Raw genomic sequence first — 72,089 nt, forward strand, 5'->3', positions numbered from 1 at the left:
ATTTGGGATTTTTTTCCTATTAAAAAAAAAGAAGTAAGAAAAAGAAATATTCATAGATAATTGAATGACTACATCGTGGTATTTCAGCTCTTGCTCCGCCTGTGCGACATCACTGTGAAGGCCTACTAGATAGTGGGGCCTATCACCGGCGTAGCCAGGATTTGATCTTGGGGGAGCGGTTAGATGCGATGGAGAGATGCGAGCGAGGGGGGAGGGTGTGGGAGGGGGGTTTCCCCTGCCACAGTGAGAACTTTTTGCATGTTGATGTTGTAAATGGTGCAATTTGATTCATTTTGTTTGATAGATACTTTATTTTCTGCAAATCAATATACATTGTACATAAACTGAATAATCGTGAACATGGGAAATATACAAAGTATATTTGAAACAGAGTCGTTTGACTTGCATAAACAATGATATAAAAGGAAATTAATAATATTACAGTATGCATGTCTATGCAGCTGGGATTACAATAACAATATTATATTTAGGAAATGATAATGCAGAGGGCCGCCATTGTAAGCATTGCTTGAAAAGATGGCCGGCCCGAGGAAAAGGTAGGTAGGTAAATTGGTAAACAATACAAATTCTGCTGCGAGGATAGCAGGGGAAAATAAACTCTGATGTGTGAAGGTGGTGAATGTGCGTGCGAGTGCTTGAGAGTGCACAGGGGCAGATAGGCTGGGATTTGGAATGATAAAATTGGTTTGCTGGAAGAGGGAATGACTTACGATGTTGCTACTATCGGGAGACCAACATAAGTCATATAAATTATTCGGGCTTAATTCGTATTTGAAGTATACTGTGATAAAATATGCTTCTTTAAGTTTGCTTTGAATGAAAACAAGGAGGCACACTGTTTCAACTCTTCGGGAAGAGTGTTCCATGTATCCGGACCGTGATGTCTAATCGACTTTTGCGCAAGTAAAAGCTTTGGATTACTTAAATGAAAATCATGGGAACGACGGGTAGGGTATGAGTGAATATGATCATTAGTAACTAGGGCATTATGGAAAAATGGTAATAAATTTCGAATGTGTTTGTACATAAATATAGCAGTTAAATATGAATGTATATCATGGGCCTTTAGGGTTTTTAGGCGATAAAATATGGGATCAGTGTGAGCCCAAAAATTTGAATGTGTGCATATACGAAGAGCCTTTTTCTGAAGAAGAAAAATTTGTTTTGCGTGTTCTATCGACTTGAAACAGTCCAACATGTTTAAGGTAGCAGTACATTTTATGTAGATTATTATTGAACAATGTTGCCTATAAAATGGTATCATTTAGAGAAACTTCTTGTCTTAATTCTTACACTGAAGATCATGAACGAGATCATGAATTTTGACATTGTACAGTCCAAAAGCGGCCGTTTGTAGCTATATATATATATTTTTTTTTCTTTTCGCTTTGGAAATTAAAGGGGGCGCACCGGGCGCATTTGCTGGCAATTCAATACTGGCGGCAACATCAGGAGAATGACATAACGATTGAATGCGAGCGAGCGAAGCGAGCAAGCTTGAAAATTTTGACATTTCACAGTCCCCAAACTGCCGTTTGTAGCTACATTTTTTCGCTTTGAAAATTAAGGGGGGGGGGGGGGGGCGGGCGCAACTGCTGGCAATTACCCGGCAGCAACACCAGGAGAATAGCATAGCGATTAAATGCGAGCGAGCGAAGCAAGCGAGCTTGGAAATTTTGACATTGTACAGTCCCAAAACGGCAGTTTGTAGCTACATTTTTTCGCTTAGGAAATTAAGGGGGTGGGGGCGCACCGGGCGCAACTGCTGACAGTTACTGGCAGCAACATCAGGAAAATGACATAACGATTGAATGTGAGCGAGCTTGAAAATTTTGACATTTCACAGTCCCAAAACTGCCGTTTGTAACTATATCTTTTTCGCTTTGAAAAATAAGGGGGGGGGGCGCACCGGGCGCACCTGCTGGTAATTACCCGGCAGCAACATGAGGAGAATGGTATGACGATTAAATGCGAGCGAGCGAAGCGAGCGAGCTTGAAAATTTTGACATTTTACAGTCCAAAAACTGCCGTTTGTAGCTGTACTTTTTTTTTCGCTTAGGAAATTAAGGGGGTGGGGCGCACCGGGCGCAACTGCTGGCAATTACTGGCAGCAACATCTGGAGAATGACATAACGATTAAATGCGAGCAGGGAGGTGTTTCTCTTCACACCTCCCTGATGCGAGCGAGCTTGAAAATTTTGACATTTTACAGTCCAAAAACTGCCGTTTGTAGCTGTACTTTTTTCGCTTTGGAAATGAAGGGATGGGGGCGCACTGGGCGCAACTGCTGGCAATTACTGGCAGCAACAAATATCTCGTAAACACATTAATGATGTAATCTGGGGAAATTTCAATCCCAGAAGTGTATACTCCTTTTTTAGGGGGGGGGGATCCTCCGTTAATTGAAAGTATCTAGATATCTCCTCCCACCCAAGGAACATTTGCATTTCTTTAAACTGAAGTAACAGACCTGGTGCACACTTTGGATGAAACATTTTCAAATCTGTCAATCTAAAGTGTATTAAGTAGAAATGATTGAACGGGGAGGGTATGGGAGGGGTTAGGCCTATCCCCCTCGTACGCGAGGGAGATTTTGTATTTTCAGAATTGAAATTCAGCCATCTTTGGGTGAAATATTTAGATGGTCTTCTGTCAAAATAAGTAAGAACATTTCCACATCTTGGGAGTTACGAGGAGGAGCAAAATGATCTGTTTGTCCCCAATACTTTTATGGGGGAACCATCCCCCTCCCCCTCCATCGATGCCTCTGCATATGAGGGAGCTTTTGTAAGTGAAAGATCTGCTGCACATTCTTTGATAAATATAAGGAAATAAAACGTCAATCTCAAAAGTGTACAAAGTCTATCGAAAGGGACCCAGTAACTTTTGCATATTTATGATTGCAATTCAGCGATCCGGTGCATAATTCTGGCGGTAGTTGTCCAATTTTCCATAAAGAAAGTTCGAGATTTGTCCTCATTTCGGGAATTGCAATTGCTTGGGGGACAAAATGATTTGTCTCCCCCAACTTCATCCACTGCACAAGATTGAACTTTTAAAGCGCTCGGTTTCGCGCCCTTGCGTTTTGTTTTTTTTTCGGGGGGGGGGGGGATATGATGGTACTTGGCAGAATAACGAAGAACGGTTTCCACAGAAGTCGAGTTGTAGTGGCAAGGTATAGTGACAGCTCTTCATGTAACCCGGGATAACTTGTGACATACGACAATTAACACACTAGTTTTCCTCTGATCAAAACACTATTGAGAACAAATTGCTGGATAAAGGTGAATATAATATTATATAGTTTTTTTTTTCACTTGAATAAATTACTTCCGCGAGATCAGTTTTGTACATTATGTGTTAAAAACCTTAACATAAAACAGTAACGAAGCAAACAAGGTTAAACAAACAAGCACAGTTTTTTTCTCCGTATGTGTCTCTATGACAATCTTTGTGGACTCTAATAACATAATTATGTTCCGTAATTCCAATCGACCATATAGAATATCATCTTTTATGTCTAACCCCATTCCTTTGGAGAGTAAACAATAAACATTATCAGAAACGCAAGATAATATAGGGACCGTATAGGCGGAGATTGAAAACTTGAAAGTTCATCTCGTATTGAAGGAAATTTTACCTTTTAACTTCAGTTACCTCACAGGAATAGATTAAGCAAACCGTACTTTAATTGAAGACAACCCAACGTTTTACCAACTATAAATCTCGCAACATAGGCCTACATATCAGAGCACTTCTGAAGCCCAGGTCTATCAGATGTTAACATACTGTAGCCTTTGAAAGATCAAACATAATTGGGCATATGATGCCGACAATTTGAATAATTTCCTGAGATTTTTTCTTAAAGATTCATTTGTATATTTTATTACCATTTAAACACCATTCATATTTGCAGAAATCAAAATGAGTTCAGCACTTCCTTTTCGTAGAGATAGTTCTATTTATTTTGCTCACTTTTTTCCATCTTTGTCAAGTTAATGGCTTCATATCTGACCCCTACTAAGCACAATGACATGATAAGCAACGTTATTTTCCAACAACATAACAGGCTCATAAATACAGTTGTAAAATTCATTCTGGATCACGGCACATTTGAGGTTTTATACATTCTTACCAACGTGTGAAAATGATTTGGTAAGGTACAATATCCGTTTCAGTACTCAATTCCAAGTAGGTCCTATTCACTGGAATAAAAAAAGTGAAAATCTTTTCGTACTATTCTGACAAACTGTTAGAATGTCTTGCCTTTTTCTGTGGGATTGTTTAATTAAAAATCCATTTTTCTGTTCGTGAGATAGATGTTGCATATCAATAAAATTGGCTGCGAATAAACTTGTCTTATTAATCTATTGATGTATGTTTGTTAACAGGTGAACTTTTTTGTGTTTTTTGCACATCTCCCATGAAAACAAAAAGAAATCTGGTTAATAGGTCTGAACCATTAATCTAAAGCAATGTTCATTAGATTAAAGGAGGTACTTGCATAATTATGGCCAAATATGGGAATCCACACCCGTTCCTTTTGTTGTTGTTTTTTTCTGGAGGCAAACGAATTATACTAACTGAGCAAAATCACTGCCAATATGGAGAGGTTAAACTGTGTTGCAATTCCTACGACTGAAACTCGTACAAGGCTGTTAACGAACTTGTTTGTTATCTAGATCTTTGGGTAACTCACGCGGAGCTCGACGTGAGTCGTATCGCGCTCGGCATGGTGCACTCGTTCACGCCTACGTCCATAGCCCTACAGACTGTGTTGCATCAAGGAGATGGGAAGAGCACCTCCCTGGTTGCATACAGCTGGTTGCCATCTGGTTGTGTGGCTACTATAGAAGTTCAACATCCGAAGCATGCATTACGGTCGATATTGCTCTACATGCATTGGCGTGCGAGAGAATTACGTGAGCGCGGCTAGCACTGTTCAGCAGTATGCTCTCGTCACGAGGCGGGCGTGCGAACGTCATGGCTCATGCATTACAGTATGTAGCCTATAACCTAGGTGGGGATGCAGCTGGTCTGATGCGACGAGACTACGAACAGTGGATGCGCACGAATACACCGCCTATGATCCAGTTGTTTGTCGTTGTTTTCTTATTTTTTTCTGACTCGGTGGCAGTCTTCTTACACGGAAAAAAAAAAAAAAAACAACTGCCACTGATCGTGGCGCCTAGCGGACGCGGTAGATGCGTCCACTGTTCGTAGTCTCGCCGCATCAGATGTATCGCTTGCCAAAGACAATTATCTCGCTGCATCATTAGCTTAACAGCAAATTACAAAGACAATAACTGCATTCTCCGCCTAGATTATAGGCCATGCAATAATCCATCATGCTGAAATCAATATCCCCACATTTCTTTTTGTTCATTTGTTTGTTCCTACATCTTTTTCTTGGGAGAATTTCAGGGGGGGGGATATTTGTACAGGCCACCCCCCCCCCCCTCCTTCAAAAGTAGGGGGGGGGGGGGATATATCCCCCATCCCCCCCCCCCCCCGGGATATACACCCATGTCATGTGGAACATAACGACACATATCTAAACTGCGAAAGCTACGTGAACTTTGATCCCCCATGTACGAGTATGTGAATTGCAAATAGGTGGAAGCTAATATTCACAGTAACCAAGTGTGACGTTATTTGCTGACAGCATACACAAAACAGAATGAATGAAATAAAAAAAAAAAAAAAAACCTACAAAGAGAAATCTCTGTGCAAGTACCTGTGGCAGGTCAAAAATGCAATTTGTATCATAACCTTAATAGCCATGTTGTATCTGCCTACAATTAGCATATATTTTCAGCAGTACCATAGGCCGTACAAAACGTATAGCATAAAGCAGTGTATAGCTGATGATTAATGGGGTAAAGTGTAGGTTACAGTACGGCGAGTGTAAATCTAACAAATCATCTAGAAACTGGCATTTTGTACATTTTTCAAGTATTACGTACCATCATTGTTTAGTTCACCTTATTCCATCGACAGTATTGTGTGGATTCGGTTTATAAGAGTAAAACTAGTTTCATGTTTCTTTATTCACATAATTACTACTTCAAACCCGACATCCTACATATCATCACAGGGCAAATCTTAATGCAAGTTTGACAAAAGAAAATTAGGTCTTAATAAAAAATGATGTTACAATCGTAAACACGTGATAGAAGAACTGATGCTCTCAGCGAGAGATACAACTACTCTCTAAAAAAAATCGAGTGACAATATTCACTCTTGAAGGAGTGAATACAAAAACGAGTGAATTTAGAGTGAAATTAGAGTGAATTTTTAGTGAAAATGTTAAATTTCACTCGTTTTAGAGTGACCTCAGGGATCACTCCAAAATCTTCGAGTGATCCCTGAGGCCACTCCAAAATGAGTGAAAATTAACATTTTCACTCAAAATTCACTCCAATTTCACTCTAGATTCAGTCTTTTTTGTATTCACTCCTTCAAGAATGAATATTTTCAATCGATTTTTTTAGAGAGATAATTATAGAGAACACCAGCTGTGGCAAAATGAATATAGCTTAACGCATGCAAAGTACAGGAATTTTATACAACATAAGTATAAGGGAGTGGGTAACAGTTAATGTTTCTCTGCAGCAATGTTTAGAAGCCCAGTTAAAGGTCTTCCTTGTGAAAATGATAACATTTAGTCATTAAAGGGTGTGTACAGTTCTGGTCGAGATGTAGATTTAGCTTTTAACATTTTGCGAGATATTCAGAAACCACTCTATGAGATGTAAGGGGGAATGCAGTTCTAAGGGGTATCAAAAGTTTATTCGATGAAAATCGGTTTTGAAATGGCTGAGATATCCAAAAACAAGGTGAAACAAAGAGATCCTAATAAAGTTGTGGCATGTCGCCTTTTATTATTAGCACTTTTTTGGATATCTCAGCCATTTGAAAACCAATTTTCATCAAATAAACGTTGAATCCTTCTTAAGATTACATGTTCTTTCATATTTCATAAGAGGCTTTTCATTATCTCACTTAGGAATGTTCAAAACATGAATCCCTACCTCAACCAGTACTGCACAGTTCCTGTAAACATTTCATCGCGCCAGCCCCAATTGTTGTAGGTAAAATTTTTGTATACATATTACTTTGTGATGCATCAGTAGAAAAGCCATGAAACGTCAAAACGAGTTTTCGCACCCCCATGTGCCCCTTGAAAGGTAACAAATAATAAATCAATTATTTAAAGACCAATAATTATTAACAATAAAGACACTTTTCCTGTTTGATTAACAAACGTTAGGGGGTACTCTTCTCACTTTTGTTTTACCTCACAGCCTCAGTAGTAGGCACTGTGTCGACCGTTCGGGTATGGACGAGGGAAACCATTCAACTGCCATGTCACTTCGAGGAAGAGCCATTCGCTGTATTGTGGGTCATGGAGAACAGCTCAAATCAGCAGCTACAGATGAGGAAGGGGTTTTTCTTCGATGGGAACTTCATGAGCAAGGAGGGGCGTTTCGAAATGGACAGGAATTTTAGTCTCGTCATCACCGACTTGCAAGCAAAAGATGAGGGCCGCTACCATTGCCAACTTGTACTGGAAAATTTGGAGGTTTTCTCTAATTCAACCCTACTATCTATTACTAGTACCTGTGAGTGAACAATTCCCTCCCCCCCCCCCCCCCAAAAAAAAAAAAAAGAAAAAAAGAAGAAAGGTAGAAAATGTCTTTTGTCTGTCTAGGGTTTTCTAAGGAATCGTTTTTCCCAGTCTCGTTTGTGTGAGAAGCGTGTGACGTATCTGGAAAGTTTGACCGTGGTGAAAGTGAGCCAGGATACCGAAATGCATTGGTGGAAATTTAATTAATACTGATCGTACGTGAGACGGTGATGCGACGCATGTGATACCAAACCACGGTGACTATATTATAAAATCAGTTTGATTTGTGGGTCCAATAAACTTTCTTTCCTGGAAGCAAAACACTTCATTCATGCTATGTTATAGTACCTCAGATCAATTTCCAGTTTCATGAATCAACAATGCTTAGACATGATCACTGCAACTTTAATCAATTTTTACAAGCGAGCTTGAAGTCAGAGCAAAAAGAGAAAACGTTACTGATTCAAAATCCACAACCTGCTGTCGTTCATTTTATCGATTTATACTCAATATGTTGACTTTACAAGTATCTTATGTCATCCTGTAACTAAAAAATGCGCAACACAGTCAACCTCCATTCATTTTTGCATGATCAAGCATCCATTACAAGGTATTTTGCTAGGCGCGTCTGGGGACGTATCAGGCAAAGTCGAAGCTTGGTTCTCGAACTGAGCTACAACTTTTTTTTTCCTCTCCCTATTCTGTCATTCTAAAAGTCACAATCGCCCCCCCCCCCCACAAAAAAAAGATAATAATAAATACATAAAACAACAAAACTGGGAGGTATTCCAACGCCTAAACAATTTTCTACAGGACCTTTCATAAAAAACTAGTCACAATGTATGCGGTAGGATTGTAAGAGAAACTGCCCCATCTATAAATTTGCATGTCATTTTCTTATTTCTTTGGCGTTATAGAATTTGCGGATGCTGTTCTTTATTCCGAAGGTTCGTTAATCCGAAACACACTAATTTCCTATACCTAGAGATTCGTTAATCCTAAAATGAAAAAGGGTTCGTTAATCCGAACATTTGTGGCGTTATTCCGAAGGTTCATTATTCCGAAGATTCGTTAATCCGAAAATGAAATTCGGAATAACGAATCTTCGGACTAAAGAGCCTTCGGAATAACAAGCTGTAACCGAATTTGCAAGCAAAAGATGAGGGCCGCTACCATTGTCAAATTGTATTGGAAAATTTGGAGGTTTTCTCAAATTCAACCCTACTGTCTATTACCTGTGAGTGACCGATTCCCTCCCTCCCCCTCCCCCCCCCCCCCCCTAAAAAAAAAAGAAAGGTAGAAAAGTCTTTTGTCTGTCTGGGGTTTTCTAAGGAATCGTTTTTCCCAGTCTCATTTGTGTGAGAAGCTTGGGACCAATCTGGAAAGTTTGACCGTGGTGAAAGTGAGCCAGGATACCGAAATGCATTGGTGGAAATGTAATTGATACTGATCGTACGTGAGACGTAGATGCGACGCATGTGATACTAAACCACGGTGACTATATTATAAAATCAATTTGATTTGCGGGTCCATTTAACTTTCTTTCTTTGAAGCAAACCAGTTCCTTCATGCTAGGTTATAGTACCTCATATCAATTTCCAGTTTCATGAATCAACAATGCTTAGACATGATCCCTGCAACTTAAATCAATTTTTACAAGCGAGCTTGAAGTCAGAGCAAAAAGAGAAAACGTTACTGATTCAAAATCCACAACCTGCTGTCGTTCATTTTATCGATTTATACTTAATATGTTGACTTTACAAATATCTTATGTCATCCTGTAACTAAAAAATGCGCAACACAGTCAACCTCCATTCATGTTTGCATGATCAAACATCCATTACAAGGTAATTTGTTAGGCGCGTCTGAGGACGTATCAGGCAAAGTCGCAGCTTGGTTCTCGAACTGAGCAAAAACTGTTTTTTCCTCTTCCAACTCTGTCATTCTGAAAGTCACTTTCGGGTCCCCCAAAGAAAAAACAAAACAAAACAAAACAAAACAAAACAAAACAAAAAACAATACTACAATGTAGGAGGTATTCCAACTTCTAAACAATCTTGAAGCTAAACATATGAAGGGTTTGTTTGCAAAAGACAAAAAGTCAATTTTTGAAGATTTTGAAGTACGATCTCTGTCATAAAGTACAAAATAATACCTTTTAAATGATATTTTGGCCATTACATATAAAGGTATGTTTTTGAAGTTATGGTCAAAAGAAGCAACATTTTTCTTATTATTCTCTTTATTTTTCTTGACCTTTAATCGCAAATATCTGCATTTGGCAAATATGGACTTATCGGTTTTTGCAAACAAACTCTTCATACGAACATTTATTTTCTACAAGATATTTTATACAAATGAAAAATAAAAAAATACCGTACGATTACCCAGTCATATGCGGTAGGCTTGTATTAAGGAGAAACTACCGCATCAATGAATTTGCATGTCATTATCTTATTTGTTTGCCGTTATCTAATTTGTCTGATGCGCAAAACAACTTGTTCCTACCATATGTGACCCTGCACCTCAAAACATACAAAAAGTCGCCAGATATGATTTTTTAGTTAAGACCATATTCTGAAATAGCAGACTTTAAGCTTTGAAATTATGTATAACTCAAATCAAATGGACTCTCCTAACCTATCTAAATATTGGAAAGAAAACACAAACTCAAGAAAAGTGTGAACTGAGAAAGTGGCTCTGAAGTACAGTGTGTATTCAAGCGCTTAATCTTTACCAAACCGTGCTGGCTGTGCGATGAATGGGACAAAAAAGGAAGTAAACCACCAGAGTAACAACAATGAAGGGATTATCAGATTAAACTGAAATTAGGTATGCCTCATTAACACATTCTGCCCGTAATTAATGCCAACGTTCAAAGCAGTATAGCACTATCCTTTCAAAAATTATTAGAGTTGAAAGTGGAGAGTGTGGACAAGGTTTTTCAGAAAATAAAAAGGGATTCTAAAGACACACCTAATCACACTATTCTACCAAAAATGTTCGAGATAAACTGCAGAAAAAAAAACACTTTCCTGCCCGTTTTATGATACCAAATTTTAGCATAATGTAAAAGAAGACCTGTTCTTTCAGAAAATATGAAAAAGTCAAGTTCGGCTAGGTTGACCCACTTCACTTATTTTTAGTCCTCACATACAATCAGTGAGCGCGACTTTATGTTCATTTTGAGGTGCACGGTCACATAATACCGTATAACATGCATAATGACACAGAATATACACATTTTCCATCGTCTAGCCCCAGTGGTAGACACCGTTCCTACAGTGCAAGGATGGAAAGGGGAAGACATACGACTACCATGTGACTTCCATGATGAGCCGCTCTTTGCGTATTGGGGCAAGGTGCACATTTCAAACCCGGAGCATTCGACGGGCAAGGCATTCTTTGACGGGAATTTCGTAAGCCGCGAGGAACGCTTTGACATTGACAGGAACTTCAACCTAATCATCACTGACTTAGAAGTGGCAGATGAGGGTCTCTTTCGTTGTGAATTGGTGCGTCGGAATTTTTTGAGATTTCCTCGAATTTCACCCTTATGACAGTTGTCTGTGATTTATTGTTTGTATCAAAGGCTTCAAGTAACTTTCAAATGAATTTGTTGGAAACAACAATTCAGTGAAGGTGGAAGCTGTTAATGAGAAAATGAGAAAGTTTTGCCATGTTGACTTATCAGAATTAAACATTATAAGACATGATTTATAGCATAAAATTAAGTTAAGAATTAATGAGGAATTTCATGGAAAAAACGTACAATGGTGATAACAAGCTTTGTTCTAGTTCCTCGTAAAGATATCGAATCTGTCAGAATATTACGATACCAGAAGCTAGTAAGTAAAGACATAGAAATTCAATTATTTTTTATTTAGTAGGAGAAGTGTGTGTACTTACAAAAGTGTATTTCCTGTTTCAATACTGACCCCGAATTGAAAGGCTTCACAAATACTGTGAGCACGATCAAGTTCTTGTTTGGAGTCTATAGCTTATTAGACACATCGCTAATAAAGCGGATTCAAATCTTCTCAGATCTTTTTTACGGTGATTAATGCTGCTATTATGCCTTCGCAAGTTGTGTGTACATTTAGGGATGAACCGCTGTGAACAGACAGAAATCGATGGGTCAGCTTGTTTACTTGAATATTTCTTTCTTGAATTAAAGGGAAAGTAAACCCAAAGAGCAATGTGGATTGAGTGAAAGCAACAACATTAGCAGAACACATCAGTGAAAGTTTGAGGAAAATCGGACAATCGATGCAAAAGTTATGAATGTTTAAAGTTTTGGTGTTGACACCGCTGGATGAGGAGACTACGAGAGGCTATGACGTATGAGTGGACAGCAATATAAAGAAAATATAAAGGAAAATCAACAAAAATTCGCTTTTTTAGCATTATGAAAGGGCACTTGCCTAATCGCTTTCAGAAAGCAGGAGGACTAATTGCTACCCTTAACATATGTCAGTATCAACTTGATGGAATTTGTGGTTTTCATGGAAAAATGACTTTTTGTGAATTTTTTTTTAATATTTCCTTTATATTGTTGTCCTCTCATACGTCATAACCTCTAGTAGTCTCCACATCCAGCGGTTCCAACACCAAAACTTTAAAAATTCATAACTTTTGCATCGATTGTCCGATTTTCTTCACACTTTCACTGATGTGTTCTACTAATGTTGCTGCTTTCACTCAATCCACATTGCTCTTTGGGTTTACCTTCCCTTTAATAAACAACAAATCAATGTGTTTTCTAAATAAGAATTCCTTTATTCTCTGTTGTTTTATAGATACGGATCCGTTTTATCTTGTGGATTTTTTATTACCTTTTTTGTCTAGAAATGCTGTAGAAATTAATGTTTTGAATGTCTTTTGTGTACTCAATCATATCTTCCTACCCCCTCCCCAAAGTTTATCATGGCCTTTTAATAGTAGATCCATCGCATGCCTATAGTCCGGCAAATTCTCGACTTTTTTAATAAGTAAATTATTTTTTGATATTGATAAAACTAATTTTGTATATTTGAAAAAAATTCATTCTTCTGATATTGAATGTAGTTTATATATTGACGTGTTAGCCCTTGTAAAAAAGATGGTCTTCCAAATGTTTTGGTATAATTGAGTATGTGAATAATAAAGAACGACCCAAGTCCATGGAAGGTCGTTTTGAGTAAACTTTAAAAAAAAAACCGTCATATCTTTTTTATTTGTCAAATAATATTGTATCTAACTGTGATGGGAAAGCAATACTGAATATACAAATTAGAACATGTATATCATTATGACAATTAACATTTACATTAATTGTGGAGAGGCCATTTTGTGTGATGGACATGGGTCGTTTGAATCATATACAAGATAGGCGACTATAGTATGAGAGGAGCGATGAGAGAGGGCGCTATAACATGAATGTAAGAATGACCCAAGTCCTGGACTTGGGTCATTCTTACATTTATATAAGATTTTACTCATTCATTTCAGGCATTTCCGGGGGTAATTAGGATTTATCATTACACAAGATGAGTCCATGCCTAAGCTACAATTCCCCATGTCAAACTGAATTTGGCCAAAAATTGGACTTGGGTCGTTCTTATATTCAGGTCTTCAATTATTGATGCTAATCTTACCTGGAATAAACGTGAAAACAGTATAAGTAGTATCTTATCGGGAAACATAGGTATATTGTTCAAATTGAAATATCTTTTGATAGAAAAGTATATTTTCATCTTATATAATGCATCAATTTTACCATACACCACATGCTGCAATATGGTATGGGCATAATTAATTCTAACAAGACAACATTCAATCAGTTCAATTTCATTTACAAAAGAGCACTCCGCATTTGCACCAACTCAGATTATCATGCCAACTCTTAACCATTGTTCTCTAAATTGAAAACCCTTAAAATATACGACATTCATACTTTGCAATGCGCAATATCCACGTACAAATACATATCAAACACCCTCTCTTCCTCTTTCCACAACGTATTCACTGTGAACTCCAGCGTCCACGCTTACCCCCAACTCGACATTCCAAAGATTTTTACCCTCACAATCCCAAGCTAATGATAGCTCACAAGTCAATTACACAACATGGACCAGACGTTTTTGAACAATCTCCCGGAGCAAATCAAGGCATCCACTAAATTATATTCTTTTAAGGCACTTATGAAGATTGATAAAAAGTTTGGAGTTTTTATGGTAACTCGTAAATAGTTTATACCGGCATATTAGGAGTTTTTTTCTGATTTGCTGCATATTGAAATTGATATTGTAAACATAAATATGTAACAGACAAATATATGACAAAAGAATACATTACACACAAACGCAACCATGTATTCCCTGCTCAAACGTTACATTTACAAAATTCTTATTTCGTGGCATGCCTAACACCGCACGGCACAGCACTCACCTCAGCACAGTATCATAGTAAAGAATGCCTGTTGAAAATAAATAAATGTTAATTATCTGAAGTTTCGTTTTATTTATGACCTCAGACATTACTATGATGTTTTAGATTTGATTATTGATACTATTTTGTAGACACGTCCTTTATACGTTATGTAAATCAAATTTAAGTTTCAAATTCTCCCCGAGGCCTCGATCCATTAGAATCTGTTGCTTATGATAGCATTCTCCTGCATTTTCATCATTATTTTAGATAAAAAAGCTCAATTCTGAAATCAATTCATTCAAATTCCCCTTTCTTATTGTATCCCCCGAACAGAGTTCGACGGATAGTATGGATTTGGCCTCTTTGCACCGCGTCCGCGTCTGCCGCAGAGATTTTCTTGTGAACGCTCTACTGGCTACAGTTCTTTTTTTGATCATCTTCAAATTTGGCATGAAGGTGTATTATTATGGTAAGACGAAGAGGCCTATTGTTTTTGGTGCTGGCGCCCTCGCTTGTTCCGTCTTTATACATGTACATGAAAAGGTAAATGTAACAGGGTCTGCTTGTGTGTGCGACGCTGGCCTTGTTTCTCGACCGATTTTTTTTTTTTTTCAAATTTGGTATGTAAATGTATAATAGTCAAATCTATACACTTATACCTATTGAAAATGCTGTCCACACTGAGTCACCTTTTACAGGGTCAAAGGTCACCCCTATCATGTCAAAATTTGCAGAAGTGCTCATTTATGCAATCACTTGATTGTTACTCAATGGATTTTATTCAGACTTGCTAAAGAGATGTATGGGTGGTCATTCTACATGTAGGACACCACAGTTTGTGATGACGGCGCCCTCAGTGTTCCGATTGGGATGTCAATGGACATTTCTTGTGTGTGCTCTATCAGCCACATTTCTTATAAGATTTTATTCAAATTTGGCAAAAAGGTGAATCATAGTGAAATGAAGATGCCTATATTGTTTTTGGTGGTGGTGGTGCCCTTGCTTGTTCCGTCTTTATACATGAAAAGGTAAATCTAACAGGGTCTGCTTGTGTGTGCGAAGCTTGCCTTGTTTCTTGATCGATTTTTTTTTTCAAATCTGGTATGTAAATGCATTATAGTCAATGCATCATTGTGGTGACGGCGCCCTCAGTGTTCCAACTTGGAGGCCATGTCACATTTCTTGTGTATGCTCTATAAGCCACATTTCTTGTCGAATGTTATTCAAACTTGCAATGAATGTTTATGGGGAGTTATTCTAATTAACAAATCTTTTCATTGCCAGCGCTCTCTTTGTGCAAACTTTTATAGGATGACATGTCGTATTCCTTGTATTGTATACTAGCCTCATATCTCTTCGGATTTTATTGTATCCTGCGACAGTTGCCTAAAAAAGTAATCCAGATGGGTATAGGTATCAGCCACATTTCTGATCAGATTTTCTTCAAATATGGCAAAAAGGTGCATTATAGTGAAATGAAGATGCCTATATTGTTATTAGTGGTGGTGCCCTCGCTTGTTCCGTCTTCATACATGAAAAAGTAAATTTAACAGGGTCTGCTTGTGTGTGCGACGCTGGCCTTGTTTCTCGACCGATGTTTTTTTTTTTTTTTTTTTTTTTTTTTTTTTTTTTTTTTTTTTTTTTTTTTTTTTTTTTATCAAATGTGGTATGTAATTGCATCAAAGTCAAATCTATACACCTATAGTACTGATAATGCTGCCCTCACTGTTCCACCTTTTACAGGGTCATAGGTCACCCTGATCATGTCAAAGTTTGCGAAAATGCATGCTTATTTAGACAATAACTTGATTGTTACCGGATTTTATTCAGACTTGCTAAAGAGATGAATGGGTGATCATTCTACATAAATGACACACCAGTTTGTGGTGACGGCGCCCTCAGTGTTCCGACTAGGAAGCCATGTTATATTTCTTGTGTATGCTCTTTTAGCCACATTTCTTGTCGAATTTTATTCAAACTTGCTATGGAGGTTTATGGGGAGTTATTCTAGGTAACAAAAGTTTTCATTACCAGCGCTCTCATTGTTCAAACTTTTATAGGATGACATGTCATATTCCTTGTATTATATACTAGCCTCATATCTCGTCGGATTTTATTGTATCCTGCAACAGTTTCCATATTATACAACATTCTAGCCTAAAAAGTAATCCAGATGGGGTATGGGAGACGGGTTCGGCGGATACATATGCTTGATTGCGAGTGCTCTTGGTTTGTTTGTTTTTTTTTCCCCTGAAATTCGTTTACTGTTACCACATGACATATTCTGAATGAATAATAAATGAATCATTATTTACAGAATTTACAACTGTTTATTCCACGATTCCCTTCTGAACATGTTTTTGTGTGTGTGTGTGTGTGTGTGTGTGTGTGATATTATGCCATACGTCTCATACATTGAATACTGCCATGTTTATAGTGTATGTATACATGAACTCTGAATTAATTTGTAAGACAGTATGCTGACTTATACGTAGTGTAATGTTAATCTCTAAATATATGAATTATTTTGTTATGTGTAATTTGGAAAAGGCAGAAATAAAATCAAACCAAACCAAATAAAGCTATGCTAATTCAGATATTGATGAAAAAAAAGTATCTTCTGATGAATCATGTCTTTCCAGTCTTTGATCATCGGTTTATTGCTACATTCGACTTTGCTCTCTATTTCAAGATTTCCCGTTTATGATTTGTCTCATCCGTTCAGCTAGTACTCATAAAAAGAACGTGACAATCTAAGCATAAGAAAATCTAAAGATCTAGGGTCACGCTCTTTATACTATACTGAATAATAATTGTTTCTTTCTTTGTAGTAAAGATTATTTGTATATGTGACCCTGCACCTCAAAACAAACAAAAAGTCGCCAGACATACATTTTTAGTTAAGACCATATGTGACCGTGCACCTCAACATGAACAAAAAGTCGCACACACTGATTTTGCGTGAGGACTGAAAATAAGTGAAATGGGTCAACCTAGCAGATTTTGACCTTTTCATATTTTCTAAAAGAGCAGGTGTTCTTTTACGTTATGCTAAAATTTGGTATCATAAAACGGGCGGGAAAGTGGGTTTTTTAGCAGTTTATCTTGAACATTTTTTGGTAGAATAGTGTGATTAGGTGTGTCTTTAGAGTCCCTTTTTCATTTCAGAAAAACCTTGTACACACTCTTCACTTTCAACTGTAATAACTTTTGAAAGGATAGCGCTACTGCTTTGAAAATTGGCACTAATTATGGACAGAATGTGTTAATAAGGCATGCTCAATTTCAATCTAATCCAATAATCCCTTCATTGTTGTTACTCTGGTGGTTTATTTCCTGTTTTTTGTCCCATCCATCTCACAGCCAGCACGGTTTGGTAAAGATTAAGCGCTTGAATAGACACTTCTTCAGAGCCTCTTTTCTGAGCTCACACTTTTCCTGAGTTTGTGCTTTCTTTCCAATATTTAGATAGGTTAGGAGAGTACATTTGATTTTAGTTATACATTATTTTAAAGCTTAAAGTCTGCTCTTTCGGAATATGGTCTTAACTAAAAATTCATGTCTGGCGACTTTTTGTTTGTTTTGAGGTGCAGGGTCACATGAATGAAAACAAAATTAGGTAAATTAATAAACATGCCTGCAAACATAGCTGGTTACCAGTCATAGTACCATAACTGGTGTTGAATTGTGCACAGATCTCAATCTTATTAATTACACCTCATGTAGAAGTCATCATCTGTAATGATTGTAGTCAGTCAAATCAAGCCCTATAAAATACTTGATTGTTCCAAGGAACCATCGTTAACTCTTTATGTGCCACGTTTGCACATTCGACTCAGTTGACGGCGTGCCAACTTCGCATGCATGTATTCTGTCCAAATGTGACCGTGCATCACAAAACGAACAAAAAGTCGCAGCCTTTGATTTTACGTGAGGACTCAAAAAAGGTGAAATGGGTCAACTTAGTCAATCTTGAGTTTTTCATATTTTCTGAAAGAGCCATCCTTCTTCTACATCATTCTTTAGTTTGGGATTATAACATGAATGGGAAAGTGTGTTTCAGCAGTTTTTCTATACAACTCTTTTTGGTGGGAGAGTAGAATGGTCAGGTTTGTCTTAGCGTCCCCTTTTCATTTCTTGAAATCCTTTCAACACTCTTCACTTTCAAGTCTAATAACTTTTGAAAGGATAACTCTACTGCTTCGAAAGTTGGGATTAATTATGGACAGAATGTGTTAATAGAACATGCTCCATTTCAGCCTAATCTGATCATCCCTTCATTGTTGTTGCTTTGTTTTGTCCCTTTCATTGGACAGCTAGCACGGCTTGGTAGAGATTAAGCGCTTGAATAGACCCTGTACACTATTTGTACTTCAGAGCATCTTTTCTCAGTTCACTCTTTTCCAGAGTGTGTGCTTTCTTTCTAGTATTTAGGTAGGATAGGGAAGTCCATTTGATTTGCGTTATACATCATTTTAAAGCTTAGAGTCTGCTCTCTAAGAATCTGCCCTCAACTAAAAATCCATGTCTGGCGATTTTTTGTTTGTTTTGTGATGCAGGGTCACAAATGCACAAACCTGCCAAAACCGATCGATAAATCGCCAAATGCCGCAGTACAATGAACGCGTTTCTCACGCTTTCGTTCCTCTCACATATAGCTTGCATTTTATGTAGTGATTGACTAACAAGCGGTGTTCGCTCCGAGATTTAGGTGGAAATTCTAGTTTCTGTCACTGTTTGGTGTGCCATAGTCGTGCCTTTAACAGTGATTTAGCTATACGAGTCATTTGAAATAAAAGCAATGATAGATTTATCATACACGTTACATCACAACAAAGCTTGGCATTTTCTCGACAACTTTACTCACTACATGTCCAGCTGAACAAAAATATATACAAGTAAAATAGATTTGAAAAACAGAAGGTCTTCTCAAAGCATGACATCGTTGGTGCCTCAGAACAATGTTGCACACGAGGGGTTTCCGCCATGGCACCTAAAAATGTAAAAAAGTTTTCACTCACCCAGATGAGGCTATTATTGAGGTAAATGTGCCAAAGATTGGTCTGTTAAATTATTGTTGCCCTAAAAGTAAGATTATGTTTCTTTTTTGTTTTTGTTTTTATGAAGGGAATATGAAGATATGTGCTACGAGAGCTCGCTGCTGTAACATATTCCTAAATTGGTTTGTCATAACAGGAAATGATGCAAACATGTGTTTCATAATAGTCACAAATTTGTCATTGATACATAGCTCTTTCTTTCATAAAACTGATAAATTATTTTTGTGGGCAAATACAGAATAAAGTACGTTTTAATATTTGATTATATTGTGATTGATTTTGCAGTATAAGAGGTGTGTTTTTGGTTTGTGATATTAAATTCAATGTATTGATACAGAGTATAAATTTGCGCACTTTTGTCTTCTCCTTTAAGCTATAGGTAGTGCTCTACAAGGCTGCATCTTAACAATCTGGGGGGTTTGACAAAATGAAATTTCATCAGTTAAAGCGGATCAAAGTATGCAGGAATCGGGCCATAACCAAGAAAGCTTGTCATTTTCATGAAATCTTCTGTATTTCTATTTCTTCATAACGAGTGAATTGATAATTAGAAATAACACTTTCTGTAAACTGCATTAGAGCTTCTAGACAATGTGACTGAACTGGAAGGAAACCGATCACCATGGAGTGTTCACAGTGTGAAGACTGGATGGAAAATCACCATAGAGTGTACACAGTGTTGAGTCAGGATGTAAAATTACCACAGAATACTCACAGTGTGGTAACTGTATGGAAAATCTCCACAGAGTGTACACAGTGTGGTGTTTGAATGTTTGGATCGAGAGCTCACTGAGTGAAAGATACCACATTGTGCACAGAGATCACTGTGTGAAAGATAACGGTGTGGCAGTAGAGGTCACTGGGTGAAAAATACACAGTGTGGCAGAACAGCTATTGTATGAAAGATTGTATGAAAGACACAGAGTGAAACACTCTGTGACTACACTATGAACCAAACTGCGGTTGATCAGTTGAAATCACACTTGGTTAAAGTGTGGTTCATACTGTTGTCACACTGTGTTCCACTGAGTGGTTCACTGTATTAAAACGTGTGTCACACTGTGGTGACTATGTGGGACACTAGGCCTATGTGTTTTTCCGGCAGGGAACTTAGTTTATCGATAAAATTTGTTTATCAACACTGAAAAAGGCATTTAATCAAGATAAACAAAAATAAGTGTATCCTGATGAATTTAGTATTTTTACTCAATAAACAGTGTTTCTCTCTCCAAAAAAAAATAATAATAATAATAGACTGAGATTTTTTTTTTTAAATAATAAACTAGATTGTTTGTTTGTTCATTTATCTGCTCTGCTCCTAATCTGAGCTTTTTGGCAGTAATTTTCAGGGTGGTACAATGTAGTTATCATGCAGGAGGTTAGTTCTCCAGGGGGAAATCGGCTAGTAAGATAATAAGAATGTATTACAAAAAAAAAATATTTGCTACATTATCATTTCCTTAAATAAACAGACTGAACAGACAGTGAACCCAAGCACACACACACACACACACACACACACAATGAAAAAAAAAAGTTTAATGGGTAATTGTGGTGAAGTTAAAAATATGGTGTAGTACTGGTTGTGGCGAGGATTCAGCTTTTAATGTTTTGCGAGTTATTTATGAACCACTCTAAGAAATACTAAAGATCGAAACAATACGCTATCAAGGAATTGAAAGTGTATTTGATCAAGAATGGTTTGAAAATGACTGAGATATCCAAAACAAAGTATAACAAAGTGATCCTGATAAAAGGTCCTGTCCTGTTTATTTTGAACGGGTAATTTTTACACAATGCTATGTAAAATATATCCATCAGCGGTAATTAGAGTTGATTGGTCTGTTCATTTTTTATAAAAAGCTACCAATCCGTCGCGGACCACAACGGGATTTCCAAGACCCCCGTCACCGCCGCCACATAAAACGTGATCGAATAATGATCTAGTGATCACATGATGTGTACAGTACTTCCGCAGTACACCCGTTAGTTCGAACAAGATACTGTAGGCTGCCAGACATGGTCCACATTGCCGCTGCCGTTGTTATTAACGTTCGCGCACTTGGTTTCATCGAAATTGTCTTTTTTTTGACAAGTAAATCATCACTTTCTTCCGGTTGAAATGGAAAGACACTACAAGAACGTAGTTTTCTTTTTAACAGTGACTGTCTGTGTAATCCATTGTCTCCTAGCGGAAGGTAAGAAGTGTATCATTTCTATGCACATGCATTACACATTATATCCTTGATATACCCTTGACTGAGATAATAATGTTGATAATGATGGCAGGCTCATATATTTTATATTTATATGATTTCATCATTATCCTTTTTAAACGAGAATTATTGTATTCATACTGCGGTAGACGACTAAACCACTGTTTAGGCGGTCACTGTTACCTTTTGTAATGCAGTGATAGTATTAATATTTGATTGAGCAATTGATATTGCAGAGTTTGTGTCAGAAGTACCCAAGTACTATGTGTTGTGGCAGCGTAAACTTCAACAGTTATTTTGTAACTCGTACTTGTTTTAATCTGCCATTCGTTTTGGATGAAACGGTGGACCTGTTTTTCGGGATTTTTTTTTTTGTGTGTGTGTGTGTGTTCTACTCAAATTGAAGTGAACTTGAATAAAGTCACGATTTCACAACAATATTGACAGGTTCGTGAAGAAAACGCATGATATCAATCCCCCCCCCCAAAAAAAAAAAAAAAAAAAAAATGGATGACAGCATTCAAAGGAAAAAGAAATGAATCATGCAGTCATCACAATGAGAAAAGCCGGTATTAAATACCTATATGTGCGGGTTTTTCCTTACTCATTTATCCCTGTAAAACAAGACAAAACAAAAGATAAGATAGCAATCATTCATAATTACAAAGCATTCAGAAATAAAAAAACCAAATGCTCAAATTATGTAATTAATACCAATGTTTAAATTTTGTAAATTGTGTCAGCAATCTAATTCCGTCCCTGTAGAGAAAACGGCTGCTGCATTAACAAGTGAGTGGCACGGATTCACACAACGCATCATGTGTGTATAACGCCTTTTTGCTCATGTGTGTATTTTAGAATGCGTGTAGCACAGGCAAGAAGTCTATACCATGTACATGATGTAATGGGACAATGGCGTCGCATTCTGCCTACCAAGTTATAGCATGTACAACATAGAGACACACATCCGAGCCTCGAACTTTGATCCCAAAATGTTTTGTGCGAAAATGTGAATTGACAATAACCGAGAACGTTATAATAGCCAAAGATAGCACAGTGTAAATGGGTGTGATTTCACGGACCACGCGAACGATTTGCAAAGGACGCGAATGGAAAAGTCCAATATTCGAAAAGTTTTTCTTCGAGTGTGTTCCGACAATGAAGTGGAAAACCATTCTTGCGCAATTTGTGCGAAGTTCTCACGACTTATGTGCGAATATCGTGTGTATCATTGCTAAAGTAAATGATAAAGTAAAATAATGATAACATTGCTAAAGTAAATGATAAAGTGATCCACGTCCCACAAGCTTTGCTTTTTAGTGGATCACTATTTTCCATAATCGAATTTATTTTCCGCACGTCCACGAAGTATATATGCATTGTTCCTCCTATTTATTGTATATTATATATATATGAAGAGTTTGTTCGCAAAAACCGATAAGTCCATTTTTGAAGATTTTGAAGTACAGTCTCTGTCATAAAGTACAAAATAATACCTTTTAAATGATATATTGGTCACTACATATAAAGGTACATTTTAGAAGTTATGGTCAAAAGAAGCAAAAATCTTCTTATTATTTTCTTTATTTTTCTTGACCTTTAATCGCAAATATCTCCATTTGGCAAATTTGGACTTATCGGTTTTTGCAAACAAGCTCCTCATATATGTTATAAAATTTATCTCGTATACTACATGAATCTTTTGCAAACGTTTGAACAATATTATTTTATGACATGTATACTTTGTACTATGTTTTGATTTACGTTGATTGGAAATAAACTATGATTGAGTTGAAAGTGCAGCATGTTACGTGCACACACGAAGGACATGCGAACAACGCAATTTTTTCAGTAATAATGGGAGAATTTAATGTACCCATGGAGTGGTGGGAGCTGTCTTGATTTTTTTTCTTTCCTGTATTTTTCCTTTCCTTTTCTCCCATTTCTCTATTGTGTGCGGGCCTAGAGTTTTTTTTTTTTTTTCTCAGGACCTATCTCCACTAGTATATCATTTGATTTTTTTTTAAAGTTTCTCCAACACATAATCTCAAGTTTCAGATGTAGTTTTGGCATCTTTAGATTCTGCGATTTTTTGTACATCAAACATTTCTTTCTCTTTGGTGGTCTTTAATTTCTTTTTTACCATATAGTTGTTAATAATTGAGTATATGAGTATAAGAACGACCCAAGTCCATGGAAGACCATTTCGAGTAAACTAAAAAAAAAACCTCATATCTTTTTTATTTGTCCAATAGTATTCTATTTAACTGTGATGGGAAGGCAACATTGTATATACAAATTAGAACATATGTTATCATGAAAATTAACATTTACATTAATTGTGGAGAGGCCATTTTGTGTGGTGGACTTGGGTCGTTCTTTGATTCATATAGACTTGGGTCGTTCTTTGAGTCATATAAATGATATTTTGCCATAGAGATGAGAGAAGGACGAGAGAGGGCGCTATTATATGAATGTAAGAATGACCCAAGTCCTTCATTCTTACATTAATATAAGATTTAACTCATTCATTTCAGGCACTTTCGGGGGGTAATTAGGATTTATCTTTTATACACAAGATGAGTTCATGCATAAGCTACAATTTCCCATGTCAAACTGAATTTGGCCAAAAATTGGACTTGGGTCGTTCTTATATTCAGGCCTTCAATTGTTCAGATGTATGCTACAATTTTGATTTGTAGAAAACGTAGGTCATCCAAACATGCGCTAAACGTTCATGAGAACGTCTCAAAGGGTACGCAAACAGTTTGCGGTTACGTCGTAAAATGATCGGAAAATCTTCATCAGATTTCGCGAAACATACGCGAGACATTCTTCCAAGTTTCGCGTTCTGTTTGGGGTTTCACGAACATTTTGCGAACATCGTGCGTGTCTTTCGAAGGTCTTGCGCATATGATGAAGCTTTAAAGACACTTTCGAGAACAAATCACGAGCAAATCACGACCAAGTGTGCGGAAAAGGTTCGCAAAGAATTTCTTAGGGTGGGATTTCACGGAGCACGCGAATGTTTTGCGAAGGAAGCGAATGACAAAATCCAACATTCGTATTTCATTCTGCAAACGATCGCAAAAGCAACGTGAGGGTTCGGAAGCGTCGTCATTTGTTCGCGGATGTCGTTTTTACTTCGGCGAGAATTTCAAAAAAGTTTGAATTTTTCTGCGAACCTTTTCCGCACACTTGGTCGTGATTTGCTCGTGAATTGTTCTCGAAAGTGTCTTTAAAGCCTCGTCATATGCGCAAGACCTTCGCAAGACACGCGCGATGTTCGCAAAATGTTCGTGAAACCCCAAACAGACTCCGAAACTTTGGAGAATGTCTCGCGTATGTTACGCGAAATCTGCGAAGTTTTTCCGATCATTTTACGACGTAATCGCAAACTGTTCGCGTACCTTTTGAGACATTCTCGTGAACGTTTAGCGCACGTTTGGGGGATGTATGACCTATACGTTTTCTACAAATAAAAATCGTAGCATACACCTAAACATCAAACAATTATTAACAACCATAGTAACAAAAGAAATTAAAGACTAGCAAAGAGAAAGAAATGTTTGATATACAAAAAAAAAATCTCAGAATACAGTTAAAATTAATCTAAAGTATGTAAAATTTCATTTAAAGTATAGAGATTATGTGTTGGAGGAACAGCAAAAAAAAAAAAAAAGATCATATGCTTTACTAGTGGAGATACGTCCTAGGAAAAAAAAAATTAGGCAAGCACACAATAGAAAAAGGAGAGAAAAAGAAAGGAGAAAAAGAGGAAAGAAAAAAATTCAACTCAAGACAGCTTCCACCTCTCCTTGGGTACATTTTCTCCCATGATTATTGAAAATTTTTCGTTGTTCGCATTTCCGTCGCGTGTTCTTCGTGAACGTAACATGCTGTACTTTAGCAATGATACACACGACATTCGCACATACGTCGCGGAAACTTCGCACAAATTGCGCAAGAATAGTTTTCGGCTTCATTGTCGGAAAACATTCGGAGAAAAACTTTTCCGAATGCTGGATTTTGTCATTCGCGTCCTTCGCAAATCGTTCGCGTGCTCCGTGAAATCCCACCCTTACGGTGTGATTTCATGGAGCACGCGAACGGTTTGCGTGGTGTTTTCGTGGTGATTTGTTCTCGAAAGTGTCTTTAAAGCTTTATCATATGCGCAAGACCTTCGTAAGACACGCGCGATGTTCGCAAAACATTCGTGAAACCCCAAACAGACTCCGAAACTTTGGGTGGGATTTCACGGAGCACGCGAACGATTTGCGAAGGACGCGAATGACAAAATCCAACATTCGGAAAAGTTTTTCTCCGAATGTTTTCCGACAATGAAGCCGAAAACTATTCTTGCGCAATTTGTGCGAAGTTCCCACGACGTATGTGCGATTGTCGTGTGTATCATTGCTAAAGTACAGCATGTTACGTACACGAAGAACACGCGACGGAAATGCGAACAACGAAACATTTTCAATAATCATGGGAGAAAATGTAGCAAGGAGAGGTGGAAGCAAGAAAAAAATCAACTCAAAAAGCTTTCTTGAGTTGATTTTTTTTTCCCTGTATTTCTCCTTTCTTTTTCTCTCATTTCTCTATCGTGTGTTTGCCTACATTTTTTTCCCCCTAGGACGTATCTCCACTAGTAAAGCATTTGTTCCTTTTTTTTTTTTGCAGTTCCTCCAACACAGAATCTCTATAGTTCAAATGAAATTTACATACTTAAAGGGAAGGTAAACCCAAAGAACAATGTGGAGTGAGTGAAAGCAGCAGCATTAGTAGAACACATCAGTGAAAGTTTGAGGAAAATCGGACAATCGATGCAAAAGTTATGAATTTTTAAAGTTTTGATGTTGGAACTGCTCTTGGGGTTTACCTTCCCTTTAAGATTGATTTTAAGTGTATTCTGCGATTTTTTTTTTTGTATATCAAATATTCTTTCTCTTTGCTAGTCTTTAATTTCTTTCGTTACTATAGTTGTTAATATTTAATTGTTTGATGTTTAGATGTATACTACGATTTTTATTTGTAGAAAACGTACAGGGCATACATCCCTCAAACGTGCGCTAAACGTTCGCGAGAATGTCTCAAAAGGTACGCGAACAGTTCGCGATTACGTCGTAAAATGATCGGAAAAACTTCGCAGATTTCGCGTAACATACGCGAGACATTCTCCGAAGTTTCGGAGTCTGTTTGGGGTTTCACGAACATTTTGCGAACATCGCGCGTGTCTTGCGAAGGTCTTGCGCATATGACGAAGCTTTAAAGACACTTTCGAGAACAATTCACGAGCAAAACCCGACTAAGTGTGCGGAAAAGGTTCGCAAAAAATTTCAAACTTTTTTGAAATTATCGCCGAAGTAAAAACGACATTCGCGAACAATTGACGACGCTTCCGAACCCTCACGTTTGTTTGGCGATCTTTTGCAGACTAAAATGCGAATGCTGGATTTTGCCATTCGCGTCATTCGCAAATCGTTCGTGTGCTCCGTGAAATCCCACCCTTTGGAGTATGTCTCGCGTATGTTACGCGAAATCTGCGAAGTTTTTCCGATCATTTTACGACGTAATCGCAAACTGTTCGCGTACCGTTTGAGACATTCTCGCGAACGTTTGGCGCACGTTTGGGGATGTATGACCTATACGTTTTCTACAAATAAAAATCGTACCATACATCTAAACATCAAACAATTGTTAACAACTACAGTAACAAAATAAATTAAAGACTAGCAGAGAGAAAGAAATGTTTGATATACAACAAAAAAAAAACAATCGCAGAATACACTTAATATTAATCTCAAGTATGCAAAATTTCATTTGAACTATAGAGATTATGTGTTGGAGGAACTGCAAAAAAAAAAGAAAAAATCAAATGCTTTACTATAGTGGATATAGGTCCTAGGAAAAAAAAAATGTAGGAAAGCACTCGATAGAAAAGTGAGAGAAAATAAAAGGAGAAATAGAGGAAAGAAAAAAAAAATCAACTCAAGACAGCTTCCACCTCTCCATGGGTTTACATTTTATTACATGATTATTGAAAATTTTTCGTTATTCGCATTTCCATCGCGTGTCTTCGTGTAGGTAACATGCTGTTCTTAAGCAATGATACACACGACATTCGCACATACGTCGTGGAAACTTCGCACAAATTGCGCAAGAATAGTTTTCGGCTTCATTGTCGGAACGCATTCGGAGAAAAATTTTTCCGAATGTTGAATTTTGTCATTCGCGTCCTTCGCAAATCGTTCGCGTGCTCAGTGAAATCCCACCCTTAACAAGACAATAAATGATTGAATTGAATGAAACTGGATTCATTATTTAGCACAAATGATTCTTTCTCTTTTAACCCGTTCCTTACGGGAACCTGGTTTACCAGGTTCCCAAAATGGAGACAAGGATGCCTGCTTCAGTGGCCTAAATTCATGTTTCTTTGTGTTCAAATGCTCAGAAAAGTGGGTTTGATAAAAAGATCAGAGTTTATTCTATCAGGATTTGTTCTCCTGCTGTTTAAAAAAAGGGGGGTTTACAGTATTATTTACCTTTTTCCTGATTTGGTTTTTTGCTTGTTTTGCTGTAAACTCGTACGAACATGTGCATAATGATCAAGGCTGAAATCAGTTAGAAATGCGGGTTCGCTGACCCCAGTCACCTCATTCAGGTACCTGGTTTTGTGTAGAACAAAAGATTCTGAGAGCTCATCAGCGCACGCTCTATTCATACCTCGCATCCGATCGATATTTCCATTGTTCACGGGCACATGTAGTTGACCGTAGAAAGGGGGACACAATGAACCGCTTGACTGCCTTCACACAGCTGGATTACCAACCTGTGTGCCTCTCTGCCGACGGGCGAAAAGAATCTCGTTTTGGGGCATTAAAGGCACTCAGAGAATTGCGGAAGGAACGGGTTAAATGAAGAAGAATGAGCAGCTCCAAATCCCCTGAAAGGGGATTATACCGCAGCGTTTGGAGGGGATGGCGTTGACATAAGGGCTTTTTACACTTGTAAATTTTTGCTTAGCCCCGGACCAACGGTGGGGCTAAGGGGGGGCCTTAGCCCCACCGTTGGTACGGGACTATCCTTAGCCCACTTTCTGTTTACACTCGTTTTTGCCAAAGTGGGCTAGCCCCACCGATAGTACGGTACTATCTGGCCCTGCAAAATAGCAGGGTTAGCACCGCAATTGCGGTGCTAGCACCGCAATTGCAGTGCCAAGCAAGTGAGTGTAAACAGAACGAAAAAATCATCCTGGGCTAAGCGACGGAGACGAAGTCCGACCCTCACTGACCAATCAGAAACGAGGTAATCAAGTGCTGCCGGTGCGTGCGTGTACGTGTACAGTACACAGCGTAATTATGAATATTCATGTTGTTTGGAAAGTCCGGGGCTAAGAAATACGAGTGTAAAAAGGTCAGTTTTCTCCTTAGCCCCGGACAAGAGATAGTACGGGACTAATTGGCGAGTGTAAAAAGCTGAAAAAATTGGTACGGGACTAACGATAGTCCTGGGTCAGAGAAAGTCCTGGGTTAAGAAACACAAGTGTAAAAAGCCCTTAAGTGAGAGTGGAGCCAAGGGTGGGATTTACGGAGCACGCGAACGATTTGCGAAGGACGCGAATGGCAAAATCCAGCATTCGTATTTTAGTCTGCAAAAGATCACCAAACGAACGTGAGGGCTCGGAAGCGTCGTCAATTGTTCGCGAATGTCGTTTTTACTTCGGCGAGAATTTCAAAAAAGTTTGAATTTTTTTGCGAACCTTTTCCGCACACTTGGTCGTGATTTGCTCGTGAATTGTTCTCGAAACTGTCTTTAAATCCTCGTCATATGCGCAAGACCTTCGCAAGACACGCGCGATGTTTGCAAAATGTTCGTGAAACCCCAAACAGACTCCGAAACTTTGGAGAATGTCTCGCGTATGTTACGCGAAATCTGCGAAGTTTTTCCGATCATTTTACGACGTAATCGCAAACTGTTCGCGTACCTTTTGAGTCATTCTCGCGAACGTTTAGTGCACGTTTGGGGGATGTGTGTGTTCTACAAATAAAAATCGTAGCATACATCTAAACATCAAACAATTATTAACAACAATAGTAACAAAAGAAATTAATGACTAGCAAAGAGAAAGAAATGTTTGATATACAAAAAAAATCGCAGAATACACTTAAAATTAATCTAAAATATGTAGAATTTCATTTGAACTATAGAGATTATGTGTGAGGAACAGCAAAAAGAAAAAAAAAGATCAAATGCTTTTATACTAGTGGAGATAAGTCTTATGAAAAAAAATATATAGGCAAGCACACTATAAAGAAATGAGAGAAAAAGAAAGGAGAAATAGAGGAAAGAAAAAAAAATTCAAGACAGCTTCCACCTCTCCCTGGGTATGTTTTCTCCCATGATTATTGAAAACTTTTCGTTGTTCGCATTTCCGTCGCGTGTTCTTCGTGTACGTAACATGCTGTACTTTAGCAATGATACCCACGACCTTTGCACATACGTCGTGGAAACTTCGCACAAATTGCGCAAGAATAGATTTCGGCTTCATTGTCGGAAAACATTCGGAGAAAAACTTTTCCGAATGTTGGATTTTGTCATTCGCGTCCTTCGCCAATCGTTCGCGTGCTCCGTGAAATCCCACCCTTACAGGTGGTAGCTGCTCGCATATGTCACTAAATTTGAGATTTAAGTACTTTAACATTAATTTTGACACAGTCGGTCACGTAAGGCAAAAGCGTGTTTTTCAGCGAGCCCTTGAACAGGAAGCAGTGAAAATAAAACAAAATAACTAAAGACAACATTTCATACATAGCATATAAATGACAATAAAACAATTACAATAATCACACACTGTCAAATCACCGATACATTCATTGATAAGTATGAAACTATGATTCAATCGACTTATCAAATTCATTGCTTAAGATACATATCAAGTAAATATACTAGAATGTATACAACAGTGGTTACATAAAATAAAACCACAAAGCGTATGATAATCGCGAAACGCAGAAGTACAAATTTCTGAAACAATTTCTATTGCAAAGATACAATACAAATTGAAACTATCTTAACGTAAAATCATAAGACATAATAAGATTATCATACCGTAATATCCATTTGTATAATCTTCGTTTGGTATACGTACTGTCCATAATATTCAAATGGAGACAAAGACACACTTTGATTGTAATAACTTGGTAAATCGTTCCATATTTCGCACATTGAAACGAAAAACTACATTTTTATGTAATTTTTTGCTTGCTGTTTGATTTTTTTTTTTGCTTTTTTTTTTCCTCAAGGGTGACTTGTTTAGGAACATCTTACTGAAGGGTTAATTTCGGCAAACCATTTAGATATAATTGTCTATAAGTCAATAAGTCTGTAGACATTTTCCTCATTTTAATTTGTTCGTAGTACAAGACAATTTAACGCGTCTTCCTGGAAGTCGGACAATACTCTCATTAGTGTTTGTTTGGATCGTCTGCAACTGTAAGATTTACCTGGAAATTTCAAGTCAACCCTTATAATTACTATGAGTTTTCTGTAATGTTTATTCTGCAATTCTTTACAATACCCTTTTATCATTTGCAGGAACAGCACCACACTTGAAGGCTCACCCTTGTAGAGCCCACTAATGTCAAAACAACCACTAATGTCATAACACGTCGACGACAAATGTCATAACAACCACTAATGTCATAACAAGTCAACGACAAATGTCAAAATCGGATCAACCACTTATGTCATAACACGTCGACGACAAATGTCAAATTTTCCATTTTTACTGCATATGTCATAACACGTCGACGACAAATGTCAAAATCGGATTAACCACTAATGTCATAACACGTCGACGACAAATGTCAAAATATCCAAATTTACTGCAAATGTCATGACGCGTCACATTGGCGGATCCAGGAATTCCATAAAGGGGAGGCGCCTTTACAAAATCAAAGGCTGGCGCGACCCTCCCCCCCCCCCCCCATTTTCTTATTTTTATTTCTGTTGTGTTGACAAAATAAAGAGAGGGGGCATTAAAGGGGAATGCGCCACCTCTAAATCCGCTATTGCGTCAACCACACATATCAATATTGGATTAACCACAAATGTCATAACATGTCGACCACAAATGTCATAACGCGTCACAGGGGCGGATCCAGGAAAGGGGGGGGGGGGGGCGCTTTTACAAAATCAAAGGCTGGCGCGACCCATCTTTTCTTATTTGTGTTTCTGTTGGTTTAACCTAATACAGTGAGAGTGCACCAGAGGGGGAAGCGCCCCTCTCGATCCATCATTGCGTCCACCACAAATGGAAAAACTCATTGCTTCCATTACAGGGGCGGATCCAGGAATTTTGTAAAGGGGAGGCGTCTTTACAAAGTCAAAGGCTGGCGCGACCGTCCCCCCTCTCAATTTTCTTCTTTTTATTTCTGTTGTGTTGATAAAATAAAGAGAGGGGGCACTAAAGGGAGGGGGTGCCCCCCCCCCCCTAAATCCGCGATTGCGTCAACCAAAAGTTTAAGTCGGGGATTAACCACAAATGACATAGCACGTCGACCACAAATTTCATAACGTGTCACAGGGGTGGATCCAGGAATTCCGTAAAGGGGAGGGGGCGCCTTTACAAAAGCAAAGGCTGGCGCGACCCCCCCCCCCTTTTCTTATTTTTGTTTCTTTTGGTTTAACCTAGTATAGTAGTGGTGTACCAGAGGGGGATGCGCCCCCTCTCGATCCATCATTGCGTCAAACACTAATGGACAAACTCATTGCTTGCAATACAGGATCGGATCTAGGAATCCCGTAAAGGGGAGGGGCGCCTTTACAAAATCAAAGGCTGGCGCGACCCCCCCCCCCCCCCCTCATTTTCTTCTTTTTATTTCTGCTGTGTTGACGAAATAAAGAGAGGGGCACTAAAGGGGAATGCGTCCCCTCTCAATCCGCGATTGCGTCGACCGCAAATGTCAAAATCGGGGATTAACCACAAATGTCATAACACGTCGACCACAAAGGTCATAACGCGTCACAGGGGCGTATCCAGGAATTCCGTGAAGGGGAGGCGCCTTTACAAAATCAAAGGCTCGCGCGACACCACCCCATTTCCTTCTTCTCATTTTCTCTCGTTTTAACAAAATATAGAGAGGGGCACCATGGGGGATGCGCCCCCTCTCGATCCATGATTGCGTCAACCACAAATGACCAAACTCATTGCTTGCATTATAGGGGCGGATAGAGGAATTTCGTAAAGGGGAGGCGTCTTTACAAAGTCAAAGGCTGGTGCGACCCTCCCCCTCCGCCATTTTCTTCTTTTCATTTCTGTTGTGTTGATAAGAAAAAGAGAGGGGGCACTAAAGGGGGATGCGTCCCCTCTCAATCCGCGATTGCGTCAACCGCTAATGTCAAAATCGGTGATTAACCACAAATGTCATAACACGTCGACCACAAAGGTCATAACGCGTCACAGGGGCGTATCCAGGAATTCCGTGAAGGGGAGGCGCCTTTACAAAATCAAAGGCTCGCGCGACACCACCCCATTTTCTTCTTCTCATTTTCTCTCGTTTTAACAAAATATAGAGAGGGGGCACCATGGGGGATGCGCCCCCTCTCGATCCATGATTGCGTCAACCACAAATGACCAAACTCATTGCTTGCATTACAGGTGCGGATCCAGGAATTCTGTAAAGGGGAGGTGGGCACCTTTGCATAATTAAAGCCTGACGCATCCCCCCATTTTTTTAAAACATTTATGTTGTTTTGAAGAAAAAAAAAAAGAGAGAGGGGGCATCAGAGGGGGATGCCCCCGTCTCGATCCCCGATTGCGTCAACCACAAAATGTCAAAACTCATGGCTTGCATTACAGGGGCGGATCCAGGAATTCCGTAAAGGGGAGGCGCCTTTACAAAATTAAAACCTGCCGCACCCCCTATTTTTTCATTTCTGTTTTAACAACAACAAAAAATAGAAAGGGGCACCAGAGGGGGATGCGCCCCCTCTCGATCGGCAATTGCGTCAACCACAAATGTCAAAACTCATTGTTTGCATTACAGGGACGGGTCCAAGAATTCCGTAAAGCTTAAAGAGGAGACGTCTTCTCAAAATGAAAGGTTGGTACAATCCCCCTCCCCCTTATTAATATATTTTTATTTCTTTTGTTTAAACGACAGTTAAAGTGGCAGTCTTTAACTTTGTAAAGGAGCCTCCACTTCCCCTTTACGAAATTCCAGGTTCCGCCCCCTGTAATGCAAACAATGGGTTTTGCCATTAACTTGTGGTTGACGCAGTCGCGGATCTAGAGGGGGGCGCGGTACCCCCTTCCCGTCTCTATTTTTGTTAACACAAAAATAAGTTCAATGGCAAAAGAAATGGCGAGGGGGTTTACGCAAGCCTTTGATTCTATAAACGCGTCTCTCCTTTACGGAATTTGGACCCGCCCCTCTAATGCAAGCAATGAGTTTTGACATTTGTGTTTAACCCAATCGCGGATCGAGAGGGGGCGCATACCTCTATTGGTGCCTCCTTTATTTTCTTTTTAAACAATAGAAATAAAAAGAAAAAAATAGGGGGTGCGGCAGATTTTAATTTTGTAAAGGCGCTTCCCCTTTACGGAATTCCTGGATCCGTCCCTGTAAGGCAAGCAATTAGTTTTGATATTACGGTTAACGCAATCGCGGATCGAGAAGGAGGCGCATCCCCCTCTGGTGCCACCTCTCGTTTTTTAAAACAATAACAATAGAATATTGGGGGTGCGGCAGCCCTTATAATTATTTTGTAAAGGTGCCTCCCGTTTACTGAATTCCTGGATCCGCCCTTAAAGGACAAGTTCACCTTCATAGACATGTGGGTTGAGTGAATGCAGCAATATCAGTAGAGCACATCATTGAGAGTTTGAGGAAAATCGGACAATCCTTTCAAAAGTTATGAATTTTTGAAGTTTCTGCTCACTCAAGGCTGGATGAGAAGACTACTATAGCTTGTGATGTCACATGAGTACAACTATATAAAGAAAGAATAAAGAAAATTCAACATATTCTCACTTTTCTCGCATAACAAAAGAACACTTGACTTCTCTCTTTCAGAAGGCAAGGGGAATAATATTATCAGCAACAAGTCGAAGAAATGTTCACTGAATTCAAAAAGTAAAGTTTTGTGAAATTCTCTTTTTATTTTCTTTATATGGTTGTACGCATATGACATCATACACTATAGTAGTCTTCTCATCCAGCAGTGACTACGCAGATACCTAAAAAAAATTCATAGCTTTTGAGCGGATTGTCCGATTTTCGCCAAACTTTCACTGATGTGTTCTACTAATATTGCTGCATTCACTCAATCCACATGTATATGAAGGTGGACTTGTCCTTTAAATGCAAGCAATGAGTTTTGACATTTGCGGTTGACGCAATCATGGATTGGGAGGGGACTGATACATCTCTGGTGCCCCCCTTTTTTTTTTTGGTTAAAACAACAAAAATAAATAAAAATGGGGAAGGGGTGGAAGCCTTTAATTTTGTAAAGGCGCCTCCCTTATACGGAATTCCTGGATTCACCCCTGTAATGCAAAAGATGGGTTTTGATATTAATTTGTGGTTGACGCAATCTCAGATCGGGGGGGGGGGGGGGCAGCTTTGATTTTGTGAGGGCGCCTCCCCTTTACGGAATTCCTGTATCCGCCCCTATAATGCAAGTAATGAGTTTTGACATTTTGTGGTTGACGCAATCGCGGATCGAGAAGGGGGCGCATCCCCCTCTGGTGCTCCATCTCTTTCTTTTCTTGTTTCAGTTAAAACAATAGAAAAAATGAAAAAAAGGGGGTGGGGGTGCGGCAGTTCTAGTTTTGTAAAGAGGCCTCCCCTTTACGAAACGCCTTGATCCGTCCCTGTAACGCGTTATGCCGCACCCCTATTTTTTTTTCATTTCATTTTTGTTGCTTTAACAACAACAACAACAACAAATAGAAAGGGGGTACCAGAGGGGGATGCGCCCCCTCTCGATCCGCGATCGCGTCAACCACAATACGGGGGCGGGTCCAAGAATTCCGTAAAGCGCTAAGGGGAGACGTCTTTTCAAAATGAAAGGCTTGTGCAATCCCCCTCCCCCTTATTTATTTCTTTTTATTTCTTTTGTTTAAACGTTAAATAAAAAATAAATAGAAAAGAATGGGGGTGCGGCATTTTTTAATTTTGTAAAGGGGCCTCCACTTTACGGAATTCGTGCTTCCGCCCCATGCAATGCAAACAATGAGATTTGCCATAAACTTGTGGTTGACGCAGACGCGGATAAGTGGGGGGGGGGGGGGCGGTATACCCCCTCCCCGTCTATATTTTTGTTAACACAAAAGAAAAAAAAAGGAAAGGTGGTTTGCGCAAGCATTTGACTTTTTTAAAGTCGTCTCCCCTTTACGGAATTCCTGGACATGCCCCTATAATGCAATCGCGGATCGAGAGGGGGCGCATTCCTCTCTGGTGCCTTCTTTCATGTTTTTTTTTTTTTCAAACAACAGAAATAAAAAGAAAAAAATAGGGGGTGTGGCAGTTCTAATTTTGTAAAGGCGGCTCCCCTTTACGAAACTAGTGGATCCGCCCCTGTGATACGTTATGACATTTGCAGTACGTTTGGAAATTTCGACATTTTTGTGGTCGACGTCTTTTTGACATTTGTGGTTGGCGCAATCGCGAATCGAGAGGGGGCGCATCCCCCTCTGGTGCCCCCTCGCTATGTTTTGTTAACGCAACAGAAATAAAAAAATAAGAAAATGGGGAAGGGGGGGGGGGGGTCTCGCCAGCCTTTGATTTTGTAAAGGCGACTCCCCTTTACGGAATTCCTGGATCCGCCCCTGTAATGCAAGCAATGAGATTTGATATTTGTGGTTGACGCAGTCATGGAACGAGAGGGGTTGCTTCCCCCTCTGGTGCCCCCTCACTATATTATGTTAATACAACAAAAATAAAATAAGATAACGGGGGGGGGGGGGGAGAGGGGTCACGCCAGCCTTTGATTTTTTAAAGGCGCCCATCCCCTTTACGGACCTGGATCCACCTCTGTGACGCGTTATGACATTTGCAGTTAGTTTGAAAATTGTTATGAAATTTATGGTTAATCTCCAATTTTGTTATTTGCGGTTGACGCAATCGCGGATGGAGAGGGGGCGCATCCCCCTTTAATGCCCTCTCTCTTTATTTCATCAAGACAGCAGAAAAAAAAAGAAGAAAATGGGGGAGGGAGCAGGGTCGCGCCAGCCTTTGACTTTGTAAAGACACCTCCCCTTAACGGAATTCCTGGATCCGCCCCTGTAATGCAAGCAATGAGTTTGGTCATTTGTGGTTGACGCAATGATGGATCGAGAGGGGGCGCACCCCCTCTGATGCCCCCTTTCTTTTCTTTTTTTTGTTAAAACAACATAGATAAAACGAAAAAAAATGGGGCGGGAGGAGGGGGTTCGGTAGCCTTTTATTTTTTAAAGCCGCCTCCCCTTTACGGAATTCCTGGATCCGCCCCCGTAATGCAAGCAATGACTTTTGATATTTGTGGTTGACGCAATGATGGATCGAGAGGGGGCGCATCCCCCTCTGGCGCATCCTCACTATAGTCATTAGGTTAAAGATTAGAAAATCAGAAATTGAGGGGGGAGTGTCGCGCCAGCCTTTGATTTTGTAAAGGCGCCCCCCCCCCCCCCCCCCCCCCACTTTACAGAATTCCTGGATCCACCTCTGTGACGCGTTATGACATTTGTGGTCGACGTGTTATGACATTTGTGGTTAATCCCGGATTTTGACTTTAGGTTGACGCAATCGCGGATTGAGAGGGGGCGCATCTCCCTTCAGTGCCCCTCTCTTTATTTCGTCAACACAACAGAAATAAAAAGAAGAAAATGGGAAAGGGGGAAGGTCGCGCCAGCATTTGACTTTGTAAAGACGTCTCCCCTTTACAAAATTCCTGGATCCGCCCCTGTAATGCAAGCAATGAGTTTTTCCATTTGTGATTGACGCAATGATGGATCTAGAGGGGGCGCTTCCCCCTCTCGTGCACCCTCACTATATTACGTTAAACCAACAGAAAAAAGAAAGAAAAGGGGGGTCGTGCCATGCTTTGATTTTGTAAAGGCCCCCTCCCCCCTTTACGGAATTCCTGGATCCGCCCCTGTGACGCGTTATGACATTTGTGGTCGACGTGTTATGACATTTGTGTTCAATCCAATATTGATATTTGTGGTTGACGCAATCGCGGATTTAGAGGGGGCACATCCCCCTTAAGTGCCCCCTCTCTTTATTTTGTCGACACAACAGAAATACAAATGAGAAAATGGCGGGGGGGGGGGGGCGAGGGTGGCGCCAGCCTTTGATTTTGCAAACTCGCCTCCCCTTTATGGAATTCCTGGATCTGCCCTTGTGACGCGTTATGACATTTGCAGTAAATTTGGAAATTTTGACATTTGTCGTCGACGTGTTATGACATTAGTGGTTGATCCGATTTTGACATTTGTCGTCGACGTGTTATGAAATTTGCAGTAAAAATGGAAATTTTGACATTTGTCGTCGACGTGTTATGGCATAAGTGGTTGATCCGATTTTGACATTTGTCGTCGACGTGTTATGACATTAGTGGTTGATCCGATTTTGACATTTGTCGTCGACGTGTTGTGACATTAGTGGTTGTTTTGACATTTGTCGTCGACGTGTTATGACATTAGTGGTTGTTTTGACATTAGTGGGTGATTTTGACATTATTGGGCTCTACAGCCCTTATAGGGTTGCAGGTGATTGACAAAGTATACCAAGACAAACCCCTTTAAGCTCAGAAACAACTTTGAGATATGGCCATTATTCCTGATTGGAATGTCCGAGTTCACAGGGCTATCCCCTTTGGGGACTATTGAAATCTATAGATTGAACATGTACATATTGTTCATATTCGAGCGTATTTTTTTACAAATAGTTATTATGATCTAACAATACAAAAAATATAATAATAATAATTGACAGTTCTTATATAGCGCATAACACAAAGTGATAATGTCCCTATGTTCATTCATAAAAGAATAATCAATTAAATAATCATAATGGACCACGTATCACATCCCCAAAGGGGGATTGCATGTACTCCAACTTCATCTCATCAATAGTTATCAACATATCAGAAGTATCATTCTCCAACAAATTCAAAGGTAAACTTCCATTGCATTTGTACGGTATATTGAGAAGACAATCAAAATAAATGTAATGACTAAATTGAATGATTATGGCATCTCAAGATTTCTTGTTAATGTGTATGTTTTAATATCGATCACTTTAATTTAACCATAGTTATCATCCTTCTTAGAGACGCAATACTCAACGCAATTTGTTTAAAGTGATCAATATTTTTTGCCCTTAATATATTTCCTGTTTCTTTCCCTCTTAAAGGGGAAGGCTAGTAACTGATCAGTGGGAATCAGTGGAAATGCTGGGAGATGATTGTTCCAATCCTTATGGGATTCATTCAAGAGTTCATAGCATATCTATTGTTGTGTGAAAATGATTTGCTTCAGAATGGTCTCATATTCAAGTAATGTGCAGTTTAATGCTTCCAGGTTAGCGTCCCTGGTCAGTGACGGAGCATTAATCTGCACATTACTTGAATATGAGACCGTTCTGAAGCAAATCATTCTCACAGAACAATAGATATACAATGAATTCTTGAATGAATCCCATAAGGATTGGAACAATCATCTCCCAGCATTTCCACTAATTCCCACTGATCAGTTACTAGCCTTCCCCTTTAAGATAATAAATATGAGTGCACGTTGAGGACGGTTTGACTTTGCTACAACACGCAATTCCTACAGACACCTGCCCGAGTATACTCGGGACTCGTCCTCAAAGGGTTAAGCGTGTAATACTTTGTATTTAGAAACGATTTCCTCTTCACCAATTCTTCTAGTGTGGTCTATCATTTATAGTTTGTCATCTACAGCTGGTCTAAAAGTTGTCCCTCCGTTTCGTTTCCTTTTAAGATGTATCCAGGTTTCTCTCTTAACATTATTTCCTGTAAAATATGTTTGGCGGATAGATAATCTATCAATATTGTTTGTCCAACGATCAAACTATTGTTTTTACAATAATTCAAAGTGAATTACAAATAAAATGAATATATTGCTCGACGATATTTGAAAATCTTTATCGTATTTCAATACACTGAAATAGAACAATAGAAGGGCGTTTCGTGTGGTGACATCGTTAGAACAGTATCAGACATTGGTTAGGTTTTAGTGGCCAACATAGAAGCAGTATGAAATCAAACATAAGCTCGTCAGGACCTCGCATATGACGTTCGAAATGAGACGAAACAAATTAAATAGACATAGGTAACACAAACATAGGTAACATTGAGAACATTAAAGAACATCTATGAATGGAGTAGATGATTTACGATATGAAAGAATATTGACCTTCAGTCCATTGATAAGTAATGTGATAACATGGCGTCTGCGTACCCTGAACGTCTATGAACAATAATATACGTTCAAACAGAAATGATGTGTCTCTACGTCAACATAATGTCTGACAACTATATTTATAGCTCCAAAGGCACTCAAGGCATGGCAGATAGTAAGAGACTTTAAGATTCGTGTGCCTGTCGATGAGGATGGAGAGTGTATATCAGGATCCAGGAGTGAACAAGTGTTTGGTTTGGGTAAGGTTGGAAGTGAGGGGAGAGTGGTGGGCTCCTGATATCGCCGTCGCTGCTATGGTCGTCTGCTAATTAAAGGTATTAAAACGCACACAACCTCACACACACGGATGCACACACACATACACACACACACACACACACACACACACACACATGGCACATACAAGAAACTAAAACATGCGAGGTTCTGTTTATGAATGGGTATAGTAGAAAAAATTATTTGTGTGGTTTCTGCCCATTCCCGCCCCCGCACACTGTTTATGCGCACCACAATCTGTTGATAAATGTGACTCTGCACCTCAAAACAAACAGAAAGTCGCGAGACATGAACTTTTAGTTAAGACCATATTCTGAAAGAGCAGACTTTAAGCTTAAAAATGATGTATAACTCAAATCAAATGGACTCTCCTAACCTATCTAAATATTGGAAAGAAAGCACAAAGTCAGGAAAAGTGTGAACTGAGAAAAGAGGCTCTGAAGTACGGTGTCTATTCAGGCGCCTAATCTTTACCAAACCGTGCGGGCTGTGCGATGAATGGGACAAAAAATAGGAAGTAAACCACCTGAGTAACAACAATGAAGGGATTATTAGATTAAACTGAAATTAAGCATGACTCATTCTGTCCCTAACTAATGCCAACTTTCAAAGAAGTAGCGCTATCCTTTCAAAAGTTATTAGAGTTGAAAGTGAAGAGTGTGGACAAGGTTTTTCAGAAATGAAAAAGGGATTCTAAAGACACAGCTAATCACACTATTCTACCAAAAATGTTCGAGATAAACTGCTAAAAAAACACACTTTCCTGTCCGTTTCATGATACCAAATTTTAGCATAATGTAAAAGAAGACCCGCTCTTTCAGAAAATATGAAAAAGTCAAGTTCGGCTAGGCTGACCCATTTCACTTATTTTTAGTCCTCACGCAAAATCAGTGTGAGCGACTTTATGTTCGTTTTGAGGTGCACGGTCACAAACATTATAGGTGTGTTTACAACAACTGACCAAGGAAGTACGTTTTGAAAAAAAAGAATAAATCACTTCGCTGTTTTGTGATATTTTGTATTTGTGTGTGTGCGTGAGTATCTTTTTATTTTATTTATTTATTTATTTATTTATTTATTCATTTTTTTTTTGGGGGGGGGGGTGTTCATCAAGCAGTCATTTAGTATGACATATATACCTACAATATCATAATAATGACCATTACTGTTGTACCCATTTTATTTCCTCGACTAATATTGAAGAAAGTTTATGTTCAAAAAGGGATACTTGCAATGGTTCCGTTTCCCCATTGCTTCATCGCCATTTTGATTATCTTCCATCAAAAAATTTGGGATGAAATATTTTTTCATATGTGACACTGCACCTCAAAACAAACAGAAAGTCGCCAGACATTAATTTTTATTTAAGACCATATTCTGAAAGAGCAGACTTCAAGCTTTAAAATGGTGTATAAATCAAATCAAATGGACTCTCCTAACCTATCTAAATATTGGAAAGAAAGCACAAACTCAGGAAAAGTGTGAACTGAGAAAAGAGGCTCTGAAGTACAGTGTCTATTCAAGCGCTTAATCTTTACCAAACCGTGCTGGCTGTGCGATGAATGGGACAAAAACAGGAAGTAAACCACCAGAGTAACAACAGTGAACGGATTATCAAATTAAACTGAAATTAAGCATGCCTTATTAACACATTCTGTCCATAATTGATGTCAACTTTCAAAGCAGTAGCGCTATCCTTTCAAAAGTTATTAGAGTTGAAAGTGAAGAGTGTGGACAAGGTTTTTTCAGAAATGAAAAAGGGATTCTAAAGACACACCTAATCACACTATTCTACCAAAAGTGTTCGAGATAAACTGCTAAAAAACACACTTTCCTGCCCGTTTTATGATACCAAATTTTAGTATAAGGTAAAAGAAGACCCGCTCTTTCAGAAAATATGAAAAAGTCAAGTTCGGCTAGGTTCACCCATTTCACTTATTTTCAGTCCTCACGCAAAATCAATGTGTGCGACTTTATGTTCCTTTTGAGGTGCACGGTCACATATTCTGATATTAGACGCGAAGCTTTTTTTTGTACTGGATTTTATTGATCAGATCAAAAAACATCGTGCTTTTTCATAATCATATGACATAATACATTTTTGACATCACAAAACAAACATTTGATAGCAGTCAATGATAGTAAAATTACCAGGCGTCTGATCCTTTTTTGTACTATACTATACACGTGAACACCAATAACTCTATAATCTTATACACAGAAAACGAGGGAAAAGAAAAAAAAAAGGAAAAAATAGCCTTCAACGGAAACACTAAATATTACAAAAGACCACACAAAACAAACCAAAGGCGCAAAAACACACACTACAATCTGAACCAAAAAAAAAAGATTAAAAACCAAGACAAAGGTACTATTCACCTAGCTCATTTATGTACTCTCCGTAACTTCCTTTCTAAGATAACATATACACCCAACCCTGGGCTGAAGATGCCAAAGTCTCCTGTCCCTTATCCCGGCCGGCGGGGGGGGGGGGGGGGGGGGGGGGTGGGGGAGGGGTGGAATTCGACCCTGAAATCTTTGGGATTATGGTGCAGGACAGAGCTATTGTTTCATGGACATAAACTGCAGTGAACGCCATGACGAGAGAGAGAGAGAGAGAGAGAGAGAGAGAAAGAAAGAGAGAGAGAGAGAGGGGGAGGGAGGGAATTAGAAAAATGAATATAAACCGCAGTTAGGAAGAATGGACCATCAGAGCAAGGGAAAGGAAGAAGAAAGGGGGAAATGCATTTGACTTTATATAAAGCTATACTTTGTTCTATTTTCGTCCCTTTTGCCCCATGCAAATTAAATTTATTTTTGCTTTTAGCTATTTCTTCTTCAATAAAACTATGTTTTTTTTTTTTACATATTGCACAAAATATTGCCTTTGAGGACATAAACTTTGATACTTACAACTTAAAATAAATTGATTACCTAATAATATTATGAAATTGTATGAAATAAAAAAATCGTTCCTCGGATTTTCCTCGGACGCCAAGCTTTTCAACGGTATAAGGAGAGAGAAATAAAGGGATTATGATGGGGACGATCCTTAATGCCCGTATTTCCAAAAGTTTAAACTGGTAGACATGGATGTCTAGCAATCCTATAAATGAAAAAACAAAATATGCGAATGTTTGTTGGATCGATGAAATCGGGTTCGATATACTTAGGGTCTTCTATCCGAATACGAAATCGAATGCGTACAAAAAAACAACAACAACACGATTTCTTTGTGCGTTGTATTCGTATTTATTGTTAGTAATAAAGTCAACAAATTTTACAGTGGTAATCTCATCACACACAGGCATCTCTGGTGTTTGAGAACGTATGCGATGGATAACTCGCCAATAAATTTGAGAGAAAAAAATAAAAACACAAAACAGGTAGATTCAAGAATAGGAGATGCATCGTTCCAATACATTTTTTTTTTTTTGGGGGGGGGGGCATTCTGTATACCTTCATGAATATATTCTTACATTTTTAATCGGTTCATGCCCTTTACACAAGCTTGTGGCATTGCTTACCGGCGCCCAGGAAACAAACTGTATAAATATTCTCTTTTCCCTTTTATCTAGCGTCAGTAGTAGACACTCCCCTCACCGTTCGGGTGTGGACAAGGAAAGACATCCGATTGCCATGTCACTTCAAGGAGGAACCACTCGCTGTATTCTGGGTCAAGGAGAGCAGCTCAAATCAGCAGTTACAGACGAGGAAGGCTTCATTCTTCGATGGCAACTTCGTAAGCAAGGACGAACGCTTCGAAATGGACAGGAATTTTAGTCTCGTCATCACCGACTTGCAACTGAAAGATGAAGGCCGCTACCTCTGCCAACTTGTATTGGAGAATTTAGAGGTTTTCTTAAATTCAACCCTTCTGTCAATAAGCTGTAAGTAACCGAGATCCCACCCCCCCCCCCCCAAAAAAAAAAAAGAAAGAAAAGCAAGCCAACAAACAACAACGTTGATGAGTGTAAGAAAGTTGATAAGTCTGTTGTTCTTCTAAAGACGTAAGGCAACTCTATACAAAAGGAGGTGAGAATATAAAGGTCAGGCTCATTATTCTGCTCCCTCAAGTCCTCCTCATCTTCATTATAGGGTTGCAAGAAAAAAAATGATCCGGTCTCTTCAAGACTTATTCAATTTCGATAGTTTCGAATACAACTTGACATTGTCGCTGCGTGCATGTGAATCATGGTAAGTGGAATGAAGATCTATAGTCCGGGAGCCAGCGGGGGTCAGCCTAGCTGAAAAGGTTACCAATTTTTATGTATATAGCAATTTAGTGCATATGCCCCTAAGTATGGAAATGCACGTCTGGCTGGTCATCGGTGGTGGGTGTGGCCATGAGGGCCAAAAAAGGACCCCTCAAAATTAGGCTAGCCTAGCTGGAAAAGTAACCCCATGAAAACAACTGGAACTTGTTCGTTACACTTACAGGATAAATGAATGACCATTGCCAGACGTTTTAAGTGGTGGGGGGTACCCGCCAGACGCTCTAAAAGACCCAACTCCAGCTAGGCTAGCCTAGCTGAAAAAGTAACCCCATGAAAACCACTGGAACTTGTTCGTTACACTTACAGGATAAATGAATGACCATTGCCAGACGTTTTAAGTGGTGGGGGGTAGCCGCCAGACGCCCTTAAAGACCCAACTTTCTCCAGCTATATAGGCTAGCCTAGCTGAAAGAATAACCTGATGAAACCCACTGGAACTTGTTATTTACACTTACAGGATATATGCATTGCAGTTGTCAGACGTTTTAAGAAGTGGGGGGGGGGGGGGTAGCCGCCATTACCAGCTAGACTATAGCCCTGGCTGGAAAAGTAACCTCCTGAAACCCACTGGAACTTGTTCTACTGTTTGTATCTCACCTGATAAACACTGTCGACATAGTATTATGGTGTTCTTTCAATAACTTTCCCCACTTTTGAGCTATGACCACCAAATTCACTCCTCAGATCATCTAATGATTGCTGTCAAGTGTTAATATTGGTGAAGTCCGACTACGTCAACAGTCAAAAAGTCAATGAACTATACCATTTGAAAATCTCTGTAATTACAAAGTCAATTCGTGGACGAGACATCACTTCGCTTTTGCCTTGTTCGATGGTGAATATTTGTAAGCTTCCGTTTCTAATTCATACAGCACCAGCATACATGTCTGAGAATAGCGGTAAAGAAGATTAGAGTCTTTGGCAACATGTGCAAAATTAAATTCTGTGCCTTATTTGCTGAACAAACGTCGTAGGAGGACAACGACCTGTTAGACAATATGGCGGACCAATAGCTCTATATTATTAGTGTTATAGAATAAATGACTATGATGTAGTTCTGAAGCATACTTTTCATTAGATACTTTTGCAATGACTCGTATACTTTTAATCGAATTAAATTATATCCATGACTTGCTCATGAATTACGGCAGAACGATTCGGTAAGGAAAGTTTTCTGTCATGTCATTACGGAAGAAGTGAACGTGTCAATATTTTGTTATTTGTTCCAAGATTATTTCTGAAATGGTTAAATGTATTTTCCTAAAACATCTTTTCTTTTGTATCGTGATTACCTACGTTGCATCCAAATGCATATTCGTTGAAAAAATGCGGGCCATGTATTCAAAGGTGAAAGATCATATGTTAATGGAAGTAGGGTATACAACATTTCTCTAAGTTGTTGTTATTGTTGTTGTTGTTGTTGTTGTTGTTGTTTTTTTTTTTTTTGGGGGGGGGGGGGGCATGATTCAAAGTGTCCTAAAACCTTGTATAATACATGTATTTAGTTTTGTAGTCACGACTCTTGCTATGTATGATGCCAAACTCCTGCTCATACAAATGCAGCCGTTTCAGGGAAATAATTATGATATATTACTTCATGATTTGGTAATGCTGAAGTGGTTCATAACATTCTATTGATATTATATATAGAACAGAAAGTGAATTAATAATGTATAAATTGATTATACAGTAGTCCCCTATTCAGTAACTACAGGTTAAGTTAGATAAGCTGCATTCATTTTGCACGCGACCATGGCGTTATAGCCAAAGATGATTGAATTCTGCAAATCTCTGTGTGCCTGCACAGGATTGGAAAACGAAACAACTTTCTGTGTATAGAACACGAAACAGAAACTGGTGCATGCATTATTCTCAGTCACTTTGTTATTCATAATGATGGTTTGCTCATTGCAGTTCCGGAATCTCAGCTCGACTCGAATTGATCCCAAATCAGTCGGCATGCGTGTATCACCCAAAACAATATCTGAACACATAACTGCAGTCCTCCATAGTCTCTATTGGTTGCCGATAAGGGCTGGTACCACGTTTGATTTTCATATCATTTACAGTACCTTGTACATGTATTTAAATGTTTTCATCGAAATGCCCGTATGCGGTATGCGCATCTCAGTTAACTCTATAAACCATAGTTGTAATCTACGTGCCAAGTATCTTATGTTTTCAATGACGCGTGAACTCTAAGACATGTCGTGATAAGGACTTTAAGACAATTGGCATCGTCATTATAAAACGAATTCCCCTTTTACAAGACACATTTTAGATGTTAGATCGAAATATGGATTCGTTTGAATGCATACAAACTGCTTCTTAAATCCTCTTACATTTTGTTTTTAAGATATGGTGTATACTTTAGAAGTGTAAGAAGCATGTTCTTGTTTTAGAGGCTTTGAGTACTGGTAAGAAGCATATGTTATTCTTATAGATTATGTGAATAAGTACGCGTTCAAGAACGTTTTGAATAAAACGTATCCAGACAACTGCATATCATATTTTCACCTCTTCCTTCATGTAGATGAATGCTCTTGCCGAGAAGGTTTGTTTGATAGATATAGTGCTCACCTTATTGAAAAGGTAATTGGGTAATTTTTTGGTTTCAGCATATTATTCAAACACAACCAAGTTAACTTCTACATTAACATTTTCACAACTCACAAATTCCACACGCACACACATTTCATGATTCACAAGATCCAAGTTACACTAATCCTATTTACTTTGCAGAGTGCAACAACAACATAAGTTATATACTGAGCAAATAGGCTATACATCAGTTCGCACTATTCAAGGTTTAGAGTAGTTAAGGAACTAAATCGTACCCGATTATGTGATGCTACGTTGCACCTTGAGATGATGGGCAATATTGCCCCTATAAAGGTGCAGGCAGTGACACTGACTTGCTCCTTTAAAGGGAAGGTAAACCCAAAGAGCAATGTGGATTGAGTGAAAGCAGCAACATTAGTAGAACACATCAGTGAAAGTGTGAAGAAAATCGGACAATCGATGCAAAAGTTATGAATTTTTAAAGTTTTGGTGTTGGAACCGCTGGATGTGGAGACTACTAGAGGTTATGACGTATGAGAGGACAACAATATAAAGGAAATATAAAAAAAAAATCACAAAAAGTCATTTTCCATGAAAACCGCAAATTCCATCAACTTGATACTGACATATGTTAAGGGTAGCAATTAGTCCTCCTGCTTTCTGAAAGCGATTAGGCAAGTGCCCTTTCATAATGCTAGAAAAGCGAATTTTTGTTGATTTTCCTTTATATTTTCTTTATATTGCTGTCCACTCATACGTCATAGCCTCTCGTAGTCTCCTCATCCAGCGGTGTCAACACCAAAACTTTAAACATTCCTAACTTTTGCATCGATTGTCCGATTTTCCTCAAACTTTCACTGATGTGTTCTGCTAATGTTGTTGCTTTCACTCAATCCACATTGCTCTTTGGGTTTACCTTCCCTTTAAAGGAGCAATTTTGCAGCAGTCATGGAGCAAATAATCACCACATAGGTGCAACGTCATACCAATAAGGCACAAGATTGCACCCTCAAGAGAGGGTACATTCTTGCATCCTTCGGGTATAAAGTTGCACCTAAAGGTACGAGGTTGCGCCTTTTTCAAGGGGGCAAAGTTGCTCCCGAGGGTGTAACTTTCACCCTTTCTTGCGGGTACAAAGCAGCACCCAATGTTCCAAGATTGCACCCTCAAAACAAGGCACAATCTTTGAACTTTGGGTGTTTCTTTGCACCCTCACGAAAGGATGTAAAGTTGCACCAAGATGTAAAGGCTACACAGGGTGCAAAGGTGCGCCGAAAGGTAAAGGGTGCAAGATCGCACCCTCAAGAAAGGTGCAACTTTGCACCACTTAGTGTGGGTGGAAAGATGCACCCTCAAGAAGAGGTGCAATCTGGCACCACTTAGTGTGGGTGGAAAGATGTACCCAAGGGAACATTTTCGCACCCTCAATAAAGGGTTCAACTTTGCACCCTCTCTGCAGTATTATATTATACAAACGTGAATTCCTTGTTCCTGTGAGCTACGTTTAATATGAGCGTGACCCAGTAGTAGACACGTGTCAAGCCTTTGCAGACACAGATTTTTTTTCTTCATTTTGTTTAAAGGTAATTTAAAACAAATTTAAATATATATTTATTTCTATTAAGTTAAGAGGAGCAAATGTGGAGATCATGACCTGTGGTACATGTTACGGGAAGTCTATATTTTTATGTGTACTCGTTTTTTTTTTTTTAACTACAAGGAATTACCTATGAGCTAATTGGATAAAGAAGATGAGCATTCCTTTTTTTTCATCAGTTGATGTCAGTGCTGGAGTATTATTCTTGAAAAGTTGGCATCTAAATGTCCTCCAAACCAAGTACTTATATACTGTATAAAATTATATTCCTGTGAGTTACGTTTCTTATGAGCATGACAGATCTGTAGACACGTGTCATAGTGGTTACAAATACTAGATTTCCCTTGCTTTCATCGTTATCAAGAAGCGATTTTGAACAATTTCAGATGTTCTTTTTTTTTTCAATTTCGTTACGAGAAGGCAATAATGATTTCATGTAAAGCATGTTAAGGAAAGTTGATAGTTTGGTTATTTTATCATTACTCATCTTCGTCTTCTCAACAAGAAGATGATACACATGAGCTCATTTGCTAAAGAAGTTGAAGGATGTTTAATTGCTGGTAGCCACGTAGGGGCTTTTGTCATAACATTTTGCATCTTAATCCCTCGAAACGCAGTACATGCAGTATTAGTTTATATATAGATAACATAACATTTTTGTTGTTGCTGTGAGCTTATTCATATGAATTTTAGACATGTTTCTCATATGTTTCTGTCATATGCTTTACTGAGAACAGCAAATGTTGAGTTTATTGGCAAGAGAGGTTGATCATTATACTTTACATTTAAGTTCATTGAAGTGCCAGAACATAAACTTGTCTTGAAATATTAGCATCCAAAACCCTCCAAACCAAAAACGTGCAATACTAGACACGACAGGAATTCCTTGTTGTTTGTGAGTTATGTTTCTTAAAGACACTGAATTTTTCTGCTTTTGCAATGTACTATGTTCAAAAACACTCTTGAACAATTTTCAGATTTCGTTTCTTTCTTAAGAGAAGAAAACGGTGAGGTCATGTGAAGCATGTTCCTAGAAGTTTTATTTCGTTAATAATTTTTCTTTACCCATCTCCTCAACCGTAAGGTGATACGGTACCTAAAAAGTCATAGGCCAAAGGCGTTGAGCTTTATTCCCCTTTTTAAAGGCATTATTTTTAAAAAGTTGGCATTTTAAGCTATGTACACCGAGTACGAGTCTTACTGAATGGATTTCTTGTTGCAGTAGAATTGTATTTTTTATGAGCTTGATGAAGTATCAGACAATTGTATCAAGTGTTTGCAAAAACTGTTAATGTATTCCCTTTTGCTAATGTCCAAAGAGTTCATTTGCCAAGTTTTGTTTGTCTTTTGTTTTAATCATCAGGGGTTTGTATTCTCATGGTCATAGAGGAAAGAAACTTAATTATAAAAAAAAGTCTTCATATAAGAAGAGATACTGTAGGACACAATTTCATCAAAAGTTGTGATTTTCAACATTTCCAAGATGCAATTGATGAATATTTCTCCCCAGGGCACAAAAGAAAGTAGTTTTTGTCTTATTTTTTTTTTCACGTCAGTATGTTATAAGACCCGCGGGTTTACGCACACCCCACCAATTTCCATCCGGATACTGTACCCGGCCCTGTTTTTTGTTTTTTGTTTTTTATTTTTGTTTTACACTGCAAAGAAAATGACAACACTGATGTTTGAGAAAAATCCCGACATGTTTGATTGGGCAATTCTTTTTTGCTGTCTATTATTCTTTCCAAATAAGTTTTTTGGTTATCACTGAGGACAAATACCCTATTTCTTCTACCAAAACCACAGCACTGTATATTCTCATATTTCTACAGTATTTCATATCAACACTTGCCCTATTAATATTTCAAAGCATGTTTCCCTGTGCGCTCAAGAAACTCCCCCATTAAAGGAGACCTCCGGGTGATTCTCAGATTTGTACATGTGTACAACTATGAATTAGTTATACTGAGGACGGAGTTTCAGAATGTGTGATAATGGGATGAAGAATAAGAATATTTTCAAAAAAATAGAACAAATTGCAATGAACAAGGATGATGACATGGGAGAGTCACCATAAGAATACATGAGTTGGGGCTCAAGGAAGAAGAACAAAAGAATAAGGCATGCATAGATTATAGACAGGTGAACTCGCAAGCAAGCGGTATTGTTATGGAATTACACTGCTATCATTTCTGAAATATGTGAACCTTATAGCTGGTAAAATTGGGTCTTTGAGAGCGTCTGGGGCTACGCCCCACCACTTAAAGCGTCTGGCAACGGTCATGCATTTATTCTGTAAGTGTAAGAACAAGTTCCAGTGGGTTTCATGGGGTTACTCTAATTTTCAGAAAGGCTAGCCTATCTGGTAAGAGTTTGGTCTTTGGGGCGTCTGGAGGCTATTGTCTGGCAACAATCATTCAATTATCCTTTGAGTGTATCAAAAGAACAAGTTCCAGTGGGTTTCAGGAGGTTATTTTTCCAGCTATAGGCTGGTCTAGCTGGTAAAATTGGGTCTTTGAGGGCGTCTGGCAGCTACCCCACCCCCCCCCCCCCCCCCCACCACCACCACTTAAAACGTCTGGCAACGGTCATGCATATATCCTGTAAGTGTAAAGAACAAGTTCCAGTGGGTTTCACTAGGTTACTTGTTCAGCTAGGCAAGCCTAGCTGGAAAAAGTTTGTCTTTAAGGGCGTCTGGCGGCTACCCCCCACCACTAAAAACGTCTGGCAATGGTCATTCATTTATCCTGTAAGTGTAACGAACAAGTTCCAGTGGGTTTCATTAGGTTACTTTTTCAGCTAGGCTAGCGTAGCTGGAAAAATTTGGGTCTTTAAGGGCGTCTGGCGGCTACCCCCCACCACCAAAAACGTCTTGCAATGGTCATTCATTTATCCTGTAAATGTAACGAACAAGTTCCAGTGGGTTTCATTAGGTTACTTTTTCAGATAGGCTAGCCTAGCTGGAAATATTTGGGTCTTTAAGGGCGTCTGGCGGCTACCCCCCCCCCCCCACCACTTAAAACGTCTGGCAATGGTCATTCATTTATCCTGTAAGCGTAACGAACAAGTTCCAGTGGTTTTCATGGGGTTACTTTTTCAGCTAGGCTAGCCTAGCTGGAGTTGGGTCTTTAAGAGCGTCTGGCGGCTACCCCCCACCACTTAAAACGTCTGGCAATGGTCATTCATTTATCCTGTAAGTGTAACGAACAAGTTCCAGTTGTTTTCATGGGGTTACTTTTCCAGCTAGGCTAGCCTAATTTTGGGGGGTCCTTTTTGTGGCCCTCCTGGCCATACCCACCACCGATGACCAGCCAGACGTGCATTTCCATACTCAGGGGCATATGTACTAAATTGCTATACACATAAAAATTGGTAACCTTTTCAGCTAGGCTGACCCCCGCTGGCTCCCGGACTTCTATCGGTCTGGGCTTTTACTTGTAACTTTCTCTGTTTGAATTACGACTAGTTGGTCTTCACTAGTTATTGTACTTTATATCAATTACTAGTTCTAACATAAACAGTTCTTAGGCATGATGAATTCACTTTTTAATCGTACATTTTAGGCAAGTTTGTGGTCAGATCTAAAGTCCTTATCAAAATTATTGAATCCGCGTTTCTGATGCAAGGACTACTGTACATCGTGCTATCGTTTATTTCATAGATTTGCCAGAATATATATATATATTTTTTTTTTTACGTACCCTACATATCAAGTCCTTTTGTAATAAAACAAAAAATGCATAGAAACATTTTCCTGTGCAGTTTTGTGAAAACAAACCTCCGATGTAATGACCGTTATTGACCTCAAGCCTTGTCAGGCAAAATAGCAGCATTGGTCGCAAACCGAGCTCAAATTCGGAAGACATTTTTTGTTTTTTGTCATTGATTGCCTTTCTGTTGTTCTCTGAAGGCGCTGTACCTATCGAAGAAACATAATCTATTCTGTCTAGTAAGTTTTCATATGTTAAGATAATGTCAACGCTTAAAATATGGCAATTCATTTACTACAAGACCTTGAACTGAATAAACAAATTCCGACCACCGCCTGAAGCTGACAGCCCTGGTCATGGTAAGCCCCGGTCACACAGCACTCCACGTCCAAATCACGCACAAAAAAAAAAAAAAAAAATATGAAAATCTGGTGGACGTGGTCGTAAGAGGTAATTTTTTGATCAATTTTGGTTTGGCCGTGCTTTGTACGGAGTATGGCCATTGGCGGCTGTTCCACTGCTGAAGCACTGCCTAAGCACGGCTAACCCCGTCCAGCCACGTGTGTGTACGGGGAAAATCCATTTGTCAGCGATAAGCCGCTAAACACACGCTATTTTCCGTGATACCAACGCGTAACACGCGTCAGATGACCGTGCTCTGCCCGTGGCTGACGGCTAAACTTTCGCATCTTACCGCGTCTCCCCAAGTTTTAATCACTACCGGAACACGGATTATCACGTGTGTTTCACGTATTTACTACGTGTGCCGCCCGTGGTTGTCCGCGAAATAAGATTTTGAGCAGTTCAAAACTTTTTACCGCGTCCGACGCCGTTCCGATTTTTCCCCGCGTCCTGCAACGTCTATAAATCGACCGTAGCTCGTCTTAAACTCGACATCAACGCGAACAACATCGTCTGCTTCACGGGAGACCACTTTTTGACGTGTTTTGGCCGTGATTAAGCCGTAAAGCGCCGTGTGACCGGGGTTTTATATACGGTAGGCATGCAAGGCAAACTACCCCATCCATGAATTGGCATATCATGTTATCTAATTTGGATGGTGCCCACAGCAGCTTGGGAGTATACGCTGTGCAAGTAACATGCATCAATGACACAGACTAATATACACATTTTTTATCGTCTAGCCCCTGTGGTAGACACTATCCCTACAGTGCAAGGATGGAAAGGGGAAGACATCCGACTACCATGTGACTTCCACGATGAACCGCTCTTTGTGTACTGGGGCAAGGTGCACGTTTCAAACCCGGATCTGTTTACAGGCAAGGCATTCTTTGAAGGCGACTTCGTAAGCGTTGATAAACGTTTTGACATGGACAACAACTTCAACCTAATCGTCAGCGACTTGGAAGTGGCAGATGAGGGTCTCTATCGTTGTGAACTGGTGCTTCATAATTTCGCGACGTTCTCGAATTCGACCCATTTGATAGTTAGCTGTGAGTAACTGATTTTCGCGAAAGCTCTAAATAATCTTTAAATACATTTGTCGAAACAAAAATCGGATAAAATGCAGTTAAAGTTTTGCCTGAAAAAAATTATAAAAGAAATGTCGCCAGGTTGACTCGGGTATTGAAAGACATCTTGCATACTTGAAGGCATGGAAGTATAAGTAACAGATGCTTTAGGGTTTTGCTTTAAAAAAAGAGTAATTGATTTCTTGCCATGAAAACGGCGCAAAATAATGATTAAAAAGCTCTGTTCTACTTTTCCTAATGAGATCGCATTAATAAAATCTGTTAATTGTTGCACTATGGACCAGACTGGCACCTCAAAGACGCGTTAACTGTTCTTTGGGCACCTGTACTATCAGTGTGTTGCGATCTGTTCATGGCAGGTACACGGGGTGAATTCTTACAAACTTCTGTATCTTGAAGACTGATATCTGACAATGTCTGAGTCTTGAATACTCTCAAAAAAAATCGAGTGAAAATATATAAAGGAGTGAATACAAAAAAGAGTGAATTTAAAGTGAAATTGGAGTGAATTTTGAGTGAAATTGTTCATTTTCACTCGTTCTGGAGTGACCACAGGGATCACTGGAAAATTTCGGAGTGATCACTGAGGTCCCTCTAAAACGAGTGAAAATGAACATTTCCACGACAAATTCACTCCAATTTCACTCTAAATTCACTCTTTTTTGTATTCACTCCTTCAAAAGTGAATATTTTTCACTCGATTTTTTTTTTTTAGAGAGTATGGCAAATACAAAACTCATAACGTCCTTTTTTGTTTGTTTTTCTTTCCCAGGGCGAAAATAATGAGTCGAAATTTAGATTGATTAATGCGATTTTGTGATCTTGCTAAAACTGTTCTCAAACTTATTTACAGCGGATAAGGGATTATTCATGAGGATGACTTTTAGTATCTGAAATCGTATGAGGGCAATTACCCCTTGAGAGCAGTAACCCCCCTCCCCCTCCCCCCCCCCCCCCCCCCCCCCGGCAAAACTGGTTTGTGATTATGTTAGAGTAAAGATTAGGGTCAGCGTTAAAATTAGGGACATAGTGTGAGTTTGGGGGAGGATTACATTCAGGATTAGGATTAGGGTTATGGTCAGGGGGAGGGTCCGGGTAATTGTCCAGGGGTAATTGCTCTAGACCCCTAGCGATCATTCTGATTGTTTGCTGATTGCTAAAAAAAAAATACAACAACAACAACAAAACAAAAAAAAAAAAAAAAAAACGTTGTGCACTCTTTAAAGACGAGGGTCAAATGTACTATTGGCATCTCCTGAATTCATACCAACAGTTACAAACTTGTAATAAGAACTATACCAAGTAACTTCCAACATTGTGGATGCTATCTTTTTAAATCAGGAGTGGTGATAATTTGATTGCTTGGACCTTGATATCATGTAGGGAAACGCAAACTACCCGCAAGGAGCGAGATACCTTGCATGTGGTGTACTTATGGGCTGATTTTTACTGAGCAACCAAAACACTTTGCGAGGGACAAAAATGTCTACAAAATGGCAAAGTCGATCACTAGGAAGCTTCGTTGGTCTGATATTCGGAAAATTGTGTTTGTTTGTTTGTGTGTTTGTTTTTTTAACGAATGCGTCACGACAATCATGGAGAAACCCCCCCAAAAAAAAAAAACAACAACAACAACAACAACAACAACAACAACAAAACATTCTTGCACAGTTCGTGCGTAGTTCTCACGACGTATGTGCTACTGTTACGTGTACCATTGCTAAACTACCGCCAGTCACATACACGAAAAAAAAAAAAACAAAAACAGACGACAAGCAAACAATGCAAATTATCCGAAAAAGAAAAAAAAAAATCCAAGGAGAATCGACAGCTCTCTTGAGTGGAAGTGAAAGTTGTTTTCTTTTCGTTCTCTTTTATTTTCTTTAGTTCTACTTCATTTCTCTGTCATTTAGCGTTTGTTTTTTTTTGTCTGTTTTTATGCAAGTACGCTTGCTTTGTGTGCGCGCCGCCTTTATAATCTTTTCTGAGACTTACCCCTAAAGGAATTGGTTTTCTGTAGGTAATATTCTGCATTGAAGTTAAAGGACAAGTTCACCTTCATAGACATGTGGATTGAGTGAATGCAGCTATATTCGTAAAACACATCAGTGAGAGTTTGAGGAAAAATCGGACAATCTATTCAAAAGTTATGAATCTTTGAAGTTTCTGCGTAATCACTGTCGGATGAAAATACAACTACACCTTGTGATGTCACATATGTAGAACGATACATAAAGACAATTCGACGTATTATTTCAACTTTTCTCGCATAATAAAAGGACGCTTGGCTTGCCTCTCTGTCCGAAGACAGGGAAAATAATATAATCCTTAACCTTCGTCAGTGACAAGTCGAGGAAATTTGCACTTAATACAAAATGTAAAATTCTCTTCAAATTTCCCTTTATCGTTCTATCGACGTGACCTCACACACTCTAGTAGTCTTTAAAAAATCCATAACTTTGAACGGATTGTCCGATTTTTCCCAAACTTTCACTGATGTGTTCTACTTATATTGCTGCATTAACTCAATCAAAATGTATATGAAGGTGATCTGAAAATGCTAATCAAGCTATTAAATACAAAGTGTCCTAGGTTGTTAAGGTGGCAACCAAGTTAATTGAGTTTACCTCAATGAAGAAAGAATGCAGTTTACGTCTGCCTTTCCAGATCATACAGGCCTACATGGTATAATGGTGCCATCAAGTACATATGTGACCCTGCACCTCAAAACAAACAAAAAGTCGCCAGACATGAATTTTTAGTTAAGACCATATTCTGAAAGAGCACACTTTAAGCTTTAAAATGATGTATAACTCAAATCAAATGGACTCTCCTAACCTATCTAAATATTGGAAAGAAAGCACAAACTCAGGAAAAGTGTGAACTGAGAAAAGAGGCTCTTATTAAAGTACGGTGTCTATTCAAGCGCTTAATCTTTACCAAACCGTGCTGGCTGTGCGATGAATGAGACAAAAAAACAGGAAGTAAACCACCAGAGTAACAACAATGAAGGGATTATCAGATTAAACTGAAATTAAGCATGCCTCATTAACACATTCTGTCCATAATCAATGCCAACTTTCAAAGCGGTAACACTATCTTTTCAAAAGTTATCAGTTGAAAGTGAAGAGTGTGGACAAGGTTTTTCAGAAATGAAAAAGGGATTCTAAAGACACACCTAACCACACTATTCTACCAAAAAATGTTCGAGATAAACTGCTAAAAAACACAGTAATTCCTGCCCATTTTATGATACCAAATTTTAGCATAATGTAAAGGAAGACCCTCTCTTTCAGAAAATATGAAAAAGTCAAGTTCGGTTAGGTTGACCCACTTCACTTATTTTCAGTCCTCACGCAAAATCAGTGTGTGCGACTTTATGTTCGTTTTGAGGTGCACGGTCACATATTAGCTCATTGTGCTAATGATGATATTTAAGATACTTGCATCATTTAAGTTGGTAATTTATGTTACAAATGGATCCCCCGTTAGAGAAAAACCCTTACAAGGTCTGTTTTCGGGTGTGTGTTTTTTTCGCGCTTCCTGTAAAATGAGCAATATACATTTTTTTAATTTTTATTAAGATTACCAACATATTATGCTACTTAGGCTAATCAAAGATAAGTCCCATACGTTGAGAAGGTAGCAATCAAGCTTATTTAACTGCATTGCTGTAGTACCCATCTAAAAGATGAGTTACAAAAACATATCCTTCATACCGTTTTTTTTTCCGGGTGGTATAGTGGTGTAATTTACTGGGCTCTTGTACACTGTAAATCATGCTAATAAGCCCACTATGCTGATTATAATATTTAAGACACTTTCATCGCCTGAAAGTACAAATTGCTGTTATGAATGGATCTCTTGTTATATGGAAACCCTTGAAAAGTCGTATTACATGTGTTTCTGGCCTCGCTGCGGTGAAAATAACAGCATAATACGTATTGCCCTAAATCGCGGGATATGCTAATTTAGCTATAAAAAAAAAATTATTTCCAAAGGGAAATACCAAGCTTAATATACTTCAATAACATTCTGATATATGAATCAACACAAATTAAGCAACCTTTTCAGGTCATATTCATTGTATATGTGACCGTGCACCTCAAAACGAACATAAAGTCGCACACATTGATTTTGCGTGAGGACTGAAAATAAGTGAAATGGGTCAACCTAGCCGAACTTGACTTTTTCATATTTTCTGAAAGAGCGGGTCCTTCTTTTACATTATGCTAAAATTTGGTATCATAAAACGGGCAGGAAAGTGTGTTTTTGTAGCAGTTTATATCGAAATTTTTGGTAGAATAGTGTGATTAGGTGTGTCTTTAGAATCCCTTTTTCATTTCTGAAAAACCTTGTCCACACTCTTCACTTTCAACTCTAATAACTTTTGAAAGGATAGTGCTACCGCTTTGAAAGTTGGCATTAATTATAGACAGAACGTGTTAATGAGGCATGTTTAATTTCAGTTTAATTTGATAATCCCGTCATTGCTGTTACTCTGGTGGTTTACTTCCTGTTTTTTGTCCCATTCATCGCACAGCCAGCACGGTTTGGTAAAGATTAAGCGCTCGAATAGACACTGTACTTCAGAGTCTCTTTTCTCAATTCACACTTTTCCTGAGTTTGTGCTTTCTTTCCAATATTTAGATAGGTTAGGAGAGTCCATTTGATTTGAGTTATACATCAATTTAAAGCTTAAAGGGGATGGCTAGTAACTGATCAGTGGGAATCAGTGGGAATGCTGAGGGATGATTGTTCCAATCCTTGTAGGATTCATTTAAGAGTACATTATATGTCTATTCCTGTGTGAAAATTATTTGCTTCAGAATGGTCTCATATTCAAGTAATGTGCAGTTTAATGTTTCCAGGTAAGCGTCCCTGGTCAGTGACGGGGCATTAATCTGTACATTACTTGAATATGAGACCGTTCTGAAGCAAATAATTTTCACACAACAGTAGATATATAATGTACTCTTAAATGAATCCCACAAGGATTGGAACAATCATCCCTCAGCATTCCCACTGATTCCCATTGATCGGTTACTAGCCATCCCCTTTAAAGTCTGTTCTTTCAGAATATGGTCTTAACTAAAAATTCATGTCTGGCGACTTTTTGTTTGTTTTGAGGTGCAGGGTCACATATGATACCATGCGTCAACTTCACAAAATTTATGTACTTTATAATGCACGTTAGGTCATTATGCTAATTATGATATTCCATACATTTTCTTTATGTGAAAATAGTAAAAATAGTGTTATGAATGAAACCCCCGTTATATAAAACCCTTAACAAGTTGCGTTTTCCGTGTTTTCAAGGTCCCTGCATTAGAATGAGCATTTTTAAATCCATACTGTACATACGTGTTATGCTTATTTCGTGATTATGCTAATTAGGCTAATAATCCCCCCCCCCTCAAAAAAATAAAAAAAAATAAAAAAATAAAAAAATAAAGGCCCAGATTGCCTAGGTGGCAACCAAGCTAAATTAAGTTCAATATCCTTCTGAAGCATGAATCAACCAAACAAGGTTGCACTTTAACAACTGTTCAAGGTCATACATGTACATGGTCGATGACACCGTCGACTGGACTATCGCAAGACATGTTTTAAACTGTCACGATCTCTACTGGGTTCCACGAAGATTTTGTAGGAACATCACGCATGTCTTGCAAATGTCATGCCCATTATTACAACGAGGTTTTCAAGGCATTTTTAGAACAAGTCACGAGCAACTCAAGGGGACATGTTCAAACGCACTAGGCAAACCATGTGCTTATTATCTATTTTAACGGTATATTACGTATTGATGGTAGATAAACTCGACCTACACATAAATTACGCATGGACATTATTTACCGTTTTCTTTTTCTTGAACAAAAAAAAAAAAAGAACGAGCACACACACAGCGGATTTTTGTCAATCTTGGCAGAGAGAATGTTTCGGGTGATAGGTTATGATTCTATTTATAAGAATCGGGGTGGGGGGGGGGAGGTAAAAGTTTCTTAACTGCGGGATTTGTATTACAGTACTCTCCGCATTATTAGGCTCGGGCAGAGCGTTTCTTACCCGATTAAGCGGAGTACCCGATTAACAGAAGAACCCGTTTCATTCACAATTGACACACACAATGTGTATGTACATGTATTGTACACTACACCAAACACCTACACTACATGCAAAGCACACATGCTTGAACGGCCCATTATACATACCTTACACTTGCTCAGTCACGAGCAATTATTTACACTCTTTTTATGGACAAATATGTCTTCAGAAAACTTTGTCGTTTTACTACAGACTTCTCGCTAACATGCAGGCGTTTTCCGAAATGAACACATTTCGTTGGGTGCACTTGTCACGTAGAATGTCGGGTTACATTTCGAGAAGTGACTGGGGAAAAGCAAAATTATGGAGCTGGTGCATGGTCTGATTTTCGTTGCAAACTTCTCGTAAAGTGAATGTTGTTGGGGAGCGCAAGGGAGGAGCGCAAGTGTGTTCAACTCCTGTCTGTCTATTATGAGTGCCAGCTACATGTGTAATGTTCGTTTACGTCTGGCAAGTCGGTACGTGTACTGATGGTACATGTGTTTTCATGTTTAATCACTCCCCAAATGATTGGTCTTCTTGCGAATTAAGCAGAGAATGCGATTAGTCGTGAAAAATTTGACAATCATGGTTTCTTAACCCTATAAAAGCCCAAGCTATTTGGACCCTTCCGAGGCCCAAGGGGGGGGGGGGGGGGGGGCACATTGTGCCCCCGCCCCCACCCCCCCCCGCGTATATAACTTTGTTATTGTTTGATGTTTCATCGTCATATTTGGCACATGGGTTGAGCAACTCATAGTCTACATGACCGCATACTTGATTTTTTTAAGGTCTCCCATGGAGGGCGCTATTTACCAAAATATAAAGAAATACATAGGAAATATGCTACAAACATGATGTTTCTGTATAGTTTCTTTATCCCCAGTGTATATGTCTTATCACAGACCAATATTTTTCATATTTGCCACAAATGATCTGCAAGTCAAAGCTCATTACATTTTATGGTTGAAATTTCTCAAGGTCACCACATGGGGGCGCTATTCCTAACAAGATAAAGAAATACATTATGAGACCTGTGATGTATTGTTTGGGATAGGTACATGCATGGTTTTCATATTTCATATTCCCATAATATCGGAATTTTAAGTTTGCAGATTGATAATGTGATAAACAAATGGTATTAGAGGTATAACTTGGGTGAAGGAATCCAAAAGACACAAATAGAATGGCAATCTTTGGAAAATACTGTTATTTTCAAGTATCTCTATTATATCTATTGTTTTATGGCATTGTCACAGAAAAACAAAGGAAATACTAGGAAAAACATTTCAGGGCCATAATTCACATTTTGCTCCTTCAACAAGTTTCAGCCAAGAAACGCCTATTTCATACATTATAATATGGTTAATTGGAATTGGAACAGAAAAATATGCAAAATCTGACTGACATAGTTGTCAGTTTATGGTTGCCATGCCAACCAGCAATATCAAATATAGCTAATTTATATATCACAATGTTCGGAATAAGATTTAAGGAAAAGTCACCAAATTTGGTTAAAATTGGATTAAGGGCGAAGGAGTGGCGAATGAAAATCTGGTAGGGGGCACAATGTGCCCCCCCCCCCCCTTGGGCTTTATAAGGTTAAAGTTTTAAATATGCGATAAAATGTGGGTAGAAATTAGATGACAAGAAAATTATTTACACATTTATGCGGAGAGGCAACCCGATTATCAGGTAATTTTGATGTGCATTGGAACTGATTTTGATATAACTACCCAATTAAACGGAGTACCCGTTTAAGCGATACCCGATTACGCGGAGAGTACTGTATCTTCTTCTTTCGTACAACAAAAAAAAAAAGGATAGATATAAGTCAGTGCTGGACAGATATTGATTGGCTTTCGGCGAATTCAGGGGATTCATGCACTGGGCGGGGGTGGGGCATGGAGGAGTACCCCCTGAAAAAATAAACCAAACAAAAACAACTAAAAACTTTAAAAAAGAACCAACACACATGTCCACCGTCTTCTTGGCAACCCGACAACTGATTTTCACCAACCTCAAAAATTGCATCCTTTCGGTAACGTGATCTGAACTTGTTTATCAGCACATCGATCCGGAGGAGAAGGGGGCCTCAGTTCCCCAAATAAGCATTGACTTTTCTTTTTTCAACCCAAAACTATGGATTAATTTTTTAGTTTTCTTCTGGTTTGTTTCATTTCCATGTGAGTAGATGGCTGGATGTATAGTCCATAGTCAGCTGCAATCGGTGGTCTTCCATGGGTTCCAGTTGGATGTATAGTGGGACCACTTCAGTGCGTGAAACACCACGCACTTTGCGATGAATGGGAATTGAACGGGGGTCCTTTGGATCGTGAGGCAGACGAGCTACTGATTGCCCTAACTCACCGCCCTTTCTTTGTTTGTTTGTTTTTTCCTGGGAATTAGGGGGAGGAGGGAGGGGGGGGGTCCCCAAAATAAGAAACCAGAAGGTACACAGGCAACACAGTGCTATAATAATAAGTACAGTTATGAATGTGGTTTCAAGGTAAATGCTATTGCGGATGAGAGGATGCTCAAGAAAGAAAGGAGGAGGCGACATTTTCATATTTTCAGTGGAGATGAAGGTGCCATTGATTAGAAATTAAGATTTATCCTATCTTCCACCTATTGACTTGATTCCCCTTGAAAAATAAATTAGATTCCATTACCCCAGGGATGTTATAAATTATATACCTGCCACGTCTGGTGAAAATCTGTCATAGAGTTTTCAAGAAGGAGCTAAAAATATGAAAGTCTGCCACCCCCCCCCCCCCCCACCATCCCCAATGGAGGGCATCGCTAGCTCAGCCATATGCAAACTTGAAACTACAGTAATTAATGCCGTCAAAGCTCTAACTGTAATACATTTAAAATGTAACTTTATCTCTCTTTCTTTTGTTCTAAAAAGAAGATAAGAGAAAATTCATAGTTACTTGACTTTGAGGATCCAATGTGCTCATTAGTTTTAAACAACTCGATATCCTATCAGCCTATGAAGATGCTTTCTGCCAAGAAAGAAAATCTATTTTGTTGTTTTCAAGAAGGAGTGAAAATTTTGTTCTACCCCATCCCTGCCCCTTTGCACGAAAACCCTGAATCCGCCGAAAGCTAACTTGAAATAACTGTCCATTTATATTTTTGTAGCACTATCTTAGCTCTTTCTTTTTCGTGCTCGAAAGAAGAAAATCAAACCCGTAGTTCAGAAAGTTTTACTGCCTCCATTATCAAATTCACATTATCCTATATATTACCCTACGGATTGTCTGCCAAGCTTGGTGAAAGGCCTTTATTGGGTTTACGAGAAAAATTAAAAGGTAAAGGTTCATGCGGATTATTAATACAGATCGAATTCATCTACTTTCGAAAAGTAGTACCGTTGAGGTAAAGTAATGATAAACACATTTGTATGTTACGTCTGTACATGTCCTGTTGAAATTGGACGTTTGTATACGTTTCCCCCGCGTTTGTTCATTTCCCGACTTAACAGGGTGTCATGGATCAACACAAATCAACATGCACTACACTGCATAGGTCGTTTGTAAAGATACCAGATGATAGTAAAGTAAAGTTAGAGAAACTCAGCTTGATGTAGGAAATATAATTGTTGACTTGCAAAACTGTTCTTCTTTTTACCGACCCACAGTTGAAAAGGGGCATAAATACTGCAAGCATTATCCAATGTCTGTTGCTTCTTCAGGGGGATTAATGCTGCTATTATGACATCGCACGTTTTGTGTGTTATAATGATGCGTCGCAGTGAGTAGAGATAAATCGATCGGTCATCGTATTTTACATTCTTTTTTCCTTTCTTTGATTCATCACTAATTTGTCTTTGCCATTATTGTACCTCATTTTATCTTGTTGCTTCTGTTCAACAGTTACAATTCCCTGACATTCGAGAAATGCAATGACGCCAAACTTTTCTTGTAAAGGGAGTGTTCTGAGCAAAAATCCCTATGTCTTCTTGTTTTATCGATTTGTGATTATTGAATTTACCGCTATGCACTTCTATCATTTTTTTATTTCAAAAAAATAAAAGATTTGGAAACAGATATCGCATGTACAAAGTCATACCTCCCTAACCCCACCCTCTTCCCAAAATGGACTTTACAAGGCTCATCGAAGGCCTCATCAGCCACATTTTTGGCTTTGATCGTTCATGTTGGACACGTATCTGAGAATCCCACAAGTATAAACCATTTTAGAAAGGGTAATACGGGTACGTCTTCACTGTTGTTTCAATTTATTTCATATATTTTTTTTTCTTGCTTCCATAGCGATGGCATCAACACATAAAATCGCTGAATGCGTCGATGAGACCGAACCGAATCCAAGCCGGTGTACATACCCTATTCCCTCCCTCACTCCTTCCTTTGACCTTACGTGTTTTGTACGTGGATTCAAGCCTAACGTTTCTATGAGATGGACGGAAAAATCAGGAAAGAGACTGAATTCTGTGGTTTCGCAGCAGACAACTCTATCTGACGACACATACGAGAGGTTCGAGACCATCTCTGCTTCAGCCAAGCACGGGACGGAGCAAACCTTCATGTGCACGGCTACTGGAGATGCGTTGAATGGGACGTCTATCGCAGAAATCACCGTTATACGTATGTCAGGTTGAATGATAATCTGCAATTTTTGTTGTTTTCCAATGATATTGAGCTTGAAAACTGTCTTCATATTTGAATTTTGAATTTTATTTTGAAGTTTGTAGTATTTGACCATTAAGGATTGACCGATATAAAAGTATGCACAGACACACACACACACATACACACACACACACACACACAAAACATAACTCTTAAATTTGGGCTCATAAAATGAATGGGAAAGTGCATTTTCAGCAGTTTTTTCTACAACCTTTTTTGTAGATTGGAGTGGTGAGATAAGGCATGTTTTCGAGCTCCCTTTTCATTTCTTGATAACCCTTTGCACACTCTTCACTTTCAAGTCTAGTAACTTTTGAATGGATAACGCTACTGCTTTGAAAGTTGGCCAAAATCAGGGACAAAATGTGTTGATAGAGCATCTTTAATTTCAGCTTAATCTGATAATCTTTTCATTGTTGTTGCTCAGGCGGTTTACACCCTATTTTTTGTCCCATTCATTGCACAGCTAGCACGGTTTGGTGAAGATTGTGAGCTTGAATAATCTCTCCACTTCGGAGCCTTTTTTCTCGGTTCACACTTTTCCGGAGATTGTGCTTTCTTTCCAATATTTATTCAGGTTAGGAGAGTCCATTTCAGTTGAGCTATACATCATTTTAAAGCTTAAAATCTGCTCTTTGAGGACCTGCTCTTATACTAAAAATATGTTTGGGGCGACTTTTTGTTGGTCTTGAGATGCAGGGTCACAAATGTAAAAGAAAAATCAAATGTGTTATGATATTCCAAAGACGCCTCTTCAACCCCTCCCCCTTTCTCTTCTTTCCCAATTACTAATTTCTTAATGTAATCATGTGGTTATTACATGTTTGTTTGTTTGTTTGTTGTGTGATTGTTTTCAGGGAAAAGTGACAACTTAGGACTCATCATTGGACTTGTCGTCGGTTTATCTGTCGCCTTGGTCATCGAATTTCTTCTTGTTGGAAAATTCCTTCAGAAATACCATCCGGAATACCTACCAGAAAAAGGTTTCGATATTTGACCTTTGGTAATCTGTACTTAGAAATAGATAGCATTTGCCTAACGCTTAGCATCACTCGAGTTTGTTGGGGACGATGGTATTCTCGCCTATAATATACCCTTTTAACATAGCAGCATCTATTATCAAGATAGAACTTGTTAATAGCCACCATTTTGTAATGATAGCTTCTTATCACACCATGCATAAAACTTATATGAATGAAGGGATGTATGTTTTTGTTTGTTCCATTCTTCCATGCGAAAAGATGGCTGTATAGCCCATATTCAGTTGGAATAGCTGGTCTGTCATGGGGTCCAGTTGGATGTTTAATAGGCGGGACCACTTTACCGGTTTAAACACCCTGCTCTTTGCGATGAATAAATGAAGCGGGATCTTTTACGTACAAACGTTGTACACGGGACCATGATTTTATGTCGTATCCGAGGGACAGATTGTTTTTCCTCGTACTAGACGGGACGGTATGATTACACACAACATTGCTCAGTGGGACGCGGGAATCAAACCCGGGTCCTATGAAACACAAGTCCTCACGACGTGACCTCACGACAGTGAATTTCCATATGATTATCAACTACTGCCAGACAGATTCTTATGGCGTCACGACAAAACCATGTTTGCAATTAAAAGAAGTAGATAAAATATCAAAAATTAATATACACAGGAGAATTTCAAAACTTTTCTTGTTGTTGATTCTGTCATGTCTCAAAGGATGTGCCTGGAATCCTTGCTGGCGGAGACCACACAAAGGAGATCCATCTAACATGGAAGAAGAATTACTACCAAGTATGAGAAATGTGAACATAATGACAACATTTCTCTAATGCTAGAATGGGGGGAACGATCAAAGTATATTTCCATTAAGAAGTATATATATATGATGATTATGCTTTTTTTTTTCTTATAAGTTTATCTTTTTGGGCAGATATAATCGCAAGTATCCCTAATTGTCCACAGTAAAATTGATTTGTTTTGCTATGGATATCTACCATATTTTCGTCTGTTAAGGTCAAATGAAGATAAAGTGAAATTATACTACGATCGGATTGATTATTTAATCTTCCATTATAAAAAGAAGAGAAATTAGTTTCGTCCACAACACCTTTCAAAGGGCCTTAAGTAATTATCATTTCATTTCGAATTATTACAGGAATCTTAATCCCTTGCTCAAGGAAACATAGTAGGCTACGTACATCACCCATTGGCATTTCAGAATTTAATATCAATGACTCATTGTTGCCTATCTTATCTTTTTATTTTCGGTGGATTCTTCCAGTATTAATACAGATTACACTCATGGAGCTTACCTGTTTATAGATACAAAACAACCTAAAATAGTGCACTAATCATTAATCATTCTAGAGTACATAGAGTACAATTAATAATACATGATTTATGTTTCGCTAGTGATTTCCACTCAGTAGTGGCATTGTATCACTTTTTCTCCCTGCATCCATGTCAAAGTGTATGAAGTATAAAAATACATATTCCTGTATTTGTATTGGTTCAAAGCAAAATGTCAGCTTCCAAAACATGTCAGGGAAATTAGATTCAATTGGGATTCTGTGTCAAATTTCTTTCTCATGTGCTCTCTGCTATCATAATAACATATCACTGCTCTTTTCAAAAATGGTCAATGTTGTTGCTACGATTACATGAAATCAAAACTGGTGAATTATACCAGGTTTCCGTTAAACAAATGATGGAACATGATTACGTTCATGTAATGAGGAAAAAGATAAGTTGAATATTTAGCAGGAATGGTAACTCTGTTTATTTTTATGTGTTTATTCGCATCATTGTTTTTATCAACAACTTACAATTATACAAAAGATAAAGCTTGCGGGTCAAATTGTGAATTAAACGTAAGGGTCCAGTGTCATTCATAAATGCAAGCCAACGTACATTTGTGACCCGCTACAACAAAAGGATCCTAAAATCGCCGACGGGTGAGCCGAGAAAATCGAGTTTGAAGTCAGATCATCGAAATCCGTCAAAACGTTCGGATTTCTGTCTTTGACGTAATGTTGTAGTCTAATGTTTTTTCTATCATCTGCCGAAATTTCGAAGCTAACTGAGCAAAGGAAAAGCAAGAAAATAGCATTATTCTGTTCCATGATTTTCCGACTTTCAACGGAACAGAAACGTTGTCCGAAGATTTGGATTTAGCACCGCAGCTAGGCTCCGCCCCTAGCAACGAGGGAGTGATCTCATTGGTCAGCGCATGACACCCTGGTTTATGATTGGTCGTGCGTAGACCGCGGCTGGCGCTTAGCGTGAATGAACATCGCAGAGGTTGCTAGGAGCGTACCTTCTATTGTCAAACGGTGAAAACTGTCCTGGGTCCCCTCGAACATGATAGCGTCGGACGGAAAAATTTGAAAGCGGTTTTCTCAAAACGCTGATTTCTCAAACCACTCGACATGCGCTATTAAAATCTGCGATATCTCCGCAACCGAGTCCTTTATGAGTCATGTTTTATATGACATTAAAGTGGAAGAGTAAGAGAATGATGTCATGTTATTTTCAGAAAATTGTCTTCCCCCGACATTCCGATCCTTTTGTGGCTTGCAGCGGGTCACATTTGTACATATGCAATAAATTCTGAGTCGTTCACGGTGTTTACAATTACTCCACAACACCTGGATCTGGATCTGCATAATATTAAACACGATGGTCTGTTTTGCACCTAGTGAACAGTTTACAAAGGGAACGCGACGACCTTCGACGGAAAATAAGGGATTACGTACCCGGCATGGCGTGGTTTACAACACCTTTTAAAGACCAATCGAAGGTCAACATCGGCTTCTTCGGGGAAACAGCTGCTGGCAAATCGTGTCTCATCAACTCGATCATCTTTGCTCTTACTGGTAAGGGAGGTCTTTCCCCACCCTTGCTATGGGTATTATTTATCATTATATGTGACCCTGCACCTCAAAACAAACAAAAAGTCGCCAGACATGAATTTTTAGTTAAGACCATATTCTGAAAGAGCAGACTTTAAGCTTTAAAATGATGTATAACTCAAATCAAATGGACTCTCCTAACCTATCTAAATATTGGAAAGAAAGCACAAACTCGGGAAAAGTGTGAACTGAGAAAAGAGGCTCTGAAGTACAGTGTCTATTCAAGCGCTTAATCTTTACCAAACCGTGCTGGCTGTGCGATGAATGGGACAAAAAAGAGGAAGTAAACCACCAGAGTAACAACAATGAAGGGATTATCAGATTAAACTGAAATTAAGCATGCCTTATTAACACATTCTGTCTATAATTAATGCCAACTTTCAAAGCAGTAGCACTATCCTTTAAAAAGTTATTAGAGTTGAAAGTGAAGAGTGTGGACAAGGCTTTTCAGAAATGAAAAAGGGATTCTAAAGGCACACCTAATCACACTATTCTACCAAAAATGTTCGAGATAAACTGCTAAAAAAAACCACTTTCCTGCCCGTTTTATGATACCAACTTTTAGCATAATGTAAAAGAAGACCCGATCTTTCAGAAAATATGAAAAAGTCAAGTTCGGCTAGGTTGACCCATTTCACTTATTTTCAGTCCTCACGCAAAATCAGTGTGTGCGACTTTATGTGCGTTTTGAGGTGCACGGTCACATATGCAGGACCGCCTTCTCGTGGAAGATAAACTGTTATAAGTAGATGAATGCACCATGTTCTTTGTTGCATAGCAGTCAGAATTTTCAAACGTGTCCTATCAAAGCCATGCATGCTATCTGTAGATTCACTCTTTCTACGTGTTATCATTGTATCACGTCGTTCTAATTTTTCCAACACGTAGGCTATATATTATGCACTTGGCTCATAATTCACATAACTACACCCAAACTGACTGAAAAAAAAAAATCGATGGACGTAACTTTATGCAAGTTTCCAATTGCATCGGTGTATCGATCACGTGTCCCTGCATCACAACCAACCCCTCAATATCCCCCCCGCCCCCCCCCCCCCCAAAAAAAAATAATAATAACAATACAGTCCCTTGGGTTGACTCTACAGTAGGGGTTGAAATATGTAGGAGCCTAGGCCTATTCGATGTCACATTGGCTGACTTCGGGATTTTTTTAATGTGAAAAAAAGCAATCTACCTCTGCATAAATTCGAAAATCGTAAGCAGAAAGTAGATGATTATGTTCAACAGATTGTAAAAACTCAACCTGTTTCCAATCTCATTTTTACTTGCATTGTATTCTACAGTCGGTTTAGGCTATAATAAGTGTGCATGAAAGCCTACATAAATTTTTGAAATAGTCCTCAGAATTTTGAATACTTGGAGATCATCTTTCATAGAATGTTATAGAGAGTGCACAGAGTTTCTTTTTATATGGAATAACATTTTCTTTGCTAATTTTTCCTCTTATGAATTATATTCATTTCTGGTCAGTTATTTCTGTTTGCGTACGTTTGCTACGTTCTCAGAAAAGCTGCATCACTTCGGTGATCCCTCGCATTTATCCCCAAGTCGAATTATGGTTTGGGTTTAAGCCAGGTTTAAGTGTGTGCGTATGTGTCACACACAAACACAAAACACATTACTTTGGCTTCTAAGGGCTTATGGGACGAATACTGAAATAGGGTTTTCGAAAGCTCAGTTGGTAGAGCACCGGGCTAGCAATCTGGAGGTCTCGGGTTCGAATCCCGGTGGAATCTCATTTCCTTTCCTCTTTTTTACGACAGTAATTAGTTTTAAAAAAAAGACGCTCCTTTGACAGTGGTCGTGATTACCAGCATGAAATGCCATATCCCTATTTGTTTCACTCAAAACAAAGGATTGTTCACTGTTTAAAAAGAGACCCAAAATTTTAATGTCAAGGCTCCCCGGTGTTAGTAGGCCTGGGTGTTTGAATTTTCATCCTTTGTTTTTCCGGGTGAAGATCAACCAATTTTAGTGAGTCATACACCATTTGAAAAGTGATAATTTCTTGATATCTCATCTTCTGACTTCCACTCTGTGGTGCACAGCTCAAGAATGCAGTCATAAGCTCCATGTATTCGATCAAGGATGACATTATAAGCCAGAATGCGAATTCATCTTGATTGCAAAGACAATAGATTCGTTTTTCATTACATCCCAGCTGAAAATGACTGAATTAATTAAAACAGCTGCTATACAATGCATTGTATCTCGTCTGCGTGTAGTTTTGTAGTGTGTGTGTTCGTGAGTGTGCACGTATGAATGCGTGTGTGCGTGTGTGTTTGTGTGTGAGTATGTGCATGTGTGGGTGTGTGGGTGTGTGTGTGTGGTCCAAGACATGGTCAATGACGGGGAGAGAGAGAGAGAAGTATAAAGACCTGTATTCCACTCTCTTTGTTTTGATTCAATCGACAGGAAAATACTCCACCTTGACTGAGGAAGGGTACGCAGAACACACAGGAGGGAGGACCCATCATGTATTAACCGACAGAATCGATTTGATCGAGACTTGTGGCATATCTGACCTCTCTTCCGAGACTTTGGACCGCCTTAGGGAAGAGTTTAGTGAGTAAACTTATATACCGTAACAAGAAAAAGAAATAATCGGTAATCATAATTACTGGCTTATATGAAAAAGAAACAAACAAACCAACAAGTATTTCTTTGTACATCAGTGTTTATTTTTATCGCCGCTACCTCCAAAACAATTTCCCTCCATACATAAGTGCATTTACGCTGTTAAAAGCTATCCGCAACGTAATATATTGACAAACCCAAATCTCATGATTTTTACTAGTTCTCCTTTTTATTCATCTCTCTTTTCCGTATTACTACAACTGTATTTAGTTTAACACAACTAACCTCTTTAGCTGTGTTTTGTAATGGTTAGAAACATTAAATTCCTTTTATGGTATTGCTTTGCTCGGTCTTTCTCATTATCTCCGTGTAAATATTGTTTTTTATTTAATTTTGATTTCATCGCAAAATCTGTTCTCACCTGTAACATTCCACTTAGTATTTGTGACTCTCATTCATCTTCTTCTTCTACTTCTTTTATTCACACTCATACAGGCGTGGTACTTACCAGGAGTAACTTCCAATATTTCATGGTTCATATTTTGCATTCGATTTCATATACGAAAGTGAAGACATCAAAACATGTGGATAACATGTTGCATTTTATGTAACAACGAACATTCGCACACCAAATTGTATTCGGGAGATGTTAGCAATGCATTTGGCTGCTCTATAATTGATGTTCTGCTGACACTAAGAAAAGCAACAGAAGATTTCTTTTTTTAAGAACCTTTTCTTTGAATAGTACGTAAAAAGCAATGGAAATAGTGGATATCCATGTGGTGTTTCAATCGTTGTCATTGTCCGCACAAAACAAAAATTAACAGCCAGCTGTTCATATTGCGATCACTCTGATTGTTTTTATTTTTCTGTTGAGGGTTCACAAGAGAATCGCTTTTGTATAAGATATATAATCGTTAGAATAAAACAGAAAGAAGAGGCAAGAACATGTGTACAACCGTGTGTAAGTCACGAACTATTGTATTGCAAACATTTTCATTCATTGAATGCGCTTGCCACGGGTATATACTTTTTATGCCGAGCGAACCATGAGCATGCTATCACTTTGAAAATAATTCTTGCAAAAAAGAAGAAGATAATAACAAAATACTTTATATCTTGGTACTCCGGTCCAGTTCAGCAATATTACCTTAAGGATG

Source organism: Diadema antillarum, unplaced genomic scaffold (genome assembly GCF_040938485.1).
Source record: "Diadema antillarum isolate AM-2024a unplaced genomic scaffold, OU_Dant_1.0 scf00000096, whole genome shotgun sequence".
Lineage (NCBI taxonomy): Eukaryota > Metazoa > Echinodermata > Echinoidea > Diadematoida > Diadematidae > Diadema > Diadema antillarum.